The sequence below is a fragment of the Rutidosis leptorrhynchoides genome, chromosome 3 (genome assembly GCF_046630445.1).
Source record: "Rutidosis leptorrhynchoides isolate AG116_Rl617_1_P2 chromosome 3, CSIRO_AGI_Rlap_v1, whole genome shotgun sequence".
Taxonomy (NCBI): domain Eukaryota; kingdom Viridiplantae; phylum Streptophyta; class Magnoliopsida; order Asterales; family Asteraceae; genus Rutidosis; species Rutidosis leptorrhynchoides.
In genome coordinates this window covers 127,783,450-127,853,879 of record NC_092335.1, presented here as the reverse complement: position 1 = coordinate 127,853,879, position 70,430 = coordinate 127,783,450, and the positions used below count along the sequence as shown (strand labels likewise).

The 70,430-nt window shown below is 34.3% G+C and overlaps 10 protein-coding genes, 1 non-coding gene and 1 pseudogene across 12 annotated transcripts; 2 read left to right on the top strand and 10 right to left on the bottom strand.

Moving 5' to 3' along the window:
* Positions 1 to 18,264: 18,264 nt before the first annotated feature.
* On the top strand, positions 18,265 to 21,060 carry LOC139896801 (protein trichome birefringence-like 8). The gene is made up of 4 exons (XM_071879442.1): positions 18,265 to 18,644; positions 19,789 to 20,178; positions 20,452 to 20,607; positions 20,733 to 21,060. The coding sequence occupies exons 1-4, from the start codon at positions 18,265 to 18,267 to the stop codon at positions 21,058 to 21,060; spliced, it is 1,254 nt and encodes a 417-aa protein (XP_071735543.1).
* Positions 21,061 to 22,303: 1,243 nt separating this feature from the next.
* Positions 22,304 to 22,442, bottom strand: LOC139903695 (U1 spliceosomal RNA; annotated as a pseudogene).
* Positions 22,443 to 28,127: 5,685 nt separating this feature from the next.
* Positions 28,128 to 28,288, bottom strand: LOC139903680 (U1 spliceosomal RNA). The gene has a single exon (XR_011778485.1). It is a non-coding gene; the product is annotated as a U1 spliceosomal RNA (small nuclear RNA).
* A 952-nt stretch (positions 28,289 to 29,240) lies between these two features.
* On the bottom strand, positions 29,241 to 30,601 carry LOC139896800 (small RNA-binding protein 11, chloroplastic-like). The gene is made up of 4 exons (XM_071879441.1): positions 30,427 to 30,601; positions 30,077 to 30,145; positions 29,881 to 29,987; positions 29,241 to 29,647 (listed from the first exon to the last, which is right to left on the bottom strand). The coding sequence occupies exons 1-4, from the start codon at positions 30,578 to 30,580 to the stop codon at positions 29,534 to 29,536; spliced, it is 444 nt and encodes a 147-aa protein (XP_071735542.1). The 5' UTR covers positions 30,581 to 30,601; the 3' UTR covers positions 29,241 to 29,533.
* Positions 30,602 to 31,406: 805 nt separating this feature from the next.
* On the bottom strand, positions 31,407 to 35,074 carry LOC139896799 (mRNA-decapping enzyme-like protein). Of its 2 annotated transcripts, XM_071879440.1 has the most exons (9): positions 34,775 to 35,074; positions 34,251 to 34,291; positions 33,941 to 33,990; positions 33,696 to 33,840; positions 33,406 to 33,456; positions 32,991 to 33,114; positions 32,439 to 32,879; positions 31,736 to 31,834; positions 31,407 to 31,640 (listed from the first exon to the last, which is right to left on the bottom strand). In XM_071879440.1, the coding sequence occupies exons 1-8, from the start codon at positions 34,931 to 34,933 to the stop codon at positions 31,778 to 31,780; spliced, it is 1,068 nt and encodes a 355-aa protein (XP_071735541.1). In that variant the 5' UTR covers positions 34,934 to 35,074; the 3' UTR covers positions 31,407 to 31,640; positions 31,736 to 31,777. The 2 variants fall into 2 exon arrangements, with proteins under 2 accessions (XP_071735541.1, XP_071735540.1); XM_071879439.1 differs by having other exon boundaries at positions 31,407 to 31,834.
* Positions 35,075 to 36,549: 1,475 nt separating this feature from the next.
* On the top strand, positions 36,550 to 39,361 carry LOC139896798 (peptidyl-prolyl cis-trans isomerase CYP18-2). The gene is made up of 6 exons (XM_071879438.1): positions 36,550 to 36,741; positions 36,914 to 37,009; positions 37,093 to 37,154; positions 37,313 to 37,446; positions 38,263 to 38,347; positions 39,068 to 39,361. Exons 1-6 carry the CDS (start codon positions 36,673 to 36,675, stop codon positions 39,111 to 39,113), a joined length of 492 nt encoding a protein of 163 aa, XP_071735539.1. The 5' UTR covers positions 36,550 to 36,672; the 3' UTR covers positions 39,114 to 39,361.
* A 2,738-nt stretch (positions 39,362 to 42,099) lies between these two features.
* On the bottom strand, positions 42,100 to 43,481 carry LOC139896797 (large ribosomal subunit protein eL21x/eL21w-like). The gene is made up of 2 exons (XM_071879437.1): positions 43,174 to 43,481; positions 42,100 to 42,549 (listed from the first exon to the last, which is right to left on the bottom strand). Exons 1-2 carry the CDS (start codon positions 43,408 to 43,410, stop codon positions 42,292 to 42,294), a joined length of 495 nt encoding a protein of 164 aa, XP_071735538.1. The 5' UTR covers positions 43,411 to 43,481; the 3' UTR covers positions 42,100 to 42,291.
* Positions 43,482 to 45,238: 1,757 nt separating this feature from the next.
* On the bottom strand, positions 45,239 to 45,987 carry LOC139900374 (uncharacterized). Its single transcript, XM_071883149.1, has 2 exons — positions 45,519 to 45,987; positions 45,239 to 45,453 (listed from the first exon to the last, which is right to left on the bottom strand). Exons 1-2 carry the CDS (start codon positions 45,985 to 45,987, stop codon positions 45,239 to 45,241), a joined length of 684 nt encoding a protein of 227 aa, XP_071739250.1.
* A 1,989-nt stretch (positions 45,988 to 47,976) lies between these two features.
* LOC139896796 (uncharacterized) lies at positions 47,977 to 48,658 on the bottom strand. Its single transcript, XM_071879436.1, has one exon. It carries the CDS (start codon positions 48,612 to 48,614, stop codon positions 48,027 to 48,029), a length of 588 nt encoding a protein of 195 aa, XP_071735537.1. The 5' UTR covers positions 48,615 to 48,658; the 3' UTR covers positions 47,977 to 48,026.
* An 11,054-nt stretch (positions 48,659 to 59,712) lies between these two features.
* Positions 59,713 to 62,331, bottom strand: LOC139896795 (metal tolerance protein 4-like). Its single transcript, XM_071879435.1, is given in 8 exon segments — positions 59,713 to 59,892; positions 60,502 to 60,635; positions 60,885 to 61,035; positions 61,144 to 61,322; positions 61,440 to 61,554; positions 61,556 to 61,639; positions 61,871 to 62,046; positions 62,145 to 62,331. Coding segments are annotated over 8 exon segments (1,206 nt in total).
* Positions 62,332 to 66,719: 4,388 nt separating this feature from the next.
* Positions 66,720 to 67,575, bottom strand: LOC139900373 (uncharacterized). Its single transcript, XM_071883147.1, has 2 exons — positions 67,403 to 67,575; positions 66,720 to 67,341 (listed from the first exon to the last, which is right to left on the bottom strand). The coding sequence occupies exons 1-2, from the start codon at positions 67,573 to 67,575 to the stop codon at positions 66,720 to 66,722; spliced, it is 795 nt and encodes a 264-aa protein (XP_071739248.1).
* A 450-nt stretch (positions 67,576 to 68,025) lies between these two features.
* On the bottom strand, positions 68,026 to 68,607 carry LOC139900372 (uncharacterized mitochondrial protein AtMg01250-like). The gene has a single exon (XM_071883146.1). The coding sequence runs from the start codon at positions 68,605 to 68,607 to the stop codon at positions 68,026 to 68,028; it is 582 nt and encodes a 193-aa protein (XP_071739247.1).
* Between the last annotated feature and the right edge of the window lie 1,823 nt (positions 68,608 to 70,430).

The window sequence follows — 70,430 nt, the reverse complement described above, 5'->3', positions numbered from 1 at the left end:
TCTAAACTCGAGCTTGAACGAGAAAATATTTTGATCAAAATTACAAACCGATTTGTTTTCTGAAAACCCTATTTTCAATGCGTTCATTACTATTGAACGTAAAATCCTAGGAATTCACCTAGAATTCATTAGGTCACCTGAACCAAATTGGGTGTCAACCGTAAGAACGGTGGTTGCATAGCATGGTCGAAGACAGGACCTTGTGCCAGACCGAAAAATTATAAGGGTGAGATTTACTATTGCTCCTACAAATGATAGTAATTGCGTCCGACACGTTATAGACCATAATCAAAAGCATGTCAGGGGACATTGCCTTAACAGTTGCTTGTTCAACGCTTTCCTTTACAACCGGACGGTAGTTTACCGAAAGGTAATATTCGGAGCAAGTATACTGGACGTGTTGCTTTTCTAATACAAGGTTAGCAAGTGGGTGACACAAAACCACAAGTTTTGAGCTAAAATTTTCAAATCTAAAACCCACCAAACCCACAAAAAGAATTTGCAAACACCGGTGAAGGGTTATTCCGGAAAACTTATCTAGGGTAAAGCTAGATTTAATTTTCAAAAGATCAAATGTTTTCATAAAGATCCAATTTTCTTAATGGATCTAAATTTTTATAGTCATGTGGGACTGTAAAAGCTATGATTTGGTTTTGATGAACTTGCCAATCTTCAAATGCTCGATGTCTAGCATTTTCGTACTCTTGTGAAGCTATAAACCTTTGCATTTCTGTCATTTCATTTCCCCCTCCCACATTACCTTGCTGTTGATTTCTCTCAACCTGTGGATGTCTACCATGGTATTGTACTGCAGCGTTATTTTGCCTCTTCAAAACCTTCGCACCATGGTATACATTTAAACCAATTGTATCGTGGGGTTCTGGTTCTTCGACTAATAATCCCCCCCCCCCGACTTATATCCACATTGAGATACTCAGCAATTAGTGTAATAAATATACCACCTCCTATTATACTGTGCGGTCTCATCCCCCTAACCATCGCTGATAAATAATAACCCACACAATAAGGTATACTTACAGCGCTTTGTGGGTCTCGAATACACATGTGGTAAAACAAATCCTGTTCATTTACCTTTTCCTTATTCTTACCTCGTTGTGTAATCGAATTGGCTAAAAACCTATGAATTACTCTTAACTCAGCTCTATCTATATCCAAATAAGAGTAATTTCCCCCTTTAAATCGGTGATGGCTAGTCATTTGACTCCATACACCATGTGTATCAAAATTTTCATCAATCTTTCTACCGTTCAATATCAACCCTCGACAATCGGCAGATGCTAACTCCTCAGGCGTATATATACGTAAGGCCTGAGCCATGTCTAGTAAAGACATGTGGCGCATCGAACCTCCTAACAAAAATCTAATAAAAGATCGATCGGTTAAACTAGCTACCCAATCATTTATTTCTATACTACACAATAATTCTTCACACCATACTTTATATACAGGTCTACGCATGCTGAATAATCGTACCCAATCGTTAAAAGTAGAATTACCATACCTCTGTGTAAGTAATTCTCTAATTGGCTCGGCCAATTCTACAGCTTCTAATAGTCCCCATTCTATTACCCTAGGTACTTCAACAACTTTAGAATGAAGAGTATGCAAGCCCCTTTGGTATTTTGGATAATCTATCCAACATCTGTCTAATCTCAAGTTCGGGTGCAAATTTTCCACGTGCATATCTGAAAATGTCATAACTGGATGAGGTATATCTTGTTTGTAATAGTTATCAACATCTTGTTGTTCCGCATTCTCAGGAGGAGCATTGCGAGCTTGGGATGAAGATTCACCCCTTTCAGTCTGCAAAACACATCAAACACAATTTTTGTGCATCCAAATATGCATTAGTGTCAGCAAAATCATCAATCAAAATAATTACAATGACATGTCCAATTTATATCAAACTTATGCTCATTTTCATATTTTTATCAAATCTACACTTTTTCAAATAAGCATATACGAAAATGTTCGCCAAGTTCATAAGCATTCAACTCAAATAACATGTCAAAATAATCATTATTAGCAATTAAACAAGTTTCAAATGGCATTATCTTTCAAAAATCAAGTTCATGAATTTTAGACTTGAAAAAGTCCACTTTAATTCTCAAAAACCATGTTTAGACTCAAAGTTTGGAACATTTAACTACCTAAACATGTTACACTACTTAATTTAGCAACAATTCATGACAAAAATCGGCCATAACATGTTTATATCAAAAAGCCCCAAATTTGCTCAAGAACATAAACCCTAGATTACTCAAAATTTGAAGTCTAAGGCTTCTAATCATGTTAAATAGCATCAATCTAGGTTATACAAGCATAATACATAAGCAATTTAAGCATAATTACACTAAAAAGCATCAAAATCGAATTGGGTATAAAATTGCTCAAGAACACTAATTTTCGGATTAAAGGGTGTTTTGGTGTAGAAATTTACCGTTTTACTTGAGTAATTCCTTGATAGCATCCTTCTCAACATGATTTTGTGAAAGATTTGATGAAAAATGGTGAAAAAATTCGATTTTGTGGTGTGTTTGTGTGTGTATTTTCGCAGTTTTTTGAGTTGTGGTGTGCAAACTGATCTGATCCAGCGTTTTTATTTTTTTCTGGATTTTTCAAGCTCCGCGACTTGTGGTGTTTTTGTTCTTCAAACTCCGCGAGTCGCGGCGTTTGGTTTTTTTTTTTTTAATAATAAGCCTTAACTTATAAAACAAATATAAAATAAATTTAAAATTTTGTTTTCCTTTGTTTTATGATGAGGTCGTTTCGGATCGATGTCCTAGTCTGTCCCTCGACAAAATTTTAAAATTTGTCTTTTTCAAGCGATTGTTTTAAAAGCTTAGATTTTTGGGTTTTTTTTAATGTTTTTGGCATACTTTAATTCAATAAGATTAAAAATAATGATAATAAAAGTTCTCGTCCCTCCCTCGGGTAAAGCAATTTCGGTTCAACGACCTAGTCTTCAACTTACGACTAATTTTAAAAATCATATTTTTAACTTAATGAGAAAAAGTAAATTTTGGTTTTTAAATTCACACAACTTAAATATAAAATTCAAAATTCATATTTAAAATTAAAAATTCACACCAAACTTAATTAAAAATTCATAATATAAATTCACTCCAAACTTATATTATATTTTTGTTTTTATACATACAAACTTAAAAATATCAATTGTTCAAATATTTACAGTTTTAAATATATTAATTTAAAAAGTTTACAATATTAATTTATTATTTATATATTAATTTTAAAAACATGGTAAAAATAAAATTAAAAATCTTTTTGGCTTTTATCCCACTTTAATCAATCAAATATTATCAAAAATATGCGCCCCTCTTTTCGGTAAAGTAATTTCGGTTCCATGACCTAATTTAACTCATGACGAATTTTTGAAATATTTTAGGTTGATTGATTAAAGATATTTATACCTTAAGAATAAACGTTAAATTTCGCAGTGATGTAATAAATTTTTGTATGATATCAACAATTTCGGTCGCCAAACCTAATTTTATTCAATATCAATTTAATACTTTATTGTGAACAAATTAGCGTTTATTATCAAAAGGTTAAAAATAAAAATAAAAATAAAAACTGTACAGACTTACCTGTGAGATAGTATTCTTAGTGATATGATCTATCACATTCATAAGATAGTCGGACAAATTGATTTTCCATGGCTACATAGGCGTAACATCGAGCATTTAATGTTTTTTCTTCTAAACATATGTGGTCCGTCTCTGCATAAAGTAACAAATTTGGTATTTGAATAGGTTTGATTATTTGAACATTTACCTTCGTGTGACCATTTTCCGCATTTGTAACATTTTTCAAGGTGTCGTGCTCTTCTTTTCGCTGCGGATTTTGATTTTCCTTTACCAAATTGTAACTTATTATCTTCGCATCTGGATTCTTTTCTTACTCCGTCCAATCTTTCTCTTATTACTGATACTAGTTCACTCGGAAGTGTGTCATTATTACGTTTAGTGATCAAAGCGTGTAGCATTAGACCATGGTTTAGTTCACAGGAAGTCTTCATTTCGTAAAAACCTAAAAAAATAAAAATCCAGAATGGGGAGAGAAGACTAGTTCTTTAGGGTCTGATAGGGAAAGACCATTCGGGTTCCATTTTCGAGAACTACACGAAAATAGACAATCTAACTCTAACAGAAATACATAAAATCCTTAAAAGACTTAATTCTCCCCACACTTAGTTAGCTGTGGTATCGAAATTGTGATTAACTTCGTTGTCGACTTCCATTGGACTATCTATGTAATGTTTAACTCTGTGACCATTAACTTTAAATTCAATCCCATTTGAATTTATTAATTCTACTGTTCCGTATAGGAAAACTCTTTTTACTATGAACGGTCCAGACCATCTTGATTTCAATTTTCCAGAAAATAGCTTGAATCGTGAATTGAAAAGAAGAACTCTGTCTCCTTCTTTGAATTCTTTTGAACTTCTGATTCTTTTATCATGCCATTTCTTTGTTCTTTCTTTATAGATTAACGAATTTTCGTATGCTTCATGTCTTAATTCTTCTAATTCGTTTAATTGACTTAACCGTAGACGTCCAGCTTCATGTAAATCAAGATTACATGTCTTCAAAGCCCAAAATGCTTTGTGTTCAATTTCTACTGAAACATGACATGCTTTTCCATAAACGAGTCTAAAAGGTGTGGTTCCAATTGGAGTTTTGTAGGCTGTTCTAAAAGCCCAGAGTGCATCCTCCAATTTAATGGACCATTCCTTCGGATTTGATCTGAAAGTTTTCTCTAGAATACGTTTTAAAGCTCGGTTGGTATTTTCAACTTGTCCACTTGTTTGTGGATGATATGCGGTGGAGATTTTATGAGTTACTCCATATCTTTTAAGAACTTTCTCAAGTTGATTATTACAGAAATGAGTTCCCCGATCACTTATTAAAGCTTTCGGTGTTCCAAACCTTGCAAAAAGACGTTTTAAAAAGTTGACTACAACTCGTGCATCGTTAGTTGGGAGAGCTTGTGCTTCCGCCCATTTAGATACATAATCAATGGCTACGAGAATGTATAGATTATTATGAGATTTTGGAAATGGACCCATAAAGTCAATACCCCAAATGTCAAATACTTCACATACTTGAATGACATTTTGTGGCATTTCATCACGTTGACTTATTTTTCCGGCCCTTTGACAAGCATCACAGGATTTGCAAAGAAGGTGTGTGTCTTTGTAAATTGTAGGCCAATAGAATCCAGCATCATAAACTTTTCTTGCTGTTAGTTGAGGCCCATAATGCCCTCCTGTTGGTCCTGTGTGACAATGGTTTAAGATTTTACTAGCTTCATCTCCGAATACACATCGGCGTATTATTCCATCTGGACAACTTTTAAACAGATGTGGATCTTCCCAGAAATAGTGTTTTATATCACTAAAGAATTTCTTTCGTTTTTGGTACGACAATCCTTTTTCAAGGAATCCACATACTAAGTAGTTTGCATAGTCTGCATACCAGGGAATTTCATTATAATCTATCTTCAATAGATATTCATCAGGAAAGTTGTCTTGTATGGCCGATTCATTTAGAACTTCTAATTCGGGATTTTCAAGACGAGAAAGATGATCGGCGGCGAGATTTTCTGCTCCTCTTTTATCTCGGATTTCAATATCGAACTCTTGTAAGAGTAAGATCCAACGGATTAATCTTGGTTTAGCATCTTGTTTCAAAAATAGGTATCTAAGAGCAGAATGGTCAGTATAGACCAGCGTTTTTGCTAGAACGAGATATGAACGAAATTTGTCAAAAGCAAAGAAATAGCAAGGAGTTCTTTTTCAGTAGTTGTATAGTTCGTTTGTGCTCCTTGTAACGTCTTACTAGCATAATATATAGGTTGAAATCGTTTTTCAATCCTTTGTCCTAAAACGGCTCCCATTGCAAAATCATTTGCATCGCACATTAGTTCAAATGGTAGATTCCAATTTGGTGTTATCATGATCGGCGCATTAGTGAGTTTTTCTTTAAGAATATTAAAAGATTTGATACATTCATCTGAAAAGATGAATGGAGCATCCTTTTCTAGGAGTTTATTCATAGGAGTGGCAATTTTAGAAAAATCTTTTATGAAACGTCGGTAAAAACCGGCATGCCCTAGAAAACTCCTAACTCCTCTAACATTGGTGGGATGTGGAAATTTAGCAATTACATCTACTTTAGCTCTATCCACTTCAATTCCTTCCTTTGAAATTTTATGTCCAAGAACGATGCCTTCTTTAACCATGAAATGACATTTCTCCCAATTAAGTACTAGATTTGATTGTTCGCATCTAATAAGCATTCGTTCAAGATTAACTAGACATGATTCAAATGTATCACCGAAGACTGAAAAGTCATCCATGAAAACTTCCATGCATTCTTCTGTCATGTCGTGAAAAATCGCCATCATGCACCTTTGAAAGGTTGCAGGGGCGTTGCAAAGTCCAAATGGCATGCGTTTGTAAGCAAAAGTACCATAAGGGCACGTTAACGTGGTTTTCTCTTGATCTTCAGGTGCTATTGGAATTTGAAAATATCCGAAAAATCCATCAAGAAAACAATAGTAACTATTTCCGGATAATCTTTCCAACATTTGATCAATGAACGGTAAGGGAAAGTGATCTTTTCTGGTGGCGTCATTTAATTTTCTATAATCAATACATACACGCCATCCTGTTACAGTCCTAGTAGGAATAAGCTCATTTTTCTCATTTGTGATGACAGTCATGCCACCCTTCTTAGGCACGCATTGAACTGGGCTTACCCATGGACTATCAGAAATTAGATAAATTAAACCTGCATCAAGCAGTTTAATAATTTCTTTTTTAACTACATCTTGCATATTAGGATTTAGTCTTCGTTGGCGTTACACATACGTTTTATGACCTTCTTCCATAAGGATTTTATGTGTGCAATACGAAGGACTTATTCCTTTAATATCATGAATCTTCCATGCAATGGCTGGTTTATGAGCTTTCAACACAGAAATGAGTTGTGATTTTTCATTTTCAGTAAGAGAAGACGATATTATTACAGGTAATTCAGATTCACCATGTAAATAAGCGTATTCCAAATGGTTTGGAAGTGGCTTTAACTCTAATGTTGGAGGTTCTTCTATCGATGATTTGTATCGATATCTGTCTTCTTCTTTTAGCATTTGAATTTCTTCTGTTGTTGGTTCATATCCATTTGCTATTAGTGTAGCTAACATTTCAGCTTCATCAATTGGTTCAGTACTTTCTCCTAAAGAACATTCTCCTGTTCCTTGTAATTCTGGAAATTCTTCTAACAATTCTGCATGTGAGTCTATAGTTTGAATATAATAGCATGTATCATCTGCAGATTGCGGTTGTTGCATTGCTCTATCAACTGAAAAGGTAACACTCTCGTCCTCTATACTTAGGGTCAATTTTTTACCAAATACGTCTATCATTGCTTTAGCCGTGTTTAAGAATGGTCTTCCTAATATGAGAGGAACTTGAGAATCTTCTTCCATGTCCAGAACAACAAAATCTACTGGAAATACTAAAGTACCAACTTTAACTAGCATGTTCTCCATTATCCCTCTAAGATATTTTATTGATCGATCGGCTAGTTGTATACTTATTCTTGTTGGTTTCAATTCTCCAAGGTCTAGTTTAGCGTATAGTGAATACGGCATTAAATTTATACTAGCACCTAAGTCTGCCAATGCTTCTATTGAACTAAGACTACCCAGAAAACATGGAATTGTGAAACTTCCTGCATCAGATAGTTTTTCTGGTATCTTATTCAACAGCACTGCTGAAAAATTAGCATTCATAGTAACAGCCGAGAGTTCTTCCATTTTCTTTCTATTTGAGATTAGATCTTTCAAGAATTTAGCATATCTAGGCATTCCTGAAATCACATCAATGAAAGAAAGATTTACATTTATCTGTTTAAACATATCCAAGAATTTGGATTGCTCGGCTTCAAGTCTCTCTTTCTTCAATTTACTTGGGTAAGGAAGTGGTGGTTGGTATGGTTTAACATAAGGTTTATCCTTGACTGTGTTATCTTCATTAACCTTTTCAACTACCGGTTCTTTTTCCTTATCTTGTTCAGGTTGTGGTTCTTGTGGAGTAGGAATAGTTTCATCAGAAGTTACAGGTATTTCAGGTGGTTTAAGTGTTGTACCACTTCTTGTGGTAATGGCATTAGCTGTTTCATTCCGGGGGTTAGCATGTGTATCACTAGGTAAACTTCCCGGTTTTCTTTCACCTATTAACCTTGCTAGGTTACTTACTTCTTGTTCCAAATTTTAAATAGAAGCTTGTTGATTTCTAAATGCTTGAGCATTTTGTTCATTAGTTTGTTTTTGAGATGTGAAAAACTGCGTTTGAGTTTCAACTAGCTTTGTCATCATATCTTCTAAATTCGGCTTTTTATCATCGATTTGTGGTGGTTTGTTTTGAAAATTAGGTCTTTGCTGGTTGTAAGTATTATTGGATACTTGTTGATTGCTATGACCTTGTTGGTTGTTGTATGGAATATTTCAATTATAATTCTGGTTTTGATTGTAAATTGGTCTTGGTGGTTGATAATTATTCTGATAATTATTTCCAGGCCTTTGGTTTAGATATGAAACATTCTCTCTTTGTTCCATTGTTAGTTCAATACTGAGACAATCTTTTGTCAAAAGTGGTCCTCCACACTGCTCACAACTAATTCTTATTGAGTGGATATCTTTAGTCATCTTTTCCATTCGTCTCTCGACAGCATCTATCTTTGCGAAAATGAAATCTAAGTCATGGCTAGAATCGGCTCTAGCTGCTTTAGATGATCTAATGATATCTTTTTCTTGGTGCCACTCATGTGAGTGGGAAGCAGTGTTATCAATAATTTTGTAAGCATCAGTTTCGGTTTTCTTCATAATAGAACCACCAGCTGCTATATCGATGTCTTTCCTTGTAGTGATGTCGCATCCTTGGTAGAATATTTGTACTATTTGACAAGTGTCTAAACCATGTTGCGGACATCCTCTTAATAACTTTTCAAATTTTGTCCACGCCTCATATAGAGTTTCATTTGGTTTCTGTGTGAACGTAACAATTTCTCCTTGAAGTCTTACGGCTTTAGATGCCGGAAAGAATTGTTTAAGAAAATTTTCAACTAAAACATCCCATGTATCAATCGCCCCTTCAGGTAACGATTCCAACCAATCTTTGGCTTCTCCCTTTAAAGTCCAGGGAAATAATATGAGATATATCTGTTCATCCTCAACTTCTCTTATTTTAAATAGTGTGCAGATCCTATTAAAGGTACGAAGATGTTCATTTGGATCTTCCTTCGGCGCACCACTAAATTGGCATTGATTAGTCACCATGTGTAGAATTTGTCCTTTGATTTCATAATCTGGCGCATTAATGTCAGGATGAGTAATTGCATGACCTTGGCCAGTGCGTTTAGCTCTCATTCGGTCTTCCATACTTAAAGGTTCCAGATTCTCCATAATTGAATTTGTTGAATCTAAATCACTAGAGGATTCTGATTTAATGGTTCGTTCCTCAACAATCTCTGTTTGAATGATTGGTGGTTCCGAAGGAAAAATTAATGGTTCAGGATCTATGAATTGTCCCTGAATATTCTCTGGATTCTCAATTGTGAGGTCGGGTTCAAAAAATGGATTATCGGAAATTTGAATTGGAGTACTTGGTTGACTGGATGACGATTCTAAAGAAAAATCAACGGCGGTAATATTTGTTAGATGTCTTGATCTGGTTACAGGTGGTGAACGTACAAAAGGTGGTGAACGTCTTGCTCGGTGCATTCACTGAATATCCTATTAGTTTTTAAAAAGGAAAGAAAAATTATATAAGTTATCTAATTAATAGACTTTTCTGATTTTGCCCACGTTTCGAATAGGCAAAAGATGCAGCAGAGGGGCATGATTCGTTTGGTCTCAATATAATTGAGTACTGTTTGGCTCCAATAACCCGGTCCACGTACAAATCCAACTATTACTACGAACCAGAAAATTTTGATGTCTATCAATTTAACCACTTAAAATAAATTTTCGTAATTTTAAGAAATTTAGATAAGAAGTAGAATAAAAATCTATGTCCTAAAACTAGAATAGCGAGAAATAAGAAAGAAAAAGAGCGCGTCGAAAAAGGTCGAAAAAGGAAAGATCGAAAAATAAAAAGCGTCGAAAAATAAGAAATAATAAAAAAAATGACTTATAGAACTTAAAAACACTCGACTAACCCAACCTTATTACTATCACTAACTTAAAATTATAATCACAAATTAAGATTACTAATTGGAGTGATAATTGATACATATGTAAAAGGCGTCGAAAAATAAAAATAAGAAAGTAGCGTGTTGAAACTTAAAAAGGCACTAAAAACTAAAAATTAAAAGTTGGTTCTAAAAATATTAAAGCTTACAAGTAAAAGTATATCCCAAATGGCAATAACTTAAAAAAGAACTAAAACTTAAAAAGGCGTCGCAAAATTCTAAAGCACATAAATCTCAGTCTAAAGAAAAAGCACTTAAGGGATTTTACGGCAAAGCCTAAAAATCTAGAAATAAAAATAACAATGCCAAAAACTAAGTTTAAAACTAAATACGAGCGAAAAACACAAATATTACGCTAAAATAATTAAAAATGTACAAAATATAAAAATATACTAAAAGTTGTAAAAAGTACAATTTTTATAAAAATATTATTTTTATATTATTTATTTATTAAAACTATTAATTTTATAATTTATTTAAATTAATTTAACTAAATATACAAATTAAATAAATAAACTAAACTTAATTAATTAAAAATTAAAACCTAATTAGGGTTTTTAATTAATAATAATAATAATTACGTAATGATGCTGTTAGGGTTTCTGTTGGTGTCAGAGTGGCTCCGCGAGTCGTGGTTCCACCTGGCAAAAATCTGCGCGAGTCGCGGTGAATGAAAATTCAGATCAGGTGCAGTATTAAATTCGACGTTTTACTTTTTTTTTTTAATTTCTGTTTTATATTTTCTGTTTTAATAAAAATAATTATATAATAAAAACTTATATTAAAAAACTAAAATAAAAATAGAAATACCTTATAATTTTATGAATAAAAAATCTTAAAAATAGATTTATATATATATTATTTTTTTCGGTTTTTGATTTTATGTTTTAATAAAAACAAAATATTTAAATAAAACTTATATTTTTTTTTTTTTAAATAAAGAAACTTTATAAAACTTAATTATTTAACAAACTCTTAAAATATTAAAATTTTTGTTTTCTTTTCTATGTTTTCGAATATTTAAAACGTATTTTTACAAAACGTATTTTTATAAAAGTAAACTAAAAATAATTTTTTTTTTATTTAGCGTTGCGCTTCCGGCTTTTAAGCAAGAAATTGGGTTCCCCGGCAGCGGCGCCAAAAATACTTGATGTCAAAGCTAAGGGGTATAAAATACTATTAAATTTTACAAGAAAATACTATTAAATACGATACAATTTTACACAAGATATTTATTTATTTAGAGAATGGATATACTTAAACCTTGCTACAACACTTATAGGCAGTGTACCTAATCGTACAGTAGTGTAGTTTTTAGTAAGTCCGGTTCGTTCCACAGGGAATCTTTTAAACAAGCTTAACGATATATTAGTTTTATTTTATAAAAATACGAATATATATATAAGTAATATTATTATTTTAAAGGGGGGTTTTTACCGTTTAATGACCGGTTTGTCGATTTTAAAACTTTAGTTGCTGTTAAAACAAAATGTAAAATATTAAATAAATAAAAGACTTAATTTAAAGCGTAAAGTAAATAACGATAATGAAATTGTGATAAATAAAAGTGCGATAAAATAAACTTGCGATAATTAAAAAGTACGATAATTAAAAGTGCAATTAAATACAATAACAATAAATAAAAGTGCGATAATTAGAAGTGCAATTAAATATAAAATAAAGGAAATTAAATATGAAATAAAAGAATTATGCTTATTTAAACTTCCGTAATCATGATGTTTGACGTGTTGATTTTAGTTTTATGCCCATGGGTTAATTGTCCTTTGTCCTGGATTATTTAATATGTCCGTCTGGTTTTTGTCCATAACAGTCCATCAGTCATAAATATAAAGTGCGAGTGTCCTCGTCAAATTATCCTTATACCCGAAGTTAAATATTCCAACTAATTGGGGACTTAAACTGTAACAAGATTTTAATACTTTGTTTAATAATTACACCAGGTTATCGACTGCATGTAACCCAAGATTTTAATACTTTGTTAACAATTATGCCAAGTGTCCTTGTACATAATTTCACCCCTGTTTTAATAATTCTAGTGACTATTAATCCATTTCCGTGTCCGGTTAAATGAACGATTATTCATACATATAAATATCCCGCCCATCGTGTCCGATTGAGTGTATATGGTTATTTATAGGGACGTCCAATTGTAAATCTTTATATTAAAATTAACAAACTATCATTTAGTTAAACAAATATAAAGCCCATTAATAGCCCATAGTCTAATTTCCACAAGTGTCGTTCTTTTGTCCAAACCCCAATTATGGTACAAAGCCTAATTACCCAATTTTAATAATTAGCCCAACATCATGATTACTTCGTTTTAAATAAGCATAATAATAACTTAGCTACGAGACATTAAATTAAAAAGGTTGAACATAACTTACAATGATTAAAAATAGCGTAGCGTTACACGGACAGAATTTCGACTTACACCCTTACAACATTCGCTAACATACCCTTATTATTAGGAATTAAAATTAAAATTAAAATATATATATATATATATATATATATATATATATATATATATATATATATATTACGTATATATTGAGAGAGAGATAGATTAATGGATATTTTTACGATCAGAATGCATTGCCTTTTATAGGAATTTTCGTCCAGGTGAGCTCCGCGAGTCGCGGCCTTTTCCTTCTTTGAACTCTGCAAATCGCGGAGTTCGTATTTCCAGCTCACACCATTTTGGCTCCTTTCTTGCTGACAGATTTTTATATAAATATAATATATATATAATTTATATAATTAATTATATATTATATTATATTTATATACATAGTTAACTTGTAATTTTTATTCCGTTGCGTCGAGCGTTGAGAGTTGACTCTGGTCCCGGTCCCGGATTTTTGAACGTCCTTGCGTACAATTTAATATCTTGTACTTTGCGTTTTGAATCTTGTACTCTTGTAATTTTGAGACGTTTCTTATCAATAATTGGAACCTCTTTGATTGTATTTTGTACTTTTGAGTTTTTTGATCGTTTGCGTCTTTAATTCGTCGAATCTGTCTTTTGTCTTCACCTTTTATTATTTAAACGAATATCACTTGTAAATAGGACAATTGTAACTAAAAGCTTGTCTTTCTTGAGGAATAATGCTATGAAATATATGTTCGTTTTTAGCATTATCAATATCATACTAAGATATATTAATATATCATAATATCATGATAATGTAATAATTTAACATCTCTTTAGATATAATAAACAATGGGTTAACAACATTTAACAAGATCGTTAACCTAAAGGTTTCAAAACAACATTTACATGTAACGACTAACGATGACTTAACGACTCAGTTAAAATGTATATACATGTAGTGTTTTAATATGTATTTATACACTTTTGAAAGACTTCAATACACTTATCAAAATAGTTCTACTTAACAAAAATGCTTACAATTACATCCTCGTTCAGTTTCATCAACAATTTTACTCGTATGCACCCGTATTCGTACTCGTACAATACACAGCTTTTAGATGTATGTACTATTTGTATATACACTCTAATGATCAGCTCTTAGCAGCCCATGTGAGTCACCCAACACATGTGGGAACCATTATTTGGCAACTAGCATGAAATATCTCATAAAATTACAAAAATATGAGTAATCATTCATGACTTATTTACATGAAAACAAAATTACATATCCTTTATATCTAATCCATATACCAACCACCAAAAACACCTATAAACACTTTCATTCTTCAATTTTTTTCATCTAATTGATCTCTCTCAAGTTCTATCTTCAAGTTCTAAGTGTTCTTCATAAATTCTACAAGTTCTAGTTTCATAAAATCAAGAATACTTCCAAGTTTACTAGCTCACTTCCAATCTTGTAAAGTGATCATCCAACCTCAAGAAATCCTTGTTGTTTACAGTAAGATATCATTCTAAATCAAGGTAATACTCATATACAAACTTTGATTCAATTCCTATAACTATAACTATCTTAATTCGAGTGATAATCTTACTTGAACTTGTTTTTGTGTCATGATTCTACTTCAAGAACTTTCAAGCCATCCAAGATCCTTTGAAGCTAGATCATTTCTTATCACTTCCAGTAGGTTTACCTACTAAACTTAAGGTGGTAATGATGTTCATAACATCATTCAATTCATACATATAAAACCATCTTATTCGAAGATTTGAACATGTAATCACTAGAACATAGTTTAGTTAATTCTAAACTTGTTCGCAAACAAAAGTTAATCCTTCTAACTTGACTTTTAAAATCAACTAAACACATGTTCTATATCTATATGATATGCTAACTTAATGATTTAAAACCGGAAAACACAAAAAATACCGTAAAACCGGATATACGCCGTCGTAGTAACACTGCGGGCTGTTTTGGGTTAGTTAAATAAAAACTATGTTAAACTTTGATTTAAAAGTTTTTCTTCTGGAAAAATGATTTTTCTTATGAACATGAAACTATATCCAAAAATCATGGTTAAACTCAAAGTGGAAGTATGTTTTCTAAAATGGTCATCTAGACGTCGTTCTTTCGACTGAAATGACTACCTTTACAAAAACGACTTGTAACTTATATTTCCAACTATAAACCTATACTTTTTCTGTTTAGATTCATAAAATAGAGTTCAATATTAAACCATGGCAATTTGATTCACTCAAAACGGATTTAAAACGAAGAAGTTATGGGTAAAACAAGATTGGATATTTTTTTATTGTTGTAGCTACGGGAAATATTGTAACAATTCTATACAAATCATATCCTAGCTAACTTATATTGTATTATACATGTATTCTAATATATTTTATAATCTTGGGATACCATAGACACGTATGCAAATGTTTTGACATATCATATCGACCCATGTATATATATTATTTGGAACAACCATAGACACTCTATATGCAGTAATGTTAGAGTTAGCTATACAGGGTTGAGGTTGATTCCAAAAATATATATACTTTGAGTTGTGATCTAGCCTGAGACGTGTATACATTGGGTTGTGGATTGATTCAAGATAATATATATCGATTTATTTCTGTACATCTAACTGTGGACAACTAGTTGTAGGTTACTAACGAGGACAGCTGACTTAATAAACTTAAAACAGTAAAACGTATTAAAAATGTTATAAATATATTTTGAACATACTTTGATATATATGTACATATTTTTTATAGGTTCGTGAATCGACCAGTGGCCAAGTCTTACTTCCCGACGAAGTAAAAATCTGTGAAAGTGAGTTATAGTCCCACTTTTAAAATCTAATATTTTGGGATGAGAATACATGCAGTTTTATAAATGTTTTACGAAATAGACACAAGTAATTGAAACTACATTATATGGGTGAATGATCGAAGCCGAATATGTCCCTTTTGCTTGGTAACCTAAGAATTAGTAAACCGATCTACTAATTGACGCGAATCCTAAAGATAGATCTATTGGGCCTAACGAACCCCATCCAAAGTACCGGATGCTTTAGTACTTCGAATTCGTTTATATCATGTCCGAAGGATTTCCCGGAATGATAGGGGATATTCTTATATGCATCTTGTTAATGTCGGTTAACAGGTGTTCACCATATGAATGAATTTTATCTCTATGTATGGGATGTATATTGAAATATGAAATCTTGTGGTCTATTATTATGATTTGATGATATATAGGTTAAACCTATAACTCACCAACATTTTTGTTGACGTTTTAAGCATGTTTATTCTCAGGTGATTATTAAGAGCTTCCGCTGTTGCAAACTAAAATAAGGACAAGATTTGGAGTCCATGCTTGTATGATATTATGTAAAAACTGCATTCAAGAAACTTATTTTTGATGTAATATATTCTTATTGTAAACCATTATGTAATGGTCGTGTGTAAACTGTATATTTTAGATTATCATTATTTGATAATCTACGTAATGCTTTTTAAACCTTTATAGATAAAATAAAAGTTATGGTTGTTTTAAAAATGAATGCAGTCTTTGAAAAACGTCTCATATAGAGGTCAAAACCTCGCGACGATATCAATTAATATGGAACGTTTATAATCAATATGAACGGGACATTTCAATTATAACGTTAAAGTTTAGTTACCAGGGTGCTCTGTTACGTAGAATCTTTTGATAAACGTTTCTGGATGAAACAACTGAAATCTTGTGATCCAACTTTATATACAGATTATGCGCAACATTAAAACTATGAACTCGCCAACCTTCGTGTTGACACTTTTAAGCATGTTTATTCTCAGGTTCCTAGAAGTCTTCCGCTGTTTGCTTATATGTGATACAAGCTATGTGCATGGAGTCATACATGATTTATTCGAGAAAACGTTGCATTCACAAAATCATCACCATGTATCTTATTTCGACCGCATTATCAACGGATGTAGTATTGTAAACTATTTATTACGGTGATTGTCTATATGTAGAAATCCTCAAACGTCAAAAACCTTGGAATTTGATATTCAATTATGGTGTGCCTTTTCAAAAGAATGCAATGTTTACAAAACGTATCATGTAGAGGTCATTACCTCACTGTGAAATCAATGAATGATGTATTCGTCCAAAGGAATTTGGACAGGTCATCACATAATACATATATGATTAGATCTAAATTTCATCTCACACAAACTTATATCTGTCAAATTCTTCATCTCATCATCAAAATTTCTTTAAACTTGTAGAAGCTTGAAAACATGACTCATCTTTATTTGATTCGTTTTTTTCGATCGTTAAAGCTAAATTTCAATTTCATCATCTGTATCTTCATGAGTTCAAAGGAGGATGCTATTGTCTATCAAGTACTAAGTTTCTTCATCAACTTGAAGTTTCTAAGTATTTTTTTAAAGCAAAATAATATATATTTTGTTTTGTTTACCTTGTAAAGTTAATCCACACACCCACCTACACACACAACCCTTTAAACATTAAAGAAAATAACTTAATTACTTTGAATCTTTGATTTGCTATAATAATCACTTTTATTTAGGTACAAAAACATCTTAGATTGATACACAAAAATTGAATGACCGAAATGAATTATTCAGTAAAGTTTGGTACTTTGGTGTCAATAACGATAAAGAAGATAGATCATAAAAATATAAAATACAATTTAATATTAACATTATTAATATTCTGTATAAAAAGAAATGGTTACCTTTCCGGAACCTAGGAATCCGGTAATTATGGTAGCCGGAATTCGATTATCCGGCGGAATTTTCGTGAGGACATCGGAATCTTCGTCTTGTTGAATCGGCGTCGCCGTTGCGGAAACGATTAAGTTGTGTAAAAATCGTTTAGGTCTAGAATAAGTGAGTGGTGAATTGATGGAAGTTGTAAATCTTCGATGACGGAAAGTGATGGTTCGGAAATGATTGGTTGTGAGTGAAGTTTTATTATGAAGTCTGGCTAATCCGATGAAAGTGCCAGTTAAGTTCATCGATGTTGAAGCCATGGCTGCCGGCGGTTAAGCTTAGTGATGATTGGGGTTTAAGAAAGATGATGAAGAAAAATTGCAGAAAACCCCCAAATTGAAACCCCAATTTAGCGTCTCCAATCAAGAGGGGAAAAAGACAATAAGACAATTTTACCATCACATGCAATGCACATGATAAGGGTTAACGGAGACTTTTAACGATTCTTTGACGGAGGGACTCGGCATAAAAAAAAGTGATAATGGAAGGATGCTGTTAGCCAAAAAAAAACTTGAGGGACGCTGTTAGCTTTTTAGAGTAAAATAGAGGAACCAACGGCACAATTATTTCAAAAAAAAAAAAAAAAATAGTTTGAGTAAGGGTCAATATGTAAATTAATAAATTAATTAGTTATTATAAAAGCTACGAAAATCAAATCTAAATATTTCCCTCGGATATCCCTTCAAATCAAATCAAACTAAGAAATAAAACCCTATTTTTTTTTTTTTTTTTCATTCAAACAATCCTCCTTTTCTAATGGATCTTCATCAAGAAACACAACCCCAAAAAATTGCTCATTTTTTCATTCTACCATTTTCCAACAAAAAAGACTTTGCATATGCACTCACTTTCTTCATCTTTCTATTAATCACATCTCTTGTTTTTTGCAACTTTATTACCCCTTTTTACCCTAATCTTTTTCTTCCTTTCAACCTTTCAAAAACTCAACTCCAACGACCAACAAACACATGTGACTATTCTTTTGGAAAATGGGTTTGGGACGAAACGTACCCGACCCAAAAGTACAACGAGGATTGCCCGTTTCTTGATCCGGGCTTCCGGTGCCACCGTAACGGCCGAAAAGATGTTGGATATGTTAAATGGCGATGGCAACCATATGGGTGTGATATGCCATGGTATGGGTTTGGATTTATTTTAGTTTTTAAATCATGGATTAACTGTTTCTTTGTGACTTTATGATTTTTAAGTTTCATGCATGGCTTTTTATATTGTATATGTTAGTATAATAAACTATGAATTTCTAGGTAGCCATTGACAAATTTCATGGTTGATGATTTAATGTGCATAATGAGATGCTTGTGTTGCTTGTTCTAAACGTAGTTTTATAATTTGTACTTTTTTGTGTTTATGCAATTATGCATATATATAAATATAATATATTTAGTATTATAATTACTAGCACCTTTTTAGCTTTGTGAATCTCGATGAATTAATCAAAATACAGTATCAAACTAGTGCAAGCTTTTTATTAGCTTTATGAACCTGTGACATTATACTTTTATATTTTTGTATTTTTGTATTTTTAGATCTTTGTGATGAAAATAATAATGTTTGATTATTTCTAGATCTTTAATCATAGTTTGACTGATTAATTACTGTAGAAAATGATTAGGATATTCCACCGACCAAATACATATTTCAAGATAATTCTTATTTTTCACTGACAAATAAATAAAAACTGAAGTTCAAGTTATAGTGGCATGAACCAATTATCAAGTCTGGCTAAAGAATTATGAAATTTAAATCTCATTTTGCTGTGTTTGCTCAAATATTCAATATTCTTAAAGACTGAGATATAAATGGCTTTCAAATAAAAAATTTGATTTCAAAGCATTTAAACAAAATTAGCTCAGTTATTGAGGTTCTGTTTCAGGTTTAATCTTACTGGAATCTTGTTAGGGAAAGGTCAGAAACGGTCAGAATAAAAATATTCCCCTCTATGTCGAGTCGAGTCGAGTCTAACACAATGTTAAGCTCTACTCAACTCGATTAGTTCGATTATCAGTAGTAAACAAGTTCCATTTTCTAGTTTAGTTAAACATTACTACTACATTAGAGTCTTAGGCGAGTCGAGTCAAAGGCAATGCTAAGCTCTACCTGAACTCGATTAGTTCGATTATCAGAAGTAAACAAGTTTCTTACTGTAATAAAGCATTACTACTATACATTACCTAAACGAATTTCATGTTTTAGTATCTGTGTGATCGTATCAGTTGAAGATCGAAACTGATATTGTAATCATTTGGGACATAATAACAGGTTTGATGCTCAAGATTTTCTTGAACGAAGCAGAAACGGGAGGATAGTTTTTGCCGGAGATTCGATAGGAAGAAACCAATGGGAGTCTTTACTATGTCTTCTTTCACATGGAGTCTCAAATTTTTCTAAAATATATGAAGAGAATGGCAACCCCATAACCAAACACAAAGGCTTTCTTTCGATCAAGTTTCGAGACTATAATTTAACCATACAATACTATCGTGTGCCTTTTCTAGTTGTCATTGATGATCCACCACTAAATTCTTCTCAACAAGTTCGACGTGCCATTAGGGTTGATAAACTCCACAGATTCTCTTCAAAATGGGCTGGAGCAGACCTTCTGGTATTTAGCGCGGGTCATTGGTGGAACCAAGATAAAACGCTAAAGATGTTAGTATTCGAACCGATGAATTGGATTATTATAACCAAGATTGACCTTTGTTTTTATAAAATGGATAAACGGTTAAACGGATAAGGTTTTTGCTGTTCAGACTACCCAGAAAAAGGGGTATTTAGTAATTTTTTTTTTTTTTTACTTGGATGTACGCGGTCTAAACTGGTTATCCCATGAGCGTGTCGGACCCTTTTCCCTGTCCACATTTGAATAAATGTGTTGAAATTGCTCTTTAAACTAATTATATTTTGCTTTTTATGTTATTATAGGGGATGGTATTTTCAAGAAGAAGGGATATTGAACATGACAATGGATGCCATGGTGGCATTTGGGAAGTCACTTCAAACATTAAAGTCATGGGCTTTCAAGAATTTGGATCCTGATAGCCACATATTCTTTAGAAGCTATTCACCTGTACATTTCAGGCAAGTAAGCAAATGTTAGAATTTTTCATGTCAATTTGAACTCTTCTGTATGAAAATGGGGTCAATACGGGTCATAGTTTTAGTATCTAATATTGAATAAAAAAAAATATATGTTCTGGGTGCAGGGGTGGAGAATGGAACACAGGTGGTCATTGTGATCAGAGTATAGCACCCGAAACAGACTACTTGAACCCGAAAAGTGAACCATTGAACAATAAGATCATTATGAAAGTGATCAAAGAGATGGAAATCGCGAAACGAAAAGTCCAATTCTTGAACATTACATATCTGACAGCAATGAGAAAAGATGGTCACCCGTCAAGACACCGTGAGCCAGGTACCCCACAAACGGCCCCACAAGATTGTAGTCATTGGTGCCTACCTGGTGTCCCTGACACGTGGAATGAGCTTTTATATGCCCAACTTTTGTCCGGTGGGTTTAAAATCAGGTGAGCAAGATGAAGTGCACTTGGTAAAAGTTTTTTCAATGATGGCTCAGTGTTGGGCTCGGAACCATTGGGACATGGAGAGGGGTCCACCTTGATGCTTCAAAACATGCACCAAGGTGTGTCTCAAATGGATGAAAATCTCCCATGGCCTTCAGAGTATTATCATTCAAAGCATAGCTTTGTAACTCAAGTTAAATACTCAAATGACACAATTATGATTAATTTGTACATGTCTTTTAATAATGATCACCATCATCATTCTTTATTGTCCGAGTACCTACGCCTACCGCCTACAGAGTATACACAGATGGCAGACGGGATATCATAATCTAGAAATCATTATTATTTTGAAAATTTGTAACACTATTATTATGAATGGGTGTTGTTGGCAAACTGTATTTATAAGCTGTTCACCTTAGAATGTAAGTAAACTGTCTTGTGATATGTTGTTTGTTATAACCCAAATCTTTCAATTTTGAAGCCAGTTAGAAAAAAGTGTGTTAACCATAAATAATAAGATTAACAAAACAGACTAAACAAACAATTTTGAAATTGTTCAGGGATCTTCCATTAATGTATTATATAGTACAGTACTCTTTTCACCATTTATAGTACTTTTTTCACCTTGAAAGATGATCATTATGTGCATAAAAGTTTATATATAAATACTAGGCTAAAAGTTAGATTAGTGAATATTATAGAATGACTGACGGAGAGAAATAAGTAGAATTCATATGCCATGTAGTGTATGGATTATGCATAGACTTATACATATATTTTAAGTACATTACATTTCCCTGAGATATATATCCATTTTCATCTATATTTGCGGAAGATGATCGTGCGGGTGGTTAAGTTTCCCGGGTGATCCCCAACTAACTGCTGTCCAAAAAAATTATCTATCAGAAACTACTAGCCATAATATATCAAAAAACTTGGAAACACTTTATTAAGTGCATCTTTTGTTTTCTGCAACTTTATTATCTCCTTTTACCTTCAATCTTTTAATGCTTCTAACCTCTCAAAAACCATACCCGAATTCTAGCACCAACAATCCACAAACACATGTGACTATTCCTATGGCAAATGGGTGTAATAAAGCCAATGCCACCATAGCCTCCGAGAAGATATTGGACATGATAAATGGTAATTGCATCCTCATGGGTGTGATATACCCTGTTATGGGTTTAATTATGGTTCAAAAATTATGAAAATTTTAAAGTTTTAGCAAAATTAGACTAATCAATTGCTGCGCGAACGCAGGCCCCTTATGTAGGCTCGACTACTAGAGCCAACCTTATTAGCACCCCTTCAAAGTGCAATGAAGGTCACCAACCTAAGCCATGAGCTTTCTTGATCACCCATTGAGCCCATCCAGGTAAGTACATAACCCATAGTTTTCTGACAAAATTTCATTCCTCGTCCATGAACTTAACATCGACTTTGACTCCCGGTCCTTTTTCTTTTTTTTGTGCAATCCGAGTCCTCAAACTATGAAAAGGGTACAGCCCTCGTCCCCCCGTCTACTTTCTGTCAAAACCTACCGTTACCCCTTATCACGTGCATGTCATGTGAGGGCATTTTTGTCATTGTTTTTTCTTCTTCTATCATAAAAACCCCCAAAACTTCACCTCACTCTTTATTCCTCGTCCCCAAATTAGGGTTCCATCTTTCCAAAAAGCTACCTGTTCATCTTTCTAAAAAGCGAGCACGCAGGTCGTCAACAAACACATCAAATAACGATGGTTTATTGTAATTGTGGTATACTTGCAGCTCAACGAACGTCAACAACACGAAAGAATCCAGATAGGCGTTTCTTCAGATGTCGAAATCAGGTTCTTCTTTTTGACTAATTTTATTTTAATTTTAGTTCTGATTTTGATGTCGAATCCAGAAATGAGGTTTGATTAAATGCTTTGTAATCTGTTATATTTGCAGTTTTCAGATTGTGGTTTCTTTTGTTGGATTGATCCACCTACTAGGGCTGACGCTATCGGGGATGAGCCACAACAAGATTTGCTTCAATTGGAAAAGCAAAAAACAAGAAGACTAAAGTGGATTATTTTTCTTCATTGGGTTGGAATTATATTGTACTTTATTGTATTTTAAGTTGTCAATGGTGTTGTTTGGGATTGTAAAATGTTGGTAATGTATGCTGAAGTACTGTATGTGCCAATGTTGTGTTTTAACATCAATAAAAATCAATGTTTTGATTCTTTCTCATTGTGTTTGCAAAATAACATCAATTAGCAAGAGAAATAACATCTAATTTAGCTAATGACAAGTACCACATAACAAGTACCAATTTACCAAAAGACAAGTACTAATTAAAGCAATTCATTGTTCGTTACAAAAGTACCAAATTACCAAAAGACAATACACTAGATTGTTCATTACACTAACACCAAATACCAAATAACATTGTTCTAAAGACAAGTAACACAAACCAAAAGACAATAAACAGAATCACATTCAAGGACCACCATTTCCAGTTTTTGCTTTCTTCTTGCTACCTTTACCACTTGATTGCTTGTTGGCACCTTTACCACTTGCTTGCTTTCTTTTCAACCCTTCACCTCCAGTTGGGCAACCCCTTACATTATGACCATATATTCCACACCTTGAACATTTAATACTTGTACCCTTCTTTGACAGCTTTCCTTTATTAACCATGTCATCTTTTTCTTCAAGTGATTTCCTCCTGTTCTTCTTAGGACGACCTGCAGTTGAAATTTTTTTTGGACATACCAAAGTTGTTGGTACTGGAGACTTGACCCACTCAGATTTTCCTTTCACAGGGTTAATGGTATGTGAATAAGTTTGTTCCCAAGTAGATAACCAATAAACAGGATGAACATTTGACTCTAAAACAACATCTTGACTATAAACAGACATGTTCAACATTGCAGCTACTGCATGCTTACAAGGCATGCCTGTAAGCTCCCATTTTCTACAGCTGCAAGTTCTCAAAGTCATGTCAACCACACATTGGTCATGATGATGACCATTCACCTGATACTTATCATCCCCATTCCAAATAACATCACATTTCATTGCTTCTTTTTTTATGTTGTCAAACATCTTAGTGGCAGCTGGTGTAAGTGGCCCTTTAGACTTTGAGATTGTTGTTCTAACATTAGCAATTCTTTTCATCAAATATGTTCTGATATACTCCAAAGCAGTAATGATTGGCTTGTCTCTAGCCTCACATAGCCATCTATTTAGCACTTCACAATGATTGTTTAACAATATGTCTGAATGTGCACGCCCTATGGGACAGTATATTTAAAACTTTAATAAAATGCAACTGTAAATGGTATCAAACTATGAATTTAAAGGAAGTAAAGACCAATTTTACCTGTAAAATGACTTCTTGCCCATTGTGCAGGTTGTATTTTAGAAAGATACAGATGTGCAGGTTCACTAAAATCTTTAAACTCAGCCATTCTCCTTTCAAACTGAGGTACAGTGGTGGCACTTGCACAAGCCCACAAATGATTCTTATATGCAACCCCACTCCAATACTTCTTCATATTCTGTTGAATGTGCCTCAAACAGAATCTATGTTCAGCCACAGGAAAAACTTTACCAACAGCAGCTATTAGTCCCTGTAACCACAGTATAACCATAGTATATAAATTAGACATTAAAAACTAAGTAATATATGACATAAATTAGACATGGTATTAATGGTACCTTCTGCCTATCACTTATGAAAGTGAAATTGGACATCTCAGTCAAATCCAAGTCTCTAGCCAATAATTCAAGAAACCACAACCATGAACTGTAGCATTCTGATTCCACAATTGCATAAGCAAGAGGGTATATTCCATTATTGGAGTCAAGACCAACAACTGTTAACATAAAACCACTAGCTGGTTCTTTCATAAAAGCTCCATCCAAACCAAGAAGATCTCTTCCAATAGCATTAAAACCTCTTTTCAATGGACCCAAACATATGTAAATCCTTTTGAACACTCTTGTCATTGATGATGGTGTATCACAATCTTCTACCTCAAGCTTAACAGTGCTACCAGGGTTAGACCTTCTCAGTTCAAGTATATAATCTCTTAGTTCTCCATATTGATCCATGTAGCTTCCCTTTATCAATTGTCTGGCTTTTTGAAGTGCCCTAAAAGCTTTATGTGGATGTATTTTGACCTCCAAATCTGTCTCTAATTGGGCTTTCACTGCTTTCACTGGGATTTCTGGGTTTGTTTGTAAATGATCAACCAACTGTTTAGAAAGTAATTTTGATGTACATTGCCTAATTATTCTTGATTCAAAACAATCATGCCGATCTCTGTATGTTTTAACCACCCATGTATCTGCATTAGGTTCCTTGGACACATGTAAAACCCAGTCACATTCAATGTGCTTTGCCCTATGATGTGATTTTTTATTCTTATCTTTATTGGGTGTAGTGGGTGTATTTGTCTTTTTCCCTTTATTTCCCACCTTTAATTTGGTACCACTAGTCTCACCTACCTTCACATCTTTTGAAGTTTGACCAGACTCTTTCCAAACAACACCCTCACACCTTGCCCTCACTCTAATCTTGTCATTTTTCACTATTACCAGATTCCTTCTACTCTCAACTGCATGCAAATTTATTGCTTCTGTAACCTCTGCCTTAGTTCCAAACTCTTGACCATGAATGAACCTAATAGTACCTACTCCAATTGGTCTTTCCTGCTCTTGTGCCTTCAATTGTTTAATTTTTTTTTTTCCTCATAAAACCAGGGTCATCCTCATCACCAATATCACTATCAAATTGATCAATACCAAAAACTTCATTATCAACATAGTCATCCTTTTGTGCTTCAGTAGGTTGTTTGGTTGAATTTCCCATGTATTCAACATCAATATCAATATTGTTTACAAATTCTCTCATGTCAACAAACTCATCAAATATATCATTCTCTTCATCTACAATAAACTCAGCATCATCTTCATCATCATCATTATCACTTTCAATTAATGCCTCAGGCTGATCATCTTCAACACCTTCTTCACTAACAACTGGAGCTTCACTAGAAAGGACCACTGGTTCATCATCTTCAACATTATTAGCTTCATCCCTAATTACTGAAACTTCACATGCAGGGACCAATGGAACTTCACTAACTACTGGAACTTCACTAGATAGCACCAATGGTTCATCATCTTCAACATTATTAGCTTCATCCATTACTACTGGAACTTCACATGCAGGGACCAATGGAACTTCACTAACTGTTACTTCAGCTCCTTCTACAACTAGTTTCTTAGCAACTTTGCTTTTTTTACCTTTTGGTTTTTTCTTAACTGTTATTTCCTCTTCCTCAACTATCTCCTTTAGCACAAATTTACTTCTACCAGCTGGACTAACAAACTCAGGCACAATCACCTTTGGGTTGAGTTCATGTTCTGTGTAAACAGACATTTCCACAATCCTATTCTTCTTCCTACTTTCTTTGACATATTTAAGCATATTTCTAACATCATCATCTGAACCTAATGGTTCTAAACCAAAATCAAGGTCACTACCAGGCCTAAGAAAGTGATATACTATCACCTTGAAACCATCATATCCCAAGTCCTGAATGAGATGGTCAAGCTCATGTATTGAAAACATATCCATGTCAATAAAATCAATGTAACTTACTTTCCCATTCACATATTCCCTTCCTGGAGCATCAGTAAACTCTCCACCATGATGAATCTTTAGTGTAAACAGTAAATCATCACACCCTGTTACGAATAAAACACAAAATAAAATGTAAAAAATTAGGGTTTAAAATGATATCGAGTGTGAAATTACAGAACAAAAAATGCAATTAAGATACACAGACACTCACCGTAAATAAATCCAAGATCGTAATCAGGATCTATAGGTCGAATTGTGTAATCCATCGAATACGAGCCTCAGGATCGTTAAAGAAGAACTTGACCTAATTTGGGGACGAGGAATAAAGAGTGAGGTGAAGTTTTGGGGGTTTTTATGATAGAAGAAGAAAAAACAATGACAAAAATGCCCTCACATGACATGCACGTGATAAGGGGTAACGGTAGGTTTTGACAGAAAGTAGACGGGGGGACGAGGGCTGTACCCTTTTCATAGTTTGGGGACTCGGATTGCACAAAAAAAAGAAAAAAGACCGGGAGTCAAAGTCGATGTTAAGTTCAGGGACGAGGAATGAAATTTTGTCTAGTTTTCTTTCTCATTTTATACCCCACTGCCTTCTTATCAATTTTTTCTTTCAACAATGTGGGACGGCCTTATTAATGCACATGCTCTTCTTCTCTACGCAGCTTGCCATATAGCCAATTTTAATTGTTGAGTTTACAATATGATTCATAATGTTCGTGATGATGAAATTATGACCTTTTATCGAGTGCATAATGAAATTATGACAAATCAAAAGGTTATTATATAAGTTTATAACTAGAGGTGTTGAAGATCTGGTATGACAAACGCAAACTCATACCAGATCTTTATCCAAATGCAAATCTACTCATACAAACATTGATATGCATCACATTTGTTGGTCTGTCATAGAAAATGCCATTTTAAGAATTGACTATCACTCGACATTCTCTTGAGATATATATATAGTATAACACAATTTTAAGCTCTACCTCAACTCCATTAGAAAAATCAATCGCAGTTCGATTTTCTAAAGTTAAAAAGTTTCATTCTCTGGATTAGTTAATTATTACTACATTACCTAAACAGATTTGATGTTTTAGTATCTGTGTGTGATCGTATGATCAGTTGAAGATTGAAACTGACATCTTAATGATTTGGGATATATAGCAGGTTTGATTCACGAGACTTTCTTGAACGAAGCAGAAACGGACGTATTGTTTTTGCTGGATATTTTGATAGGAAGAAACCAATGGGAGTCGCTACTATGTCTTCTTTTACATGTAGTCTCAAATTTTTCTAAAATATATATGAAGAAAATGGCAACCCCATAACCAAACACAAAGGCTTCCTTTCAATCAAATTTTAAGACTATAATTTGAACATTCAATACTACCGTGTGCCTTTCCCAGTTGTCATTGATGATTGAACTAGTTAATAGTGAAGGGGCCGCGCGAACGCAGGCCCCTACTGCCACAAATTATGATGTAGGCTCGACTACTAGAGCCGACCTTAGGATAGCACCCCTTCAAAGTGCAATGAAGGTCACTAACCTAGGCCATGGGCATTCTTGATCACCCATTGACCCCATCCAGGTAAGTAAGTAATCCATTCTCTTCTTTCCCTTTTTATACACTCCCTCTTCCTCTCACTTTTATCCTTCAAACGATGTGGGATGCCCTTATTTTTGCACTTGCTATTCTACCCAACTTCTTTTCTTTTCTTACTTCTTTTCCAATTTTTTTATCTGGTTGAGTTTACAAGTACGATTTCATATAAACTCAAGCAAAAGCAATATAACAAAGACACGTGATTCAATATTCTTTGTGATTATATTTAATTGATGCGTTGAGCTACCAACACACAGTCGTTGATCTTTACCAAATGCATAATGAAAATTGTGACAAATCGAAAGGTTATAACTAGAGATGTTGAAGATTTGATAGACGAGTTTAGCTTCCAACACACAGTCGTTGATCTTTACCAAACGCATAATGATAATTATGACAGATCGAGAGGTTATAACTAGAGATGTTGAAGATTTGATAGACGAATGCAAACTCGTACTAGATCTTTATGTAGACGCCAATGTATTCATATAACCATTGATATACATCACATTTGTTGGAAGGCTTTTAAGAATGGACTATTAGTCTATTACTCAACATTCTATTGAGGTACAAGTTATTTGAAACAACAAACTTTTGTCCAACGGTTAGATCACAGATCTCGTGAATTAATTGATGGTGCAAATTGGACCCGTTTGTGTTGCCTGTTTTACTGTGTTGTCTTGTTTGCTGTTCGATGATAATAAATTGTCAAGATGTTTCGTTCACTTGTTAGAATAACAATAGTTGTATGTCCAGAATAGACATCTTGTAATTGTTTTCTGTATGATATATTTTGAAATCAAACTCAAATCAGATTGAAGCATTGAACCTTCTTTTACAAAAAAAAATAAAAAAAATTAAAAAATTAAAAAAAAAAAACACCTAGAAACAACATGGGTACCCAGGCACCAACAAAAGACTCACTATAAAGATGTATGTATGAGAATTGCCACTAAGATGATGCATGTATTTATTCATTTAAAAAGCAAATACATTATACATATCTACTACTTGCAAACCAACATAAAAAAACATAAGTCTAACAGAAAATATTCCAATAGAATATGAAAGTAACCATAGTCCTCTACCGTCTTGGATAACAACAATTAAATCTCTTATGTAGCAATCAGCATGCAACGACTCGAGAAATCAGACTACCTCATCAACATAAGTAGGATTATAATCTTACAAGTATCATGTATAGTGATAACTTGTACTTTGAAATTCAATGCAAGTGCTTACTGCTGCTCCATAGGTGGTTCGGGGGGCCCTCTAGCTATTGGGACGCCGCCACTACCACGTACCGATCGCGGTTTTGCTAGTTCAACGCATATGATGCGTCCATGAAGCGTCTGCAAACAAAATAACCCTCATATTAATGCCTCCTAAATAGTAAATACTCTAAAATCAAAATTACTCCAAAACTAATTTTATTGAGTTTGGTCTATATGCCCTTTTACTATTTAATTTTTGGAACATATTAGTAATGTGCAATATGCACAAAGAGTATCATGCACACATTACACAATAGATAGGTCGCTTTATACACGAAAAAATGAGGAAGGAAATTGCATTAATTTCTAACCTTTCCATCCATTTCATTGATGGCTTTCTCAGCTTCATCTGCAGATGCATATGTGACAAACCCGAACCCTTTTGATCTGCTAGAAACTTTATCCATCATAATATTTGCTGCAAATAGATGCAAAGTGTGTTTAACATAATATAATTACACAAACATGTACACGTACATGTACATATGTCAAAATTTAGGGTTTTACTTTCAACAACTTGGCCGAACTGCGAAAACGCATCAGTTAACGCTTTCTCTGTGGTATAAAATGAAAGTCCTGCAGTAAGCAAATGGAAATTCAGAATTACAAATACCTAATAATAAATTAAATTAATAAAATTCAACTGTAAATTATCGGTTTAACAAAAATGAATACTTGAACTTTGATTATTCCAAAAACAACACGGACGGTTAAAATTGTATTGTCGATTTTGAAAGCAAGTAAGCTATAATTGTTCATATAAATTTTGAAATAAAACAATTGAAACCGATTAATCATGGTAAATATGTGTATACTGTATGATATAATAAGTAGCAAAAAGGAACATGAACTGTAACCTGCAACATAGAGCCTGGAAGCAATGCCTCTACGTGAAATGAGAGAATGAGAAGATGAAGAAGAAGGTCCAAATAATTGATATCTTGTATTTGTATTTGAGCGTGTTAATAAATTGCTAAAAATAGTGTTGGGTATTTTTCTATATGCCGCCATAGCTCTCTCTGTATTTGTGTAATTGTTTTAGGGCTTGAAATATGAGAAACAGGGGAACACTTTCGACTTGCATTAGGAAACTACAAGTCAAGCCCCTGAACATTTGTTAAACTGTCTTCTTGGTCCAAAGTATACAATTTCAACTTGGGTGAACATTGTGAATGACTCGAACTTTACTCATTAAAACTTAATTTAAAAAAACCAAGGTTGAACGAGCTTGGGCCGAGCTTAAACAATCCCAAGCCCGTGCTTGAATGTTTATGAAGATTGTTTATTAAATGAGTTGGAGCTTTTTATATCGAGCTCGAACAAATTAGAGAGCTAATATTAACTTTTAATTTATTTATATTCATTGAGTTTTTTTATAATGATATAGTCTGTAAATATATACATATAGACATATTTATATAAAAATAAATAAAATAACTATAACTATTAATATAAAAGGATGAGCTTAAGTCGAGCTCAAGCTTGTATAACATTAAATAAGTGGAGCTCGAGCTTGTATAAGTTTAAAAGAGTTGAAACTTGATATATCAAGCTCGAAGCCCAACCCAGTCAAGTTTATGTTCTGCTCAACTCATTTATATCCTAGTATCAACGTCCACATACCATTTATATCCTAGTATCAACATTAACATACTATTTATATTTGAGTTTTCACAACTTGTTTTTAAACATCAATACATTACCTATACTTCTTCGGAGTATATAATATTAATTGCACTGTTTCACTATATCTTGGTGAGATTTATATTTGTAATGACAACAATTGAGTCACAGAATGTGAATCTTTTAAATCATTTGAAACATGTGTCTAGGACAGTTATAGATGATTAATACCCTCACAAGTCACGATATTCTTCCGGAGCCAAATGATAAAAGCAAATTACACAAAGTACAATTTGAGTGCATACAGAAATACATCAATGGGTTCACTCAGACGGTTATCAAATTTATGAACCAACATAAATCCATAGCAAAACCATAATCAAGCAACACCAACACAGTTGATCTGTAAAAGCTGTTGTGAGCTAGACTCGACGAAGTTCCTATTTCCCTAAAAAACACATCATTGATCAAGATATTAAGCAACATTGTCTCTGATCGCCAGGGTGAAAAGTGGGAAGCCGACTATATGCAACGTGAACTTACAATCACTTCATTCGCAATCTACAGATGGAACAGTCAACTTCGTTATGATTGATGTACTTTCTGCAGAGCTTGATAAAACATGTCGATGAATTGATTATCCTGGTCGTAAAAGGCAAAACCAAAAGTTAGAAACGATGAAAGCAAACACTTGAACAAATGCCAACAAAAGTTCAATAGATATACTTAAAGTTTCAGCATATTAATAGGTATTTTTATAGATCTGTATGCAAGTCCATGAAAAGAAACAACTGGATGCAACATGTTTTACGCAAAGTATGAGTAAGTATGTCAACTCCTATGTGTTGCTAACGGGCTAAAACAGGCTAGCCTACACTGATAAATCCAATGCTAATGCTAAATATGATAAAAATAAAGTAAAAATTAAACTGTTACACTAAGAATTTCCTGAAAAGGGGAATTTAGCAGGTTGTATGAAATGTAAATATAAGTTTTGGGTAACTTCAAAATGTTTAACCCTTCTATTTTTAGCTACTTTCACTATTATCCACCGTATTAATCAGTTAAGATGCCACTATCCCCGAATCAACCCAATCATTGCCACCTCTAATCAATGCCCAATATATCATTTCGCAATAGTGGTATAATAAATAAATAAATAAATAAATACCCCTGATAACTACAGATTTCACCAGAAAGATAATGTCAACTGATGGAAATAATAAAAATAAATAGATGTTAATACCTGGGCAAGCAGCATGAGTGCATCACGAACTTTTTCTCTGGTCAACGGTCCATAAATTGTGGGAGAAATCGAATTAGGAGTAAGAGAGAGAGGTGGTGCTGGTGGGGGGAACGGTTGAAGTAACGGAACACCATGGTTGCGTTGTAGATTTAACGGAGTAACTGGTACAGATGAAGTTGGTTGTGGGATTACGGGAGACGTGGATGAAGACGGTGTAAAAAACGAAAGCGGTTTGATAAGATTGGTGACATGATTACTGTTATTAACATGGTCAGAATGGTCAACGAGATGCATGGCAGATGCAGATGAAGTGAATTGTGTTGTCGGACCATTAACAATAGGAGAAGGTGCAACACGAGAAGATAAAGGAACGTTTGCAGAATTATTGTAAGTTTGTATATTGCCCGAATTGAAAGAATTATGTCCCAAATTCATAGCGTTCTGCAGTCATAGAATTTAAATGAAGAAATGATTATCAAGCTAGTGCAAGTGCTAGTAGAATAAAAATTATATTATTAAAATAAATTAAAATTAAAATAAATAGCAACATACGCTAAAGAAATTCACAAATGAAGAGTCTTCGGGTACATCTGTAGAACTGGATGTAGTGAACGTTGGCTCTAATGGTCCTTCAATTACACCAGATGTAGGTACAGCTTCAAGTTCCTCAATTTCACTAAATATCACAGCATAGTTAGAAATATTGAAGTGAAAACACACAGAATCGGGTATAAAATATTTACAAGGGAAGTTGTCAAACTTCTAATCCGTATCAACAAAGTTAATATAAACCTTGACCTCACATGTAATAAGATAAAATAAAACTTCAAAACTTTTAATTCAACAAATGTATTCTGAAAATAGACAGTTCCGTATGTTTTGAGTATTTGTATAACCACGACTAACTTAAAATACACTTGCCGAATTAGACATGTATCTCATAAAGTCATAATGTAATACCACCTACCTCTTGTTCACCTTTGACTTGGGGGAAACCTTCGAATATGCACTAAGTATCCTGGATACAAGACAAGGTATTAGTTATACGAATTGCTAATAACAATAAATTCAACTATAAGACGCAACACAAAAAGGCTGATAATCATTTTACTTGCAATATATAGTAACAATAATATATTAGGGTCCTACTTATTAATACAAAATATATATGTGTTGGCATAGCATAATCATAATCATCTAATTAACAACATATGGATATATAGAGTCACAAGTTAAAGATGAAACAAAAATAATTACCTAGTAAAGAGATTTGCAACATCCTCGCACTCATGCGAATTATAAAACCAAATACCATTAACTTCTTGAACAGGATTCCTATATAACAAATATGGAACTTGAAGTTCGAACTCAAAATCTCCCAACAAATTCTCCACAAGGTTTTCTGTCATTAAATCCACAAATATATACAGTTTATCATATCTCAATACTGAAACATTCTTCAAACCAAATAATCAAATTGCAGTAGACAAAAGATCGTGTACCTGTATTTCGCCTGTTCATTACTATAAACTGAAACCTCGGCTGGGTGTTCCTGCAATCAAATTAATAACAAGTGTTTAGTGATAAGCTCTAAATTAATTAACAAGCTGTTTAATAAATCAACAACTATATTTCTCTTCTAACACGTAAACATGACCAGCTAAACAGTTGCATACTTAACATTGGCACTTACGTAGCATATTATCTAGACTACGAAAGTTACATTTAAACTCCCTGTGAAGAGAAAATGGGAAATAGAAAGGTTATATACAATATTACAAATATAATTTCAGTGTTAAGTAATATGATTACCTCTTAACGACGAAAAGAGATCCTTCAACGTCCTTGCGGCTCTGAAAAATGGAAAATATAATATTACTAAAACTGTGGAACTGTTTTATGTAATAGGAAAATGAATCCAATTTTATTTTTATTTTTTCGGATTCGGTTTAGGTTCACACGATCTTCAATTAATCAATTGGATTAACCTTATAACTAGAGGTGTCAACAATACAGTAAATTTGAGCTTCTTTAATTAATTACTCAGCTTCAACTAGTGTAAATTCTGGTAGTTGTGTTCGAGTGCAAGCTCGAAAAATGCTATTATTCAAGATCGATGCTCGATTAGTTGCTTGAGCCATTTAACATGTTATCATGTACACATTTGAGATTTAATGGCAACATTTTACAACAGTAAAAACCCTAAAATAATAGTACTTGGTACTAATTTAACAGAAATCATGAATCAGCATACTGCATACTCAATACTTCTAACTTAGGAACGTAGATAACGACGAATTACGAAAAAAAAAAAAAAAAATTTGGGGAAAACGTACCCATTGATTGAGTTCAACGTTGAAATCATACAAGGTGACGTGTGCAGCGGTAATCAAGATCTCTTCGATGTAAGGATCCATTCTTTGAAGAACAGTAAGATTAAGGACCTTTGTACTGTTTTGATCCAGATTTGGCATTAATTTCCCACTTTTTGACATTTTTTCTAATTTCCGGTGATGATTATCGATTCGATGTTTCTGAAACCCTAAACCCGGTGAAGAGAGAATGTAGCTTATGATCTGATGATAAGATAGTCGGTTGAATCTAGGGTCTTTCTGCGCGCTAAATAATTAACGAAAAAATTGCTACTGTGTGTGTTTTATTTCTATTTCTACAATTCTACCTATAATAATAATAATCTAATAATTAAATTATTAATATTAATTAATAATTAGAAAAATGCTAAGGGCTGCCTTGGGGTTATAGTTGTGGTTAAGAATTGAATCATTGTGAAAATTGATAGTGCATGAAGTTGTCATTAGCATTTTTCTAATCCGTTGATGATGACTCTTAAAATTGTCATTGGCATTTTACTAATAACTAATATAAATATAATATAGAGTTGTAATCATGTGAATTCTTAAATTTGGTTGAAATTTAAGGGATCAATCAGAGCGCGACAATCACATGTGGTTGAAGGAAAAAAATTCGAATTTATTTTTTTCAAAAGAAAAAAAAATTTCCAAATTTTTTATTTTATTTTTGCTTTTTTTTTCTTTCTTAAATTTAGCCCGATTTAGAGTTTAGGGTTTTGGGTTTAGTCTCTAAATCCTAAACTCTAAACCGTTCGTGTTGGTTACGCGATTTTTCTCTCACATGTTGGTCGTGGAACCTGTCGGTGTGGGGCCGCCAGAGGGTCGGTTTACCCTTTTTTTAAACCGTTCGTGTTAAAAATCCCATCTAAACCCTAAACCCTAATTTCTAAACCCTGATTGTTAAATCCTAAAGCCTAATTTCTAAACCGTAAACCATGGATATAGGGTTTAGGGTTTAGGGTTAAGGGTTAAGGAAGTCAATCACATGTGATGTAGTAGTTTTGACTACACGTGAGAGAACAAGTGATTGTCGCGCTCTCATTAGTTCCTTGGATTTCAAACAAATTGTTCGATTAATTTGAACCACACGTAATATTATATAATATTCTGTATGTTACTACAAGGTCTCATGAGTAAGACTTTTCCAGATCATGTATCCGCACCTCACTCGGTTCCACAAAATCTATTCAACGTTTCATCGATGTTTAAGTTGGATGCTCTCTCGAGACCCGCCATCGTTCACTATTGTCCATCAAGTGTTTGCAAAATATAATCGCATCTCCCACTGTTTTTTGATCTTTATCACACATTGGATAATGAACAAATACTGAGTCAATTACTCTCATATCTAACTCGGCTCGTAACACAAGTCTTCTCCTATTGGCTTACTTTGTTTTTCATCAATTAAATGGAATTTTAATGGAGAAACATAATATTTGACCCGTGAATTGTGTAGTTTGTGAACTCAAAGACAGTGTAGTTTCGTTTGAAATTTTAAATCACTTAAATTTAATTAAGTATGATTATATCACTTGCTATTGCAGCTTCAAAGTCTGAGTTTCGTTTGAAATTTTAAATCACTTAAATTTAATTTCGTACCAAAAAGATATGGCAAAAATAGTGAATGCTTGTAGAGTTGTAGTCTTGTAAAAGTGACCCTTCATAAATTTACACTTTGGGCCTTTCAAGAATAACTGTTTACACTTTAGACTTACATAATTTTTTCCCCGTAAAAATTCAGTTCAACCTTCGTCAAGATCCATCAATTTCCATCCTAGTTTCACGCTAGCTTAAACCTTAAACCCTAACTCTAACCCTAACCTTATTATTCACTCATCATCATCTCCGCCACTGAATCGACCATGCCGGGTCCTGAAGGAGGTCCACCGGAGGTTACTCTGGAAACATCCATGGGTTCTTTCACCGTTGAGGTATATATATATATATATATATATATATATATATATATATATATATATATATATATATATATATATATATATATATATATATATATATATTCATATTATCATTCTTTGTTTTCTTCCTCACTGTTACAATTAACTAAGAAATACACTGATTACTCGGTTTTTATTCATTCAGATGTACGATAAGCACGCGCCTAAAACTTGCAAAAACTTCATTGAACTAGCCAGAAGAGGCTACTACAATAACGTCAAATTTCACAGAATCATCAAAGTATGTAACTCCAACAGTTAATCAATATGTCAAATATTTGCTATACATATAACGCTAATTTTGTATTAATTTATTGAAATTAGGATTTCATAGTTCAAGGAGGAGATCCCACTGGTACAGGAAGGGGTGGAGAATCCATATACGGGTATGCTAATTCAATGTTCTCATAAAATAGTTATGTTAGGGTTTGTTTGCTCTGTGCATGATTGCGCGAACTAGATGTTTGATTAGGTATGTAAAGGGATTGCTATATGTTATATAGAAACTTGATTGTTTGGTCGAAATGAATGTATAATATTGAAGGTCAAAGTTCGAGGATGAGATTACCCCGAAGTTGAAGCATACTGGAGCTGGGATCTTATCTATGGCTAATGCCGGTCCGAATACGAATGGGAGTCAGTTCTTTATCACATTGGCACCAGCACCATCACTCGATGGTAATCATTTTTTAATTGAAGTTATTGTGTTGATTAGTTTGATCTGTCTTTTTTGGCTGATGGCTGCACTTCAAGTCTATTGGATGATTTTTGTAAAGTTATTCATGTCAAATGCTAGATACATAATGTCTGAAATGGGTAGTCTTCTAATTATATTTATGTTAAACTTACAAAGAGTATGCATCCGGTCAACAATAGTATTGATGGTAGTTATAATGTATTGAAGTTTACATCGTTCTTCCAGATTGAACAAAGCAGTGTGTACGTATTCATTATTTAAACTAATTATTGCTAAAAAAACATAGTTTCAACTTTAATATGCTAGGGTGTGACCATTGTCGTAAACCTTATTGACTGCTCCTTTCTTGTATACTTATAGAGTAGCTGTTTACACTTAGTCACTTATAACGTGCCGTGAATTTGCTTGCTATCCTGGAAGGCATATAATTTTGTGTCACTTGATTTCATGCTAAATTGGTTCAAAATTAACTTTTTTACATTATGGGTTGTTACTTGTATATCTTCAGTTACCTTACTGAATCATAGTCCAAAACTTCTGGATAGGATTTGATTTTTCTTTTTTGACAAATAATTCATGATTTATTTACTTCTTCAGCTAGTATTTGTAAATATGTACGTTGGAGTGATATTAGATGAATTAAAGAAATTAGGGTAGGTTGTGTGCCAACTATTTAATGAACTCTGTGTTTGTGTTTGCGCTTGTTAATATATTTACCAGTGCAATCTGCAAGACTGCAACACTGATCAATATAGCTCTGTTCATGTAATATTCTTATACATGTCCATAATGCGCAGGTAAACACACGATATTTGGAAGAGTATGTAGAGGAATGGAGATTGTCAAGAGACTTGGAAGTGTTCAGACCGACAATACTGATAGGTCAGTGGCTTTTTTTAGCTCATTTTATAATTGTTTCTAGAATATCATAGTTGAAATTTCTTTTTCTCTTATTATTTGCTAGATCTTATGTGATGGTCACAATGTGGTTATATATGCATCAATGTATATATACAACTTGTATATAGAATATGCTGTTATGGATATGATATTACAAAGAGGGTTAATTATCCAAAAGTCCTATATAATGGTAAATGTTAGAAGTGTCCAGATGGCGGGGTGGGTCAGATTAGTAATGGCTCAAAACAGATTTTTGTTGAAACGGGTCATTTTTTTAGTGTAGGTCATCGGGGTGTGCAGAATTTGGGATGATATCGTTGTTCCAAAAAATCGTACCGTCCCGTACCAACTGGTATATACAGGACGCTAGACGGGACCAATAAACTCATAAATTAGTTGATAAGTTCTCTCCACATTATGATATTTTATTTTGCCATCTGGTACATGTTAATATCCCGATAACATCTGATAACACTGTTCCTTTTCAAAAGTCTGAAATGCAACAATTTGTCAAACGCGTATGTCACAATACATCAATAATACTTTCACGGGTGTGCCTGACCTTGTAAAGATTGCAATTTGTTGATTTTACATGTTTATCTGCCCCATATATTATTATTTTACATAATTTCTTCCAAGACTTTTATTTATTTATTATTATTTTTTTTTTTTAATACTTTTAAATGATGTGTTCAATTTCAGGCCAATCCACGATGTGAAAATACTACGAACGGGAGTTAAGGATTGATTATAATAGTTGGTCTATGGATTTAAGATCTCTGATGGTTTTATATTACTGACGGCAAGGTGTTTGCTATTATCCTTCATTCTGATTCTATGAATGTATAATTTACTGTACTGGGCTGCATGACTGCATTTCCACGTGGATGATAATTGCACTAAAAACATCATTATCTTGTAATGTGTTACTGCAAAAATTTATAATTTGTTACCTTTCCCCTGTACCAATTTTATGCAACTTGAATTATTGGTTTCTTGAGCTATTATAAATAAGTATATCAGCGGGCATGAATGAATAGTAAGAATAGTAACATGATGATGTCAACATTTTTTTTTTTTTTTTTTATCATCCAAAATTTTGGGCCCAAATGGGCCTATGACCTCGTCCTAGTTGAACATAAGTACAGTTTATTTCATACCGATTAGATGTGGCAAAACTAGTTGTTAGGGCCCGTGGATTGTCAAAAGTTATTTCTCGTTTGTATGGCTATTATAAATGATTGACGTTATTTAACATTTGATCACAAACGCTACACACTTGATACGATAAGAGTAAAACGAGTCGTTTCTCCACTCAAGGGCAGAGAAAGTCATACTTTTATCTGAAAGTAGTCTTTATGACATTGATGAAGTTGATAATATGAATGTGAGATGCTATATTTATTTTTATTTGAATATTAAAACAAAAACAAAAAAAAGAATTTTGGGGGCTTATAGTGGATCAGAGATCTTATTTTTAATATGGGAAGCCCTACATATATGTAAAGATGATGTTGCTCATATTGGAGGTAGCTTACAATAATGTGAGCATATACACATTCCTCCCCTGCATTTCCCAGTAGCAAACGGCTCTCTTTTTGTACACTTGTGTTGGCATCTCTTGAGCTCACATTTTCTCCAACTGATTCTTTTTTCGCACGAGTGCTCTGGGATTCTGATAGCATAAGCTACACCGCATGCTATTCAATCACGAATATTAATAATTAACAATAGCAAGGGAAGACATATATAACGATTAATTGACTGAATACATGTACACAAAATAGGAGTGCAGAAGGGTAAAACCTGAAAGGAGAACGAGTAGAAGCAGCAGAGGTAGGAATCTGCTTGATTCTGATGTCTTCATCATCAACTTTGATACAAAGGGTGGTTATGTTTTCCCTCTATATATAATTTCCAAGCCTCTTCTTTATTCTGTGTCCTTTAATTTCCAAGCCTCTTTATATGTGGATTAAGTGTTCAAGACTCTACAAATAAGAACAAGATATTTATATGTTAACCAAACATACATATGACGTTTTCCCGTGACAGTTTCTAGCCCTTTTTCTGGTAACCTTAAGATGTGTTGTTAGTAAAGTTTGAACCTGACACATCCCTATCATCACATCAACAAGTAGGCCATCTTGTAAAATTTTATATGAAAAAGTGTTAATCAAAAGGAATATTATAATATCACTGGTTATAAGTTAATTGGAGTAACTTTGTGCCCTATTCTCTAAATTATTAGTTTTAATTAGTCCCAAGCTTTTAGTTTGGAATTAAAACAGGTTGTTAGAAGTGAATTTGGGTACATGTTCTTTTCTTTGTGCTTGCTCCCTTCCCTTTAGGTTGTGTGTCATTTGTAAGCTTCATCAAACAAATGTGAGATGCTTGTTATGTTTTATGACACCTGGTAACTTGAGGATTTGAAATGCCTTTGCTTTTGGGATTTCATTAAAGAGGTGAACCTTTTCATTTACTCCATTAGGCAATTATGTACTTTTCAAGTTTTAAATACGTTGTACTCCGTATAGAACAAATTCACAAAATAATGTTAAATGCTTGATATAGTGAATAACAAGCTACAAACAAAATGGTGTTTAACTATAGTCTAACATAGATATGTGAATCAACACATTATTCCACAACAAACATGAACATCAGGACGTAGGCATCACTTTGCCACGTTCATTTCAAATACGTGGTGTACAATATGTTGATCCGTCCGATCTTGTTTTTCAGTTCTACTATTAGTTATATTAGTTAGATGATATTTAATTCATCTAGTTATAAAAAAGTTAATTTCGTCTATCTCAAATAAGCCAAATGAAAAAACCATGAAGAGTGGCGGAGCTTAACGGAATTTTTGGGGCGGAAACTATGTAATTGTAAAGTGTAAGTGGTTAAATGAATAAGATTTTCCTTTTTTCATGTCATTCGAGGAAGGAAAGTATTTTACCATCGAACCTTTGGCTGAGTGGTACTAGCTCCATGTGATGCCGGCCCGTATTCACCTCTCTTTGAAGTGGTACAGGTTCGAATCCTTGGAGGGAAGTTTTCTCCTGGATCCTGTATAGAATTGATGTGTATGCCGAAGCCATTACAGTCAACCATTAGGTTTGATCCAAAACACATTGGGTTGAGGAGTTTTCTTCTAATGCGTGTGTAGGTAACAAATGAGAGTATTCGATTCCAAAAAACTGCCGTTTAAAAAAGAAAAAGGAAGGAAAGTATTTTTACTTAGATTTACGCGGCTAAAGCATGTTATTTTTCGTATTCGTTTCTAACATTTTTCCTTGGTAGCCTAAGATATACGTTTTGAACACGAGAACTATTGTGAATTAAGTTGTTGATAATGCAATTTCTCAAAGATTTTGGTTGTATCTTAATCATATGGATCAAATTATAGGAAGCTTGCTCCCCCGTATCCTCTTAAAAGCTACTGCTGTGCATTTATAGTTTTATACGAACCCAACTTGACTAGTTATTAAAAGTTCTTGTTTCAGCTGCCACCCATTTCAACCGTTGTCAAACCTCAAAAACCTTCATATATTTCATATCTTTTGGAACATACAACTCATGATACGGCTAAAATCCAATAAACAATTTTTTTGCATAGACACGTTTGTACTGCAAAAAGACACCAACAAACCTATTCATAGACATATTTGTCAAAAATGAAATATTCGTTGGGCTAAGTCCCACAACAAGCACAACTTATGCCCTGGACGACACACAACCAAATGCATCATTATATAGAAACTAAGTCTGCAAAATATCATTTGTCAACAATGTTTCGAAATTCTCAATGCAATACTTGATTTCAAATAAAAAACACATCGAGTCTAGATTAAACATAAAGAGCACAAAACTCCCCAAAGTCATAAAACAAAAAGAGACAAAAAGATTCAAAACAACAGTTAAACTTAATATCCACCCTTGAGATCATTGACAACATCATAGGGAATAGGAGTAACAGTCTCTAGAGTAGTTCCTTCAACCATGAATCCCGGTTTAGGTCCAAGTGGTTGCCTCTTGGTACTGATCACCAAACCCTTAGCCTTAGCATCAGCCTTAAGTTGATCGTTCTTCTTGATCCTCTGTTTCAACTCCTCATTGCACCTTGATGGCATCACATGCTCAATTCGCACATGAATCCTCTTCTTGATGATTCTGTTACCGACCTGTAATAGATATAATGGCAAATTCTATATAAGATAAAACGTACAAACTACAAAGTATAACATTTTGGTGTATATAAATGACATTTTTTAGGTAAACTTCTTAAAATCGAAATATAAAAGTCGTGATTTATGCAAATCAATATAGTAACAAAAAACAATATATTAAACAGGTAATATAAGTACATAACCAAGAGATTTCAAGTTATCTTTCTTATATAAAAGGTATCTACCAAGTATTAATCAATGGTGATCACAAAGTAAGCATCTTTTAACACATAATTTGCTGATAAACTAATTTTTATACACTACTATTTTTTTATTCAACTCAATTGCATAAAATGATGTTAACCCTAGCTTAATGTACTTACCAAAACTAATCAAAATCACATATTTTAATCACAATCAACACTGCAATATATATACATACTTCAAATCTTCATGATGTCTAATGAACCACATTATTATACTTGAGCTAAATTAAAACAACAAATAAGCTAAAAAAACATAAACCCTAGAAATACAAACCATAATTTAACCAATCACAATATCACATTAACTTCAAAAATTTCATAACTAATTTACAATATATTCATACAAATAAAGAGGGATTAGAAAGAGTTGGACCTGTTTGTTCATTTCAACGCCGATGGCGCGTTTGGTGACGTTCCAGACCTGACCGGTACGGCCGTGATAGAACTTATGAGGCATACCTTTATGAATGGCGCCGTTAACCTTAACGTCAACGTAATCACCGACGTGATATGTTCTCAGGTATGTTGATAGATGAATGGTACCCTTCTTCCTGAAGCCTCGTGCAAACAAATCTCTGGTACGAGATCGGAGTCCATGTCCGGCCGGCATTTTTCTTCTTCTCTCCGAGCAAAATCAAACGCCTATCGGTTTATGTGTGCAGGAGGCTGTGGCGTGTGAGTTAGCTATATGAGAGAATATATGTTAGGTGCTAGGGTTTTTACCAAATGGGCTCAATGGGCTTTTAAGTTATTTGGGCCTATATTATATAGTAGCAGCCTATTAAGCAAGGTTGCAAAATTCGCTATTCGGGGATTAATCGGTCGGGACTTTGAAAGAATTAATCGGCAATTTGGGGATTAATCGGAAATTAATCGAATTGTACTGTACACATTTATATATTAAATTTTAAAAATTATATGTATAACTATAGAAAAAAACCATAAAAATATAGATAATTTTTAACATAATTGTTTAAAATTGTTCATTTTACTTCAAAACTATAAAGTTCTAGTTTAAATTCATGTTAAAATGTTAACCATTTTTTACTTTGACTGACTTTGATTACCAAATTCTATTTTGATCCATCAATTGACGTTCACCGTTTAATTAAACGGATTTTTGAAAATCGGAACGGATTGCTCCTAAAAATGATTAATCGAGGATTAATCAGCGAATAATCGGGTTTTTTCCAGCACTACTATTAAGAGTGCTCCCAATGGAGACATGTCTCCACCTTAGTCATCAGCGTCACATCAGTACTTTTTTCCCACTTTCTTTCCAGGACTAAACACTCCCAACCATGACACTCATTCCTTCTTTTTTTTATTTTTTATTTTTTTTTTATTTCCAAATAATATTAATTTAGTTATATATATTATAAATAATAAATATGTAATAACATAAAACTAAAATTTCATTGATAAATAATAAAAAAAAATGTTACAAATAATTAAAATAAAAACATAGCATTTAAAATAAAATTACATAAAATAATTACTCTTAGTCTTCGTCATCGTTAACTTGTGAAGGTCCCGCCTCATCTTGATTGTTTGGATTTCTCGTTGGATCATGTCGTATTCGATAATTAGGTGGAAGATTATAAACGTGTTCTACTAGCATATCTCGTAGTAGTCGATGAATGCCCACATCTCTTAATTCCGCGTCCGCCCGGATATGCGCGTCAACCCTTTCTTGGAATGTTCCTCTTGCACGTCGAATCGGACGATAATTCTCTTCAACAACAACAACAACAACATACCCAATCCCACATGTGTGGGGTATGGGGGAGGTGAGACGTAGACAATCCTTCCTTTATCCCATAATAAAGAGAAATCATTTCTCCACCCCGAGTGAAACACTCACAAGAGCATTCATATTCGATAATCCCTACCACGTTCGATAAAGAGAAATCATTTCTCCACCTCGGTTATCATATTAAACAATGTGATAACCGAGGACACGTACGATAAAGAGAAATCATTTCTCCACTCCGAGTGAAACACTCACATATTGTTTAATATCACACACGTACGATAAAGAGAAATAATTTCTCCACCTCGGTTATCATATTGTTTAATATCACACATGTTAACATAATCCTTCTAATTTTTCAGATATAATATGGTCTTGCCGGATGCTGCACAATCGTCCATCGACCTTGTAGTATTCCAAATGCTCGTTCAATATCTTTTCTTGCAGATTCTTGATACCTTTTGAACTTTGATTGTTTTGGATCAATCGGATTTCTGAATGACTTAACTAGCGTGGACCATTTCGGGTAAATTCCATCCGCCAAATAATAACACTTATTAAACGTACACCCATTCACCGTAAACGTGCACAGTGGAGCCTCGCTGGCTAATAAGTCGTTAAACAAATCAGATTGATTAAGTACATTCATATCATTATTTGATCCCGCAGTACCAAAGAAAGTGTGCTAAAACCATCCATCATAAGACGCTACCGCTTCAAGCATAATTGACAGGTAACCATGGTCACCTCGTGTGTAATGACCCTTCCAACGTGCCGGACAATTTCTCCATCTCCAATGCATACAATCGATGCTTCCTAACATCCCCGGAAATCCATGTATTTGAGCACGTTTAGTGGTCAAACGTTGCACATCTTGTGCAGTTGGTTTTCTCAAATACTCTGTTGCGTACAAGTGAAAAATACATTTGCAAAATTTATTTAAACAATCATATGCGGTTTGTCACCCATATGCAAATACTCGTCAAAAAGATTGGCCGTCGCAGCATACGCTAGTTGACGTATGACTGATGTTACTTTTTGAACAATATTAAAACCTAGTAGCCCACAAGCATCACGTTTTTTATGAAAATAAGTAAAATACTCAGGAATCGGAGTTTGAAAAAAATTCATTATACCTTGACATATCCGAAGAAACAAAGGTTTGCTCATTCGATAACGTCTACGAAAATAATCGTCGGGAAACGTACAGTTGTCGGAAAAATAATCATTCCATAAAGCTTTTGCACGGCCTTCACGATCTCTATATAAATATCTTCTCGGTGCCCTTGGAATGTGTTCAACTTCTTCTTCGTCGTTTAACTCATCTAAATGATCAAGTCTTGCGATATCTTCAAGCGCTCGATTATTTGTGGTATTCAAGATCGTTAATACCAAATTCATATCCGGATCGGAATTTGGGTTATTTGGATTCATATTAATATATATAGTGTTTGATAATTTGAGATAGAATTGATGAAATTGTATGAAATATGAGTGTATGTGTGTGTGTGTGTGTGTGTGTGTGTGTGTGTATGAAATTGTATGAAATATGAGTGTATGTGTGTGTATGAAATTGTATGAAATTGGAGTGTATATATAGAGTTTTAAAAAGAAAAAAAAAGGGAAAAAAAAAAATTTCATCTCCAACGGCCAAAAATTTGACCGTTGGAGTGTTTTTCCAACCGTTTGGCTCGTCCACAAATGTGACCAAGAAAGGCGATGCAGAACACGAATAGCTGGACGGAAATGAGGGCGGCCCCCTGGGCTAGCCGCTGCCATCGGCGCCCAGAAGGTCGGGGTGGTGGATGCGTACGTTGGGAGCACTCTAAGTACTACTCGTAATAAAATTTCTTATTGCTTTTTTGTTTCTGCTAAAAATGAACTATTTTCGTGATTGGATACACATATGCTTGGTAAGGAGAATATCTTCTTTGAAAATAAAAAAGATCGGGTGAGAGTTCTACAATCGAGCAAAAGTCTTCTTTTACTTGCTTTTCTCCCGTAGTAACTTCACGTCCTCCATTTCCTTTTGTATCGTACTAAAATGAATAAAGTAGATCCTCCCTGATCGTGAAATGGGACTTATGTCTGGATTTCATTTATTTCAGTGATTGCACTTATGGCAATGAGGTCAACTAACTGACTATATCGGCGGGTTCACAATCGATGAGAGTGATAGCTGGAAATGGCGGTTGAATGCAGATGGACGTTTTAAGGCCAAGACTTTGACGGGCATCTTGGATGACTCTATAGCAATGGTCTCCACTCTTGGAACTGCTACTGAGATTAACAGGTTTATTCCTCAAACTCTGGGCATTTTCGATTGGCGTTGCATTCGTGGTAGGCTTCCTGTGAGGTTGGAGCATGATAAACGTGGCATCGACTTAAACTCCGTACGGTGCCCGATATGTGATGACGCGTTAGAATCCGTGGAGCATATTATTTTCTCTTGTAAATTTGGGAAAGACATTTGGGAGCTGTTATACAAATGGTGGGGTGTGGCATTTTCTTCGAGTGGCATGACTTTAGAAAGTGTTTTCGGGTTTTGCTTTAGGAGTTTATGTGGGTTTTCTATATATGATTTTGCCCGCATGTGGTACACATTTTACATTCCCATCCACAGCTTCTTATACTTGATACAAAAGCTTATCTTATTGCCCATCAAATAAAAGAATAAGTCTTAGTTTTTGATACGAGTATATCACATTTTGATCACCATGGTCCATGTTAAACCTCTAATTATCTCTTTTATATCCCGGGATTAATGCGACTTAACGATCTACATATGTGCAGCTTGCATATCTCACACATAGGAGGCATGACTTAAGTTAGTTGATAAAGACATTAAGTTTCATATTACTCTTGAATTCTTGATGGAGGCGCATAAACAAAGGATGCACTGTAGGAAGGTAAACTGATCAAGAAGATAGAATGATTAACTGGTAAAAACCACAGGTCAGTGTTTCCAGAACAATGAATCAATAGAAATGCAAGAGACAATCACAGAATCGAAACAACAAACACTGAGAATACAACAATGAGTCAATGAACGATAGCTGTTTCAGCAAGTTCTGGCTTGCACAATGAGTCAGCGACAGAAAATACAATTTCTTTCAAATATGATTAAACCACATTTACTTAACAGACTATATTCACTTAACAGATTTCGTCACGTTGGTTAAACAGCTTTTAACCAAATTAATGCAGAGCACATAACTAGCCAAATCTATGCACAACACATCAGTAACAAATTATCAATTTATCTCAGATTAAATCACGAATCATTATAATGTAATCAATACAAATAATCTAAAATATAAATTATTACTTTCAGATTTCCAAAATCATAACTAATCAAGCTAAAACACAAACAACTCACTCATCATCATATTCATCATCATCATCATCATCATCATCATCATCATCATCATCATCATCATCATCATCATCATCATTAGCAACTAATTAATCAATTATTTGGCAGCATCGGGAATCTGAAACAAACTAGGAGCACCGGCAGCTCCACGTGGCGGTGCAAACCCTAGAAACTTCTGTAAATTTGTTCTAATACTAATCGAACACAAAAAATACAAAAACGCCATTGAACAATCCGTCATATCATCACCTTGCAAACCTCGATGACTCATTTTCTGTACGATCCGTAACGGAACAAACGGCAATTTAACAACCGCTTTACCTTCAAACAAATTATTCAACAATCCGAAAACAACGAAAAGCACAAGCGCAACAACGCCACCGGATTTCAATTTGAATAATGATAAATCTCTGCTTGATTCTTTTAACGATGATTCAACGCGATCTATTTTTTTAGATTTTGATTTTTTTGGTGCGACGGTTGAAGTGACGGTTGATGAATCGGTTTTCATTGTTTCCAGTTTTTTAGATGCTTTATCGATTGATGATTTGAGTGATTTGTAGGACGAAGTGCGGTAGATTAATATCATTGAGATTGCTTCGCAAAAGACGGCGGTGATGAATGAGATTCCGACGACGGTTAGGCTGTCGGAGTACTTGAATGATGAGAAGAAGGAAGATGACATTGTTGACTTGTTCACTGAATAGTTGAGATCGAAAAGTGTTTTTGTTTGTGATGACACTGATTTATGATTTAAGGGATTATCACCAAAAAAAGTTCAATTTTTTTTTTTCACCTTCATTGCGTGAGAGCTCAAAAAATAAAAAAATTACTAATTTGCCCTCGCAAGGAGCAAGGTGTAACGACCCGTCAAAATCGCTATTGACGCGGCACGTTAATCATTGATTCCACAGTGAGGTTTTGACCTCTATATGATACGTTTTGATAAAATATTGCATTCATTAAAATAAGTGACTTTCTAAACATAGAAAGTTATAAACATGTGGGCAAGTGCTTAGGTATAAGCAAAACCCCGAAATACATAAGTCTTTAATTTACAGGTTGACATCACAGTCCAATTATTTATTACACAACGCAGTTTTATTTTGAATGCAATAAACTTTGTACAAAGCATGAGAGACTCCATGCAGGCAACAAGCACATCACAGCGGAAGCATTCTAAGGACCTGAGAATAAAACATGCTAAAAAGTCAACACGAATGTTGGTGAGTTATAGGTTTAATTGCTCGAGTCATAAACATGTATAAAGATAGACCACAAGATTTCATCAAAAGTTTATCAATAGATTCTACGTAACAGAGCACCCTGGTAACTAAACTTAACGCTATAGTGATAATTACCCCATTCGTTTTAATACACGCAAACCAACGTGTCTTAAAATCAAATAACATACGTCCGTTAAAAGGCTAGCGCTCTAGCTCGGACGGGGATGTCAAGCCCTATGGATCCATATACAATTATTCGCGCCCACCAGTCCATATCCTATGTACTGCCAGCTACTAGTTACCAAAGCTAAGGGATTTTCGGTTTAACTCAGTGTAGAATTTTGTATGTACTTGTGTCTTATTGCGTTTAAAATAAATTGCATGTATTCTCAGCCCAAAAATATTTAAAGTATTTAAAAAGGGAGACTATAACTCACAGTTCAATATTGAGACTCAATATTGTTGGCAAATTGCGTAGACGTAATGATGGTAGACGACTGTATGGTTGGCCTTGGATTCAAGAACAATACCCCGAACAATACCCAATATTTCCTTAGCTTAAAGCGGTTTGAAACCCGAATTAAAAACACCCTCGTATATACCTTATTATTATTAAACTTAAATTTAAAATTATAATTATAATATAAATATAAATATTAAGAGAAGTGTGAAAAACATCGTCGAACAAACTGCGTATTTATATTACTTTTCGATTTACTGTAGCTCATGCGATCGCATGAGTTTTCAGTGTTTTTTGCCATGCGATCGCATGGCCGCCTTTTCTGTTTTTGTTTGCTAGTTCGTCGACATCAAATAGTGTTTACTGTAGCAAATAGTGGTTTACTGTAGCAAATAGTGTTTACTGTAGCAAATAGTGTTTTACTGTAGCAAATAGTGTTTAATGTAGCAAATAGTGTGTTACTGTAGCAAATCACTGTAGCAAAGTCGTTTTCACTGTAGCACTGTAGCAAAATACGGTTTCAATGTAGCAAATAGTGTTTTACTGTAGCAAAGTCATTTTTACTGTAGCAATTAATGTTTTACTGTAGGAAAGTCGTTTTTGCTTGTACATCTTATAATATATATATATATATATATATATATATATATATATATATATATATATATATATATATATACATACATATATGTATATTTACATAATATTAAATCATAAAGAGAATTGGTTTAAATTAGTCGAAATTTTTCGGGTCATCACAGTACCTCCCCGTTAAAGAAAATTTCGTCCCGAAATTTTGAGTAGTACCTGTTTCATGAGCGATATCAGTGAACAAATGTGGATACTTTTGCTTCATTTGATCTTCACGTTCCCAAGTAAACTCGGGTCCTCGTCTTGCGTTCCAACGAACTCTAACTATCGGTATTTTGCTTTGTTTTAATTGTTTGACCTCACGGTCCATGATTTCAACAGGTTCTTCGATAAAATGGAGTTTATCATTGATTCGTATTTCGTCAAGAGGAATTACGACATCCTCTTCAGCTAAACATTTCTTCAAATTTGACACGTGAAATGTGTTGTGAACACTACTAAGTTCTTGCGGTAGCTTTAATCGATAAGCAACTGTTCCAATTCTTTCGGTGATTTCAAAGGGTCCTACATACCTAGGACTTAGCTTTCCTCGTTTACCGAATCGTACAACGCCTTTCCAGGGTGACACTTTCAACATGACTTTGTCGCCCACTTGAAATTCTAGCAGTTTTCTTCTTACATCAGCATAACTCTTTTGGCGACTCATGGCCGTTTTCAATCGCTGTTGTATTTGAATGATCTTTTCGGTGGTTTCATGAATAATTTCTGGTCCAGTAAGTTGTCTTTCTCCTACTTCACTCCAACAGATAGGAGATCTGCACTTTCTACCGTAAAGTGCTTCAAATGGTGCTGCGTTGATGCTCGTATGATAGCTGTTATTGTATGAAAATTCTGCCAACGGTAAGTGTCGATCCCAACTGGTTCCAAAGTCAATCACGCATGCCCGTAACATGTCTTCCAATGTTTGTATTGTTCTTTCACTTTGACCATCTGTCTGTGGGTGATAAGCGGTGCTCATATCTAATCGAGTTCCCAATGCTTTTTGTAATGACTGCCAGAAACGTGATGTGAATCGGGTGTCGCGATCAGATATGATAGAGATGGGTACACCATGCCTGGAAACTACTTCCTTCAAATATAGGCGTGCTAATTTCTCCATACTGTCTGTCTCCTTTATTGGTAGAAAGTGAGCTGATTTAGTTAGACGATCAACTATCACCCAAATAGTATCATGACTACTTGCAGTCCTTGGCAATTTCGTAATGAAATCCATGGTTATTCTTTCCCATTTCCACTGCGGAATTTCTGGTTGTTGCAGTAATCCTGACGGCTTTTGGTGCTCAGCTTTGACCTTTGCACACGTTAAACATTTGCTTACATAAGTAGCAATTTCTGTTTTCATATTAGGCCACCAATAAAACTTCTTGAGATCGTGGTACATTTTTCCGTTTCCTGGGTGAATTGAGTACCTCGTTTTGTGTGCTTCATCCAGTACTAGTTGCCTTAGGTTACCATGTTTTGGTACCCATATCCTACCAGCAAAATACAGGGTTCCATCGGCTTTTTCTTCAAGTTGTTTTTCTAACCCTTTGCTTATTTCGCCTTTTCCGTTTTCTTCTTTTAAAGCCTCTAACTGTGCTGCTTGAATTTGTTTTGTGAGATCAGTACGAATTGTAATATTCAAAGCTCGGACCCTAAGAGGTTTTACTCTTTCTTTTCGACTTAGGGCATCAGCTACAACATTAGCCTTTCCGGGGTGGTAACGGATTTCACAATCGTAATCGTTTAACAACTCTACCCAGCGACGTTGCCTCATATTGAGTTGTTTTTGATCAAAAATATGCTGAAGACTCTTATGGTCGGTGTACACTGTACACTTGGTGCCATATAGATAGTGTCTCCATATTTTGAGTGCAAAAACTACTGCTCCAAGTTCTAAATCGTGCGTCGTATAGTTCTTTTCATGAATTTTTAGTTGTCGTGAGGCATATGCGATGACTTTTGTGCGTTGCATTAATACACATCCTAAACCTTGGCGTGAAGCATCACAATAGATCACGAAATCATCATTTCCTTCTGGTAATGACAAAATGGGTGCAGACGTTAACTTCTTCTTTAATAACTGGAATGAAGATTCCTGTTCCGTGGACCAATCATACTTCTTTCCCTTTTGAGTCAATGCAGTTAAGGGTTTGGCGATTCTAGAGAAATCTTGAATGAATCTTCGGTAGTAACCAGCAAGACCTAAGAATTGGCGGATTTGTGTTGGAGTCTTCGGTGTTTCCCATTTACTAATGGCTTCGATCTTGGCGGGGTCAACTTTAATTCCATGTTTACTGACAACATGGCCCAAAAATTGTACTTCTTGTAACCAGAAATCACACTTCGAAAATTTTGCGTACAATTCTTCTTTCTTGAGTATCTCTAGTACCAGTCTTAAGTGTTGCTCATGTTCTTCCTTGTTCTTCGAGTAAATCAATATGTCGTCGATAAAAACAATGACAAATTTGTCTAAATACGGTCTACAGATGCGATTCATTAGATCCATGAATACTGCTGGAGCATTAGTCAATCCAAAAGGCATGACTAAAAATTCATAGTGACCGTAACGGGTTCTGAACGCTGTTTTAGGAACATCTTCTTCCTTCACTCTCAGTTGATGATATCCGGAGCGTAGATCAATCTTAGAATAAACACTTGATCCTTGCAATTGATCAAACAAATCATCAATCCTCGGTAATGGGTACCGATTCTTGATCGTTAATTTGTTTAATTCTCGGTAATCTATGCACATTCTCATAGATCCATCCTTCTTCTTGACGAACAGAATAGGAGCACCCCAAGGTGAAAAACTAGGACGAATAAATCCACGGTCCGATAATTCTTGCAACTGGTCTTGTAATTCTTGCATTTCTGAAGGTGCAAGTCTATATGGAGATCGGGCTACAGGTGCAGCTCCTGGTATGAGATCAATCTGGAATTCTACACATCTGTGTGGAGGTAGCCCCGGTAATTCTTCTGGAAATACTCCGGGATATTCTCTTACAACCGGCATGTCATTAATGCTTCTTTCTTCAGTATCGATCTTCTTTACATGTGCCAGAATAGCATAACAACCTTTTCTTATAAATTTCTGGGCCTTCATACAGCTGATAAAGTTCAGCTTTGAGTTGCTCTTCTCCCCATAAATCATTAATGACGTTTCATCCTTACGAGGGATGCGGATTGCTTTCTCAGCGCAAACAACTTCCGCTCTTGTTTTGGACATCCAGTCCATGCCAACGATTACGTCAAAACTTCCTAGTTCTACGGGTATCAAATCGATTTTGAAGGTTTCACCAGCGAGATTCATTTCGCAACCATGGCAAATTTTATCGGCTTTTATCAGTTTACCATTAGCTAATTCAATAGTATATTTATCGTCTAGAGGTAATGATGCACATTTTAGTTTAAAACTAAAGTCTTTACACATATAACTTCTATCAGCACCCGTATCAAACATAATAGAAGCTAGTTGATTATTAACGGTAAACGTACCCGTGACAAGATTAGGATCCTCACGTGCTTTACTGGCACTAACATTAAATGCCCTCCCACGTGCGGGTTCTTTGTTCTTCTCCTTATCAGGGCATTGATTTATAAAGTGACCAGACTTCCCGCATCCATAACATTTCTTGACATCGGTCAATTTTGTCTTTACTTCAGAAACGGTGGCATAACAATCTTTCGCCACATGTCCTTTCTTGTTGCACTTATCACAGACCACTTGGCAATAGCTTGCATGATGTGTGTAACACCTTTTGCAGAACGGATGAGGTCCCTTATAGTTTGGACTTGCAGTTGCCCCATCTTGTTTACCTTTAAAAGTTTCTTGTTTCTTCAGGTGAGTACTTTTACCCTTATAGTCTTCCCATTTCCTCTTTCCTTCAGTTGTCTTGACTTCGGTAATTGGTGCCTTAATCGAACTCTCTGTGATCTGGTCCATGAGTTGGTGTGCCATTGTCATGGCTTCCTGCATCGTATTTGGTTTGGACGATGTAACATTTCCTTTGATATTGATCGATAAACCGTCAATATACATTTCTATCTTTCGTTTCTCGTTTGGCACCAATTCGGGACACAACAAGGCTAGTTCCATGAAACGCTTTTCATAGTTATTGAGATTTGCGCCGATAACCTTCAGATTACGTAACTCAGATTCCATTTTTCTGATCTCGTTTCGAGGACAGTACTCCTCGATTAGCATCTTTTTCAGTTCTTCCCAAGAGATATCATATGCCGTATCTATTCCTTCTGCTTTAGCATAATTGTTCCACCAAGTAAGTGCACCGTCTTGCAACGTACACGAAGCATACTTTGACTTGTCTCCGTTCGCACAATTACTGATTTTGAAAACGGACTCCATCTTTTCAAACCATCGGGTTAGACCGACTGGTCCCTCAGTTCCACTAAACGTCTGTGGTTTGCATCCTTGAAAAGTTTTATATGAGCATCCGTTTCGTGAGTTTGTGTTTACGGCTGCTGCTTTGGCTGCTGCTTCGGCTGTTGCTTTTGCTGCCTCGGTTGCAGCAATTCTTTCATTCACACGTTTCTCGACTAGTTGCTCAAACTCAGCATCCGACATTTGAGACATGTTTCTTCAATAAACACAACAGATATAATTTAATCATATAGAATATTATAGGTAAAATGAGTTGTCAATATTTAATCGTAGCATATTAATAATATGAACCGATTATTATAAAAGCCTTTTCTTCTTATTAGCATTTTATAATTATTTCTAGGGTATTACCTACCCGTTAAGTTCATACATAATAGCTAGTACAAGGAATTAACTACTAAAATCCTAATAATATTCCACTATGAAAATTATAGCGAGTTACTACATTATTATGTAATAATAATAATAAGAAGTAGTAATAATACAAATAATCATTCCATGCATTTATTATTAATAAACCAAAATAATACAATACCATACAATACTGATATTTTACATATGCTTATTTTACATAACAAGATAGAGTAGCACACATAAGCAATAAAATAGCGCATGGAAGATTTATGGTTGCGAGGTCGTTCATTCAGAACTATCAGAAACTTCTTCCCATTTGGTTCTCTCTGCCAATTGTTTGTGTGCACATGGTCCGACAGACATTCTGGCAGTGTATTTTATTTTTAGTTGGGGTTTTGAGGTACCCGTTACCTCAGTGGGTTTAATACAATAAGGGTGGTTACGGATCGAATGGTCCTGTTCTTTTTTAATAATTAAGGACATTTTATTATTGTGGTTGTTTTTATTATCTATAGCAAGTTGGAATTTCTCCTTAGTGATCTCTTTTATTTCATTAGCGAAATCCTCCTCCTTACTGATCTCGTCTGATGACGAACTGTCTGAGTCATGTGTAGGAGAATATGATGACGAACTGCAAGAATATGTACCGGTGGTCATGAACCGAAATCTGCCAGGCGTAATCGGCACAACCCGCCCGTCGGCGGTATATCTGGACCAATGTCCATATTTGTTTAGAAATGGACGATCCTCGTTTACTCCAGGGATCATGGGTCCATGCCAACGATACTGTGGCTCCGGAAAACTAGAGTTGGGTGGAGCTGGAACCTCCTCTGGGTTTACCGGGAGTTGAGATTCCCCGGCTAACACAATTTCTTCTTTAATAGGTATTGGAACGCCCTTTTCAGTTGTGGATAGAATAGATTCAGTGTCCGATTCCGAGTCGTACAAAATGATAGGATTAGAGGAAGTCATCTATCACATAATTGAAACAACAATTACGTTAGCATATAAATATATTACATATAATGTTTTTGACCAAATGATATGCAAAAATCAGTAAAAACAAATATGGTCATAGTCCAGACTCACTAATGCATCCTAACAATTACCAGTTAAACACACTAATGTAATTTCTGGTTCCCTATGACCTCAAGCTCGGATACCAACTGTAACGACCCGTCAAAATCGCTATTGACGCGGCACGTTAATCATTGATTCCACAGTGAGGTTTTGACCTCTATATGATACGTTTTGATAAAATATTGCATTCATTAAAATAAGTGACTTTCTAAACATAGAAAGTTATAAACATGTGGGCAAGTGCTTAGGTATAAGCAAAACCCCGAAATACATAAGTCTTTAATTTACAGGTTGACATCACAGTCCAATTATTTATTACACAACGCAGTTTTATTTTGAATGCAATAAACTTTGTACAAAGCATGAGAGACTCCATGCAGGCAACAAGCACATCACAGCGGAAGCATTCTAAGGACCTGAGAATAAAACATGCTAAAAAGTCAACACGAATGTTGGTGAGTTATAGGTTTAATTGCTCGAGTCATAAACATGTATAAAGATAGACCACAAGATTTCATCAAAAGTTTATCAATAGATTCTACGTAACAGAGCACCCTGGTAACTAAACTTAATGCTATAGTGATAATTACCCCATTCGTTTTAATACACGCAAACCAACGTGTCTTAAACTCAAATAACATACGTCCGTTAAAAGGCTAGCGCTCTAGCTCGGACGGGGATGTCAAGCCCTATGGATCCATATACAATTATTCGCGCCCACCAGTCCATATCCTATGTACTGCCAGCTACTAGTTACCAAAGCTAAGGGATTTTCGGTTTAACTCAGTGTAGAATTTTGTATGTACTTGTGTCTTATTGCGTTTAAAATAAATTGCATGTATTCTCAGCCCAAAAATATTTAAAGTATTTAAAAAGGGAGACTATAACTCACAGTTCAATATTGAGACTCAATATTGTTGGCAAATTGCGTAGACGTAATGATGGTAGACGACTGTATGGTTGGCCTTGGATTCAAGAACAATACCCCGAACAATACCCAATATTTCCTTAGCTTAAAGCGGTTTGAAACCCGAATTAAAAACACCCTCGTATATACCTTATTATTATTAAACTTAAATTTAAAATTATAATTATAATATAAATATAAATATTAAGAGAAGTGTGAAAAACATCGTCGAACAAACTGCGTATTTATATTACTTTTCGATTTACTGTAGCTCATGCGATCGCATGAGTTTTCAGTGTTTTTTGCCATGCGATCGCATGGCCGCCTTTTCTGTTTTTGTTTGCTAGTTCGTCGACATCAAATATGGTTTACTGTAGCAAATAGTGTTTACTGTAGCAAATAGTGTTTACTGTAGCAAATAGTGTTTTACTGTAGCAAATAGTGTTTAATGTAGCAAATCACTGTAGCAAAGTCGTTTTCACTGTAGCACTGTAGCAAAAATACGGTTTCACTGTAGCAAATAGTGTTTTACTGTAGCAAAGTCATTTTTACTGTAGCAATTAATGTTTTACTGTAGAAAAGTCGTTTTTGCTTGTACATCTTATAATATATATATATATATATATACATACATATATGTATATTTACATAATATTAAATCATAAAGAGAATTGGTTTAAATTAGTCGAAATTTTTCGGGTCATCACACAAGGTGTCTTGTTTCCTTGCGCCTTGCGTCCTTGCGACTTTGCATCCACCTGGGAGCAAAGACGCAAGGTGCATCTTGCTCCCAAGTGGAAGCAAGGGAGCAAGAGACACCTTGCTCCCAGGCAGTGGCGATTCTAGGATCAAAACTCAATGGGATCCCAAAAATTTATTCGATAACTTTCTTGCACAAATATTGAATGTGTCGGGTCAAATCGGGTCGGATCGGGTCGCACCCAAAACATAAACATAAAATTCAATAATACTTGCAAAATATAAGGTTGTTCATATGGAGTAGCAATTAATGGCATATACAGTAACAATTTTAAAGTAACAATGGCCTATACAGTAGCAATATAATGAATTCACTATGAGTACTCACAATAAAACATGTATATCTCAACATAAAAATTACACATTATTTGTCATAATATAAGTTTGATAGTAAATTTAACAATTATATTTATTTTTAGACAAACATTACACATTCTGGTGGTAGAATTTTGCATTATGTCATGTTATATACATTACATTTTTGTTTTCATTATATATTTGAAAATATTATAAGATTTTTTAGATATCTAATGGATATCCATTAACTCGCTTAATCCACTGGATATAAATATAGATGGATGAACTAAAGTTAAATGAATATGAAAATAAATATGAATGAATAAAATCTAAATGAATATGGATATGACCTCACACCCTCACCCGATCCATATCCGATCCATTGACATCCCTAGGATGAAGGAAGAAGATAGAACCATAAGAAATTTTGATGTAGAAGAAAGTCAAAAAGAATTGGAATTGGACATGGTTTGTTTATTTTTATATCTATTATATTCAATAGCTCATACTATAAGATTATAAGTGAGTTAATTTCAAACATTTTAGTAGTCCAAACTATTAAACTATAACCTCTAAAAATTTATGGGGTCCCATTATTATATTTAGTGGTGTCCTATACAAAAAATAAAAATTTTGTGATAAATTTTGAAAAACTAGTGGTGTCACGGGACCCCGCGGGGTTCAACTTAAAGTCGCCACTGCTCCCAGGTGGAAGCAAAGGAGCAAGAGGCACATTGCGTCCTTGCTCCCAGGTGGAAGCAAGGGAGCAAGAGGCACCTTGCTCCTTGCTCCCAGGTGAAACCAAGGTCGCAAGGACGCGAGGCGCAAGGGAGCAAGACACCTTGCTCCTTGCGAGAGCAAATTGACAATTTTTTTTTTTTTTGGCTCTAACGCAAAAAAAGGTAAAAAAAAAATGGACTTTTTGACAATAATCCCTTAATTTAATTTATTTATTTGGATGAAATAAGACCATGAAAAAAGGCCCAATAGGCCAATTATCTTTCAAACATGGCCTTTTCAGCCTATGCTTAACATTTTAAGACCATACTTAACACGGCGTTAGAATTCATCCGTCAATTTATGTGGTGAAACTGACGAATTTTAACGGGCGTCAGTTAGTTGGTGTGTGGGACTTCAGTTAGTTGGCGTGTGGGACGTCAGTTATGTATGTGACGATTTTGAAAGCTTCAGTCAGTATCTTCAGCAACCAATCATGCATTTTTTTGATTTAATAAATATATATTTTTTATAACTAATATATTTTTTTCCCACCCAATTTCCAATCAGATTTTACCACATCACCCTACCCAATATTTGACACAAAAAACTAACACAACGATTAAAAAAATGTCAGAAACTGATATTGCCATGTGACAGTCAGATTACACTTTTTGGCCAAAAAGTGCTCTAACTGCCCGTGACGTAACAGTCACCATTAGAAATGGTCTAATATGGATTTGAAAACAGCCGGCCCTTCATTTGCATCAAACTAATTGTGTTCATAACCCAACATAACATATGTTGATCTAAAGTTCATATTACACTTCAGTAAAGAGTACAATTTCATATCATCATTTATACTTAAAAGACTTGAACTGTTGTTGTTTAAAGTTAATTTAAGCAACTAATAGTCTTTAAGTAACAAACCTTTGACGATATGTAATGGTTTCAAGGCTGACTATTTGGAAGTCTGCTAAGAACAGAGTGCTCTGGTTTGTGATCACACTCGTAATCAAGATGAACAAATGCTCGTTCCACTTCTGGTAGTTCTTCTATCTTGATTTGTAATGATTCCCCGATTCCATGCGCTTCTTTCAACGGCAGATCTTCGGGCAATTCTATGTCAACCTAAAAGATAACACAACTCTAATTTAACAATTTTACATTTAAATAGGAGTTAAGCTTAGGGTCTCGTGTGCAGCATTTTGGACATCAATGAGGTACAGAGGGAAATAAATAATTATCAGGATCGGGTCAATAGATCAAAAATTTTGTATGGTTTAAGATCGGATTTTATTGAAAACACCCTTTGCCCATATATTAGAATTTTTAAGAAACATTTAGGTGTTATTTGAACTTAATCATGTCTGCAGCACTTAAGAAACATATTTTTAAGTATGTGAGTTTGCAGACAGAATAAGACATTATTTTTTCTTATGTCTTTAGAAAAACAAACAATCCGCGGTAAAAATATCTACGGACGCGCAAACATATGACATAATAAGATCTGTAAACTGAAAAACAAAGAAGACTTTAGTGTCACAAGTATGTTACCATAGCTACATTGTCTCTTAAAATAGTACAGATTCTTGAATATGCACTTTAAATGATCTTTGAATAACTTTTGACCCGTTTGTAATTTTCCCATTATAGATAAAAGAAAGATTAAGCTCTAGCTGGCCCATTCATATGTAAATGGGTCAAAATTTGAACCTCTATTATAAGCTAGTGACACACCTCAACAAAATAAAGAACGCCAAATGTGTATGCTCGAACAGTGTCCACACGGCTAATTTTTGGATGATGCCTCAGGACTAGATATGTAAGTGTCTGTAGAAAATCAGGAGGTGCCGATTGCCCAACTAACGAAACTGCAATATGAAATAACTAAGATTTTGTACATGTCACGTAAAATGACCAAAATTACAATGCTATATTCTAGTAACTTTTTAATCTAAAATCACCCGTTTACCTAATACGGTGATCAGTACAAAGAACTATAATTGAAATGTTATACACTTTTGGACCAAAAGATTGCCCCACTTCATCATTTTATCTCAAATATAGTTTTAAAATTCTTTTAAAACATAAGGCGCATATAAGTGAGATTAGAGATAAACCTGCATTTTCAATAACAGTTCCAGACCAATTAGTAATCGTGTAGACAGCGAGAACTATGGCGCCAGCTGGATCAATCCACCAGTAGAACTCGTCACCAAGTACCGCAGCAACTAAACCAACTACATTTGTCACCACATCGAAATAATGATCCTGAATAGTCAATATAATTATGCACTTTATAAGTTAATTACCAAAACAAGTACTAGTTACATGGTAATCTTGAAGTCCCAAAGCTTAAATATAAGTTACAATGAGGACCTTAGCATATGCTCGAACGATTTTGTTTCCTGAGCTTCGGCAGTATATATAAAGTACGAGTTTAACAGCGGTAGCTGTAAGCATGATTGCATACAACCATATTAACTGAAAATCACTCATTTTTTCAGATGGTGAATTCCTAATTAACTGCTCCACTGCTTGTATTAGCACTTGAAATCCTGCATGTAGATGATATGGTTAATATTATTTACAAATTTCCTTTTTTTTTATTTATAATCAATAAATATTATATTGATTGTGCATTTTTATGTTAAATTCATGGAACTAGAACAAACCAAGAGTGGCCATAATAGCAGCAAATATGATAATTCCGACAGGTTGAACTCGCAATTTTCCAATCGGGTATTTGTAAATGTTAATGCTTTTCATCGATCGATGAGTGAACCATAAAAATACCGCCTGCCATAAGATCAAGCAAAGAATCCAGTGTCGAAGCTGCAATCGCCAAGGACCCACTTTGTATCGTTGCATAAATCTGCATTTCATCAATAATCACTCCATAAAAATTTAATGGATTTTTCTTACGCTATCATTAAGGTGCAAAAAACACTTGTTCTTTTTTAATAGCTGCCGTGTAAAAGTCAACATTAACACTGCTTTATACAACACATTAATATATCTTAACGACGGCCTTAAGGCTATCGTTAGAAAAATGCATATTAAACATCACTTTAAATAAAGATCAAAAAATAAAGTATGAGTTTACCTTAAGTGCAAGTAGCAAAATATTTGCCCAATTAGAAATGTTGATTGCTCTTTCGTGCTGAGCTTGTTCAATCAATTCTTGCTCTTCGTTTTCGGTGTCGTTGGTTGACTGTAAAGAGTCAACTTCCTCAAAAGATTTCAAAGCTGCAAATTGCTTTTCATAGTATTCTTTCTCCCCTGATCACAAGCACCAAATTAACAATTAGTAATTTTTTTTTATAAATTATTAACAAAATTGGATAAACTAGTAAAGACGAATGTATAAGTATAATTACCTTCTATTAGTCCAGTAGTTTTTGAAAGGTCAACCTGGAATGGAGCCTCAGGGTCAAGACCACACCGGACTTTTTCAGGCAATTTCGAAAAAAAATCGCCTCTCAAACTAGTAACCGAAGTACGCCTATTCCTTCGTGTATGCTTCGACCCTCCTTCACTTGACAACAATGGTTTCTTTGTATCCATTTAATTTTAAAAATAAAAATTCACATTCAAAAATATGTAATTTTCACTCAAGAAAACACACACTCATTCACTTGCATTCCCACTAAATCATATATGTCCTAAAAGCAATCTGTAACAACAACAAAAATGTTTACTTTCACATTCTTACACATCAGAAAAGCATAAGTTTTTTATATAAATAAATAAATAAATTAATACATAGATAGATGTTTTGAAAGAAACTATACATTTATAGGCCTGTTTTTGTTATACAAAACTACAAACATGCCATACAAGCTGCCAACCATGACTGCTTTGAAACAAAACACAGAAAAAGGATAGGTATGTATAATGTGAATAGATATATAGATCATGTGCATATCTCATATTTTCTGATGCTTTTTTGTTTGTTTTTTTGTTTTTGTTTTGTTGTTATGCAAAATTTCGATAGGAATTTTTGTTTGTTAGTTGATTTGGTTACAGATGTTTGGTCTTGAAAGCAATGGTTTGTTAATGTGATCCTTCAAACTCTCTCTATTTCTAATCATTGTCTACATATAAATTAACTATATTTATATTTATTTATGTTGTTTACATATTCCAGTAATCACACATGTATCTTGTGAAAAAGGAACCAGAAATATACTCTAAAAGTTATACGGAGTAAAATGTTTACCAGAAAATGTGTCATAACTAAATGGTGCATCTCACGTATCACATATTTACAGATATTTTGTGCTACTTTTCAAAAGATGAAAAAAATACAATTTTGATTTGGACAAATTGTATTAATAATATAATAATTACATATGTTAACTTATATTTCTTTCTCAAAAAACACAACCTTTAAGAGAAATCAAAACACAAGTTTCCAGTTATATATGAGCTAATCACGAAAATTACAATCAGGTCTCGAGCCATATACATCCATTTTCCAGCATGTTGTTACCACCTCTAGCGTATCAACCAAATCCAACCAGTCATCAATATTCTACTTAGCTTGGGACCATAGTCTGTTGCTATCATTCAAAATTATCGGACAGTGATCATTGTGTTTTCTTTCTAAAAAGCACGAAGATAAACTCTCCCACATTGTGCAAAAATTTTCTGATACCAAGAAGCGATCAAGTTCACTAAATTTTGTTCCATCATCACTTATTTTAGCGAAGTTCTTGCCCCCTAATGGAATTTCCAGCAATATGTTTTTATCAACAATATTAATAAAGCACTTAGCTCGATTCTCATGAAAAATACCGTTTCTTCGCTCGGAGAGAGACCTTACTTCATTGAAATCCCCCCACACAGCCCACAATACACTGTCATGGTGAGGACCATAAATATTGATAATTACAATCTCCATCGAATCACCCACCCACAAACATTTAATCGCAAGAAAATGTTTTCTTTCCACATATATTGAAATTGAAATTGGGTTGGTGTACATGGAAAATTAATGGACGATTACTTTAGTGAAATCGAGAAATATCATACCCAAGTATTTCAAACGCCATTTCATACGAGAGAACGCCTTTTTCTCCAAAATATTTTAACAACTTAATCCACGTAGTGTTACATATGGTATCCCTACCCTGTCACCCCTTGGTTTGCCCTTTTCTGCTAGCAAGAGACGGTGATAATAAAGTTTATTACTACAAAGTTTATGACAGTGTTTGTAATGACGGAGCTTTCTTAGGTTAGGAGATGGGCCATGCCCCTCCAAAAAATTGAGTAGCCCTTGGGATTTGTGACCCTTTAAATTACGGATGTTTGCGCTTTTAAATCAACTAAAACATATGCCGAATAAAAGAGATATGACCAAAATATTGAAGGCTCGCAGAATTTGCAAGTTGCCACCGTTTTTTGTTATATCTCTTTAAAACAAACTCGATTTTAATTGTTTTAAAAGCTTAAATGCTCATAATTCAAAGAACGAAAAATTTCATTTTTTATGGTTAACTAATTCCGAGCCACCGATCCTAGTTCTCTCTTAGGATATCACTAACAAGATATCACCAACATACCCAAACTAATATTCTTCACTAAAATATTCGAAATTCTCAATATAATATTTTATATTTCAACCCTCCAAAACAATTGTTCAAGCTTTGCTAGTGAGCGTATGTTCAATTTTTATGCAGCATTTTGTATGAACAATTTGAGTGGCCTATTATTGGATTGGAACGTTGGGCTGGGCCAATTGCCGAACAACAATTCACACTTTTAGATTTTTTTTTTTTGGTAAGCGAGGAAACCCTCTTATGAACGAACACATTGGCTCCTCATTGAAGATAAAACCTCGGGTAATCAAGCCTCCAGAGCACGAGACCTGGTACCGGGTGAATCGCGCATTATGCGCACCCTCTAGTCACACTCCTTTTTGTACAATTTGACATTGTCAGAAATTGAACCATTGATATGCTTCATTGGGCAATTCACACTTTTAGATTCTCATATCATTACTTGATACTCCATAATGGCATAATGTATCAATGATATTAATATAGTGATTTGGATATTACTCTAACGTTAGAATTGTTCAAAAACGGAGTGTGACTAGAGGATGTGCATAATGCGCAAATCACCCGGTACCAGGTCTCGCGCTTGGGGGTTACCCGAGGTTTTACCTTCTATGGGGAGCCAATGTGCTCGTTATAGGAGGGTTTCCTCGCTTACAAAAAAAAAAAAAAAAAAAAATTGATCAAACTCAAATCTAGTCTAGTAATTAATAGAAAGTGAAATCAAATTATATTTAAATTAATTAAATTTATTATTATTATGAACAATAAGAAAAAATAAGGAATGTGATTTATTTAGCAACAGAAAATATTATTAGTTTAATTATCAATCTAACTGAACAACTAAACAAACTACTCAAACAATGATCAAAGTATATACGAATTAACACCATAAACCCTCGATCGACAACCTCGTTTAATTTCCTTCATCTCCCAAGATTACAAGGGCGAAACACAGCTCCTGATCCCTTCGAAACGACCATACTTGAATTTTCGTATGAAGCTTCAAAACCTCTTTATATTTCTCCCAAAAATTGTTCCAATTCTTCATCAAAACATAATTACTAGAGCTTTGCATATCCCACTTTTTTAACACCATCTGCTTATGGTACATTTGCATTGTGGGGCCCACCAGTCCAACCTCAATACCCTTTCCCTTTTTCTTATCAAGGATCAACTTTTCATCCGGTGTCAAGAAGTCAACATTTTGAAGTTGCTTAATAGGCATGCTTAACCTGTTTTGGCCGCGATCCAAATCAGTAGTATACAACTTTTTTTGAATCACCAATGTTAATTCAGAACCGTTTATTTCGTTAATCAACCTCTTCAATTGATCCGGTATCTCTTTACTTATTATATCTACGGGCTTACGATCTGGCTTAACTATGGGCTCATGCTCACGCTTAATCTTTATCGGTATCTTCTTTTTATTATTTACGTTTTTTTCAACGTACAAAGGTGGACATGTTTCTGTTGCGTTTTCGGTTGCGAAATTGTTGTTTGTGGCATACAATTTCTTCTTTGTCTCATGTAGTTCTTTAACCTTTTGAATATAGTAATCCTCCTCTTCTTCAGTAGTATTAAAACGCAGTCGTTTGGGGCTTTTTGGTGAATCATCTGTTAACATGGACCTGATATTATTTAATAAAAAATACAAACGTTAAGAATAAAAAAACAGATGGTAGCAAATATAAAAGACTTTAAATAATAGTAATCAACTTCATACATCAAGACGATATTATAAACTCAAAAACCGCACTTAAATTTTTTATTAACGTAATTATTCAAATACATAAAGTGAGCTTTAATTGTATAAGAATTAGGGTTTCAGTATTTACGATTACATACCTTTTGTTGATCAAATTATAAGAATCTTCGGAACCAGAGTCATTGGTGGAAGAAGACGTGGTGACCGTATTCGGGACTTGAATTTCTTCATTATCATTCCAATAAGCAGCACCCATTGTTGTTGTTCTGACTATGCAAGCAATTAATCTCTGAAAAAACTAGTTTTTTTTTTTTTTTTTTTTTTAACGTTCAAATTCAACTCGTGTGGGTTATTAAATTCGCTATAGGGCTTGTATACATGTAGGTGATTATAGTTGCCATATAAATAATGAAACTTAGCCGAAAAGTACTCTGTAGATTAATATAAAATAAATTTAAATATTAATTAAATTTAAATATACCTAATTAAAATCCATGAGTAATAGTAATCGAAAGTGTTTTAAATTTTTTTTTTTTAAAGGCAAATTTTATTAAAATCACGACAAAACATACAAACAGGGAATTCTTACAAAGAACGAATCGCCCTAGGAAAAAAAGACAACAACACGAACACGAGAAAGACAAACATACAAATTATAGACTAAGGTTGCAAAGGGAGCAACCCAACTAAGAAGACAGATATATACTAAGATTTGAAATCCAAGTGAGCCAATCCAATTTTTTTTCTTTAACTCGAGCGGCGATCCAATCGAATGACAAGGTTTGAATCTCGTTCAATGCGACCGGGGGGCCCCATCTTTTGCCTTGGAAAACCATATTGTTTCGGTTCCTCCAAATCGCATACGCACTAACCCAAAAAATAGCCTGAAGAATCGACTTTCCTGAATGAGATATGGAAGAGAATCCGACAACTTTTAATACATCTTCAATGGAATTGTGGCTGGAATATCTTAGATTCCACCATTTAGCAACTCTACCCCAAATATCACACGCAAGTTTACATGACGTAAATATATGATCTACCGATTCTATATCGCCATCACAAAGGGGACATCGTACACTATTAAGATCTAAGCCTCTCTTGTCCAATTCGGTCCGAACGGGTAATCTTTTGTGCAACAATCTCCACACGAAAATCTCAACTTTTTTGGGAATCAACTTGTTTCGCATATGCAGATGTAGCGAGGCGAAATGGGCCAAGGCCTTTTCATCGATTAATACGGCCAGTTTTTTAACAGTGAGGGAGCCATTTGAAGACAGACTCCAAGCCCAACTATCCTTATTATTGCTGTTGAATTGGTAAGCTGAAATCAAGGATATTAAACAGTTAAGTTCGGAACCTGTTCTACCTGATGGAATTCGGCTCCAGCGCCACTGAATTCGATCCTGCCTTCTGATATTGAAACGCGATCCTTAATTGTAGCTTCTTGTTCACTTTCAAGTCTATAGAGACGCGAGAATAAGAGACACAATTTATCTTCCCCGATCCAATGCTCGTGCCAAAAGGAGCTAGATTCACCATCACCGGTGGTCATGATGAAGGAGCTTTTAAAAGGCACCTGCAATTCTTCTATCTATGTACCTGAGAAAATAATATTATTCCACGTACCTATTGACGAAGAGCGGCTAACCCCACTGTCCATCAACAGGCCGCCACATGGGCCATGGATGCTGCGAATAATATTAGCCCAAAGAGAGTTAGGTTCGGTTTTGAACCTCCACCACTATTTCCCTAAGAGGGCAAGGTTTTTCGCCCTTAGAGACCCGATGTTTAACCCCCCGTTCCCATAAGAGTTAATTACATTTTCCCATTTGATCCAAGAGATTTTTGACCCCGAGCCCGACCCACCCAAAAAAAAAAGATCTCCTCACACACTCGAGTTTTTTTAATCACACAAGGCGGAGCACGAAATAGTGAAAAGTAGTACAACGGGAGACTAGATAGGACCGACTTAATTAGAGTTAATCTTCCTCAAAAAGACAACGAACGCATTTTCCAATTCGATAACCGTTTGTTGAATTTGTCTATAACCGGAAACCAATCATTTAATTTGTTCATTTTCGATCCGATTGGAAGCCCTAGGTAGATGAAGGGTAATTTTCCGGCTTGGCACCCCAAATAGCTTGCTAAAGAAACGACATCACCTTGATTCACCCCGATACCATAAATACAACTTTTTTGCATATTTACTTTTAAACCGGAAGCTAATTCAAAACATTTTAACAACATTCTCAAATTAATGGCATTTTCGCGATTCCACTCCCCGAAGAAAATGGTGTCGTCCGCGTATTGAAGATGTGATACAATTACCTTATCATCCTCGACTTCAACCCCTTTGAAAAGATCTTTTTCCAAAGCCGCCTTTACAGGAATGTTTAGTCCCTCGGCCGCTAAGATGAAAAGCAAAGATGATAACGGATCACCTTGTCTTACACCTCTACCAAGTGAAAATTCATTTGTAGGTGCACCATTGACTAATATGGAAATTGAAGCCGATTTGAGACAAGCTAGGATCCAATCTTTCCATTTATTCCCGAACCCCATACAATGCATTACATCCGAAGGAAACCCCCAATTAAGGCTATCGAAGGCCTTTTCAAAATCCACTTTGAAGATCAAACCCTTTTTTTGAGAAGTTTTGAGGTAGTCGATGGTTTCATTTGCAATGAACACCCCGTCAAGAATAAATCTACCTTTTAAGAAGGCACTTTGTTTCGAGCCTATTAATTGTAGCGACTCGACAAAATCGTCATTTGACGGCACCGTCTACTTAGGTCCCGTTAGGTGGTCATATGTCTTTAAAACAACGTTTGACCAAAAGTATGTCGCATTCATTTCAAAAGTAAAGGTGTTTCAAGGTTTACAAAGTAGTTCGACAACTAGTTACATTACAAAGTTTAAAGTACAATTGAAATATATGCGACACAATTTAAAAGTAGCCAAAAGACGCTCCACGTATGCATGTATACTCGACATCCAAGCAAGTATCAAAAGTAATGAGCGAAAGCATGTGTCACAAAACGTTCAAGGACCTGAGAAAAACATAGAAATCTGTCAACAAAAACGTTGGTGAAATCATAGGTTTAAGTAAGTAAGTGGAAGTGAACCACAAGATTTGTAACATTGATATAATAGTAATACATTCTAAAAGTTAATATTCACGAGCACCCAATTATCAAGGCTTAACATTCCTTCCATAGAACCCCATCACAATAGTGTTAGAACATACACTGTTTCTCGAAAATATATTTCATTCGTAAACGGTAGCGAACTATCTGAATGAGGGTTTATCAAACCCATATGAATCCATACAACATAAGTTCTCGCTTACACCCGGCAAGTGTAACTAATGATAATCGAATTGAGGATTTTGTTCTAAACTCGTATGTAGAATGTTTGTTTTCCTGTACTTGTGTTCACTTAGTAAAAAGAAACGTTTATGTTTTCTCATCCCAAATGTAAGTTTAAAAGAGTAAAAGTGGGACTATGATCTCACCTTGAGTGCAAGAGTAAAAGTACTTCAACAAGTAAACGTGTGCAAGAACGAACGCTAGTCTTGACCTAAACAAATAGGTTGTATCAATATCGGTAAACACGGTTGGTCAAAGTGTGCAATTAGTCCTATGGCTCGTTACGACTAGATTATAATAGCATGTGAATCAAATTGTCATGTTTCATGCAAGGTATAAGTATAAAAGCATGTTAGAATGATTGCATAAGTATTTGGTTAAGTTTGATTAAAAGTCAACTTTGGTCGGGTCAAATTCAACGAAAAAGTCAACACGTTCGGGTCGGGTCCCGAACTATTTTTCTGAGGTTTTTATTCATATATAAGCATGTTAGAACAAGTTACATGTGAATCGGAGGTGCGTAGCATAACAAACATTTTTCAAAATTTGACAAAGTAGGTCAGAAGACAAACACGGCAAATGCCGCGCCGCGACCAAAGAGTGCTGTGGTGCCCCGTACAAAACCATCGTGTACGAATCATCAACAACAGGATCATTACAAGGTCAAACACTATATGCATTTTCAAATCAAGTTTGCATTCATGATAAAAGGTGACGTCATAACCAACGTCAAATATTTTACATCAAAAGTATGCTTCAATGAACAGAAGCCATTAATAATTGTACGTGACCCCAATGGTCATTACAAATCATAGTTTCAAAAGTAATAATGTTTATGAATGCAAGATAAACGTTCATGCAGTGACATCTCTAAAGCAGCGGGTGTCTACAGCAAGACTAGTGCAATAGCGGAAGCAACCTTAAGCACCTGAGAAAAACATGCTTAAAAACGTCAACACAAAGGTTGGTGAGCTATAGTTTAAGTATAACAGTATGTAAGGTAGGCCACGAGATTTCAGTGCTACA

What these genes read in the sequence shown, in the direction of transcription:
- LOC139896797 (XM_071879437.1), bottom strand. Translation starts at nt 43,410, where the DNA reads ATGCCGGCCGGACATGGACTCCGATCTCGTACCAGAGATTTGTTTGCA. An exon ending in GCGTTGAAATGAACAAACAG is followed by an intron (nt 42,550 to 43,173) that starts GTCCAACTCTTT and finishes TATCTATTACAG; the next exon opens with GTCGGTAACAGAATCATCAA.
- LOC139900373 (XM_071883147.1), bottom strand. Translation starts at nt 67,575, where the DNA reads ATGGTGAATCTAGCTCCTTTTGGCACGAGCATTGGATCGGGGAAGATA. An exon ending in CTGGAGCCGAATTCCATCAG is followed by an intron (nt 67,342 to 67,402) that starts GTAGAACAGGTT and finishes CCAATTCAACAG; the next exon opens with CAATAATAAGGATAGTTGGG.
- LOC139896799 (XM_071879439.1), bottom strand. Translation starts at nt 34,933, where the DNA reads ATGTCAAAAAGTGGGAAATTAATGCCAAATCTGGATCAAAACAGTACA. An exon ending in TCTCTTTTCGTCGTTAAGAG is followed by an intron (nt 33,991 to 34,250) that starts GTAATCATATTA and finishes ATTTGATTGCAG; the next exon opens with GAACACCCAGCCGAGGTTTC. An exon ending in CATTTGTGAATTTCTTTAGC is followed by an intron (nt 32,880 to 32,990) that starts GTATGTTGCTAT and finishes CTATGACTGCAG; the next exon opens with AACGCTATGAATTTGGGACA.
- LOC139896798 (XM_071879438.1), top strand. Translation starts at nt 36,673, where the DNA reads ATGCCGGGTCCTGAAGGAGGTCCACCGGAGGTTACTCTGGAAACATCC. An exon ending in TGGGTTCTTTCACCGTTGAG is followed by an intron (nt 36,742 to 36,913) that starts GTATATATATAT and finishes TTATTCATTCAG; the next exon opens with ATGTACGATAAGCACGCGCC. An exon ending in AATTTCACAGAATCATCAAA is followed by an intron (nt 37,010 to 37,092) that starts GTATGTAACTCC and finishes TATTGAAATTAG; the next exon opens with GATTTCATAGTTCAAGGAGG.
- LOC139900374 (XM_071883149.1), bottom strand. Translation starts at nt 45,987, where the DNA reads ATGAATCCAAATAACCCAAATTCCGATCCGGATATGAATTTGGTATTA. An exon ending in TGACGAGTATTTGCATATGG is followed by an intron (nt 45,454 to 45,518) that starts GTGACAAACCGC and finishes TGTACGCAACAG; the next exon opens with AGTATTTGAGAAAACCAACT.
- LOC139896801 (XM_071879442.1), top strand. Translation starts at nt 18,265, where the DNA reads ATGGATCTTCATCAAGAAACACAACCCCAAAAAATTGCTCATTTTTTC. An exon ending in CAAGATAAAACGCTAAAGAT is followed by an intron (nt 20,179 to 20,451) that starts GTTAGTATTCGA and finishes ATGTTATTATAG; the next exon opens with GGGATGGTATTTTCAAGAAG. An exon ending in TATTCACCTGTACATTTCAG is followed by an intron (nt 20,608 to 20,732) that starts GCAAGTAAGCAA and finishes TTCTGGGTGCAG; the next exon opens with GGGTGGAGAATGGAACACAG.
- LOC139896796 (XM_071879436.1), bottom strand. Translation starts at nt 48,614, where the DNA reads ATGTCATCTTCCTTCTTCTCATCATTCAAGTACTCCGACAGCCTAACC.
- LOC139900372 (XM_071883146.1), bottom strand. Translation starts at nt 68,607, where the DNA reads ATGCATTGTATGGGGTTCGGGAATAAATGGAAAGATTGGATCCTAGCT.
- LOC139896800 (XM_071879441.1), bottom strand. Translation starts at nt 30,580, where the DNA reads ATGGCGGCATATAGAAAAATACCCAACACTATTTTTAGCAATTTATTA. An exon ending in TTCCAGGCTCTATGTTGCAG is followed by an intron (nt 30,146 to 30,426) that starts GTTACAGTTCAT and finishes TGCTTACTGCAG; the next exon opens with GACTTTCATTTTATACCACA. An exon ending in GTTCGGCCAAGTTGTTGAAA is followed by an intron (nt 29,988 to 30,076) that starts GTAAAACCCTAA and finishes ATCTATTTGCAG; the next exon opens with CAAATATTATGATGGATAAA.